The following is a 67,268-nucleotide window of genomic DNA, read 5'->3' as shown; positions in this document are numbered from 1 at the left end:
ACACACAGGTGTCTGCAGGAGAACCTGATCCCAGGAAATGCCCTGGACAGGAGGACACACAGGTGTCTGCAGGAGAACCTGATCCCAGAAGTTCCCTGGACAGGAGGACACACAGGTGTCTGCAGGAGAACCTGATCCCAGAAGTTCCCTGGACAGGAGGACACACAGGTGTCTGCAGGAGAACCTGATCCCAAGAAATGCCCTGGACAGGAGGACACACAGGTGTCTACTGGAGAACCTGATCCCAGGAAATGCCCTGGACAGGAGGACACACAGGTGTCTGCAGGAGAACCTGATCCCAGAAGTTCCCTGGACAGGAGGACACACAGGTGTCTGCAGGAGAACCTGATCCCAGGAACACTCCTGGACAGGAGGACACACAGGTGTCTGCAGGAGAACCTGATCCCAGGAAATGCCCTGGACAGGAGGACACACAGGTGTCTGCAGGAGAACCTGATCCCAGGAACACTCCTGGACAGGAGGACACACAGGTGTCTGCAGGAGAACCTGATCCCAGAAGTTCCCTGGACAGGAGGACACACAGGTGTCTACTGGAGAACCTGATCCCAGGAAATGCCCTGGACAGGAGGACACACAGGTGTCTGCAGGAGAACCTGATCCCAGGAAATGCCCTGGACAGGAGGACACACAGGTGTCTGCAGGAGAACCTGATCCCAGGAAATGCCCTGGACAGGAGGACACACAGGTGTCTGCAGGAGAACCTGATCCCAGAAGTTCCCTGGACAGGAGGACACACAGGTGTCTGCAGGAGAACCTGATCCCAGAAGTTCCCTGGGCAGGAGGACACACAGGTGTCTGCAGGAGAACCTGATCCCAGGAACACTCCTGGACAGGAGGACACACAGGTGTCTGCAGGAGAACCTGATCCCAGAAGTTCCCTGGACAGGAGGACACACAGGTGTCTACTGGAGAACCTGATCCCAGGAAATGCCCTGGACAGGAGGACACACAGGTGTCTGCAGGAGAACCTGATCCCAGGAAATGCCCTGGACAGGAGGACACACAGGTGTCTGCAGGAGAACCTGATCCCAGGAAATGCCCTGGACAGGAGGACACACAGGTGTCTGCAGGAGAACCTGATCCCAGAAGTTCCCTGGACAGGAGGACACACAGGTGTCTGCAGGAGAACCTGATCCCAGGAACACTCCTGGACAGGAGGACACACAGGTGTCTGCAGGAGAACCTGATCCCAGGAACACTCCTGGACAGGAGGACACACAGGTGTCTGCAGGAGAACCTGATCCCAGGAACTGCCCTTTCCAATGAACAATGTGATTTATCAAACAAAGCTCACATTTGATCCCTTGCAGAGCCCACAGCAAGGAATGTGCTGCCTCCCAGATCCACCACACAAACAGCTGTAGGTGGGCCATGGGGGCACCAATTACCCACCTCAACATCCAGAGTTCTTCCCAGTGCACAGGTAGGGAGGGTAAGGCTTGGCACAGAGTGGCACCCCCACCCCCCAAATGACGTCTCACCAGCTTTGCCTGGGCCAGCCCCGGCATTCCTGGCCACCAGCAGCAACATTCGGCATGTCCGGGTGACGTGAGTGATTTCTGGGATGTGAACCAGTGGCTTGATCTTTCTGCCTCGCTACGTTTGTTTTTAGAAGTTGTTTTGCATTTATTTTTGGGAGGAAGGAGAGGATTCTGATCAAAAGCTGTGCTTATGCAACCTCAGGAAGGGATGTGGTTAGAGCTGGGCTTGGAAGGCATTAAGAAAATCCTCCTCTGACGCTGCCTCCTGTTTCTCATGGCCAGCAAGAGGAAGGTCCCCTCATCCCATGGATATGTTCTTAAGCCATTTGATTTACAAAATGTGGGACAGATCACAGTTGAACTGATCCTTTCCTTCGCCCCAGACTTCTGGAGCAGCTCCACAGCTGCCACATGGAGTGACATTCCCACAACTGCCACGTGAGTTTCTTCATTTGCCTCCTCACCCCGAGAGTTGTTTCCTGTCTGGGCGAAGGTTTTGAGCAAACTGCTGATGGCAGAGCCGGCCTTTTCCTCTCCTTGCTGCAAATGCACGTGGATCTGTGGGCCTGCAAAGCCTTCCTGGTGCTGTCTCCTTTTTTACTACCTTGGTTTTGATTTTTATTTCAATTCCATCTTGTCAGCAGATGAAAGTTCTGTCACAACCACACAAGCCGTGCTGGTCCCACACAGGCAGCAGAAACAGCAACTCCCCAGGATGTGCTACAGCAGGTCCAGCCTTAATAGGTTTGGATTAAACCTGCTTGGGAAAGCAGGTTTATACTCAGCAAAGCTGTAACCTCCCCTTGACATCATCAGCCCCGAGATGGGACAGTGTGCAGCAAATCCTGCCTGCTCCAGCCTCAGGTGAATGTTCTGTGGGAGCAGAGTCGTGGATGAGAAATATCTTGGAGGAGAGGAAGGACAGGCAAGCAAATCCCTGAGCCAAGGAATGCTGGAGGGAGGTAGAAGGTGATTGTAGTCCCTCACAGAGGAGGAAGACTGGCCTGGCTGGAGGTGTCCACCCATGGTAAACATCTCTGCACCACTGAGCAGGGACAGAGGGTGCTGCAGCTTCCCAGGTGGGGTGGCCCCTCAGGTGGCACCACAGGGCTCAGTGTTGGGGCTGCCAGGTTCCATAGTGCCACCTGCCCCTTTCTCAGCCCCATCCCAATGTGCTGGAAGCTGTTTCCTCTCCTCAGATGAAATTCTCCCACCTGGGGCTGCCCAGGAGGGCACAGGACCCCTGCAGGACTGAGTTCACACCCAAGTCCAGAGGCCCAACTGAAATGCAAAAGGCAAACTCCCAAGTGAGTTGTGTAGCTGTGGTGACACTGGAAAGGGCCTGTCTCCAGAGGAAGGTGATGTTCCACCTTCTCCATCAACCAGGACCTGTGAGCTGCCTACACGGCGTGGGATCTCCAGGCCTTCCTTGTGCTCTGCTCTTGGTCTCTGTGTTGTTACAGGGAACATCTATTTCTCAGATTGAATGAGGACACAAGGAGGTGTTGTGACAGCAAGAATAAACACTGGGAGATTAGCCCAAAGCCGTGGGTGACACATCCTTCTGGATTGCAGGACCCAGTGGGGTGACACATCCCTGGGGATTGCAGGACTCACAGAGGCCTCCAGGCAGGTGTGGGGTGGGAGGAAGCAGATGGGGAAGGGAAAAGCACAGAGGGAGGGCAAGGGGCCAGAAACAGAGTGAGCAACACTCAGGGCTGTGTGGGGGCTGGAATCTGTTTGGATTTTGGCGTCAAGGCCTGGAACCAAAGGTCAGTGAACAGTAAGGTAGCTCTGCCCAGCTTGTGATGAGTGGGCTGTTTTCCTAGGGGTGAGCTGTGTGTTTTTGTTGAGTTGGTCACTCACGTGGGCCTTCCTGAGTGCTGAGCTTGCACTAACCCTGCTTGGGATTGAGGTGTGGTCCAGAGGGGTCAGTGGGGGCTGGTCAGCCCCCTCCCTTGAGGGGGCTAAGTGAGCAGGGCCAGTTGCTGCCTGGGCACAGATGCCACTTCACAAGCTCTTCTCAGATGGGTTTGATTCCCTGTGAGCCAGCCCTGAAGCCTTTGAGTCCAGGCTGCTGACCCATTCCCAGCTGCTGCAGAGTGTGTGTGTGAGCAGTGCCTGGGCCCAGCAGTCCTTGTGATTTCCTCTGGGGATTTGACTCTGTCTCTTGGGAACAGGAGAGTGGAGTCTTTGCTCCACAAGTACTTCAAAGAAGCTGCATTCTTGCAAATGCACACAGGCACCTCTCATCAGTCCCTCACACCTGTGAACACCTGGATTCAAAGACCTCAGTTGCATCATTTGGTGGAGTAACAGGGACTTGCATCTGCTGCAGGTCTGCCCCATTACTTTGATGTGACCCCGAGGTGCTCCTGCCCACAGGAACAGTGGCAGTTCACTGGGGATAAATCCTGGAATGGCCCCTGGGTGGCACCAGCTGGGAGAGCTGTTGCTGGGAATCACTCTGGTTGCTTAAATTCGAATTTTTCATGTGGACTTTGATGCAACTTCAGACACGGACAGTAAACTGGCTTTTGGGGGTGAGGGTCTCTGCTTTCCAAGCTCCTCTCGCACCTCCCAGCAGTGCCTGAGCCGGGAAGGCCGAGCAGGCTCTCTCTGCTTGCCCAGCCATGTGAGATCTGCCAGCAGGGCTGGTGGTACAACACCTCCCCTCCCTGCCGACGGAGCCACCGGCACGTCCCGGTGTCACGTCGGCAGCGCCTGTGACTCAGAGATAAGGTGAAGTCACGTTATTTCTCGATCGCTTTAAAAACACGTCCCTGGTCCCGGCGGTCCCGTCCCAGGCACGGCACCAGCCCCACGCACATGAGGTCAACTCCAAAGCAGCACCGCTGCTGCAAAGCAGGGGCTCAGTGGCCTGCAGAGTGGGGCCACTTAGGATAAATCCGTGGATTTTGGTGTAGCCCCTTCGCTGTAGCTCCTCGGGACACTGCAAGCCTGCCGGAGCCCCCCGGGGCAGCAGCGATGCAGCTCGGGGGCCGCATCCAGAGCCTGGCGGTGGAGCTGGAGGGCGGCAGAGCCCACGGGGGCGGGGGGCTGCTGCACGGCCGGGTGCGGCTGCAGCTGCGGGCAGCGCTGCGGCTGCGGGCGCTGGAGGTGAGCGCGCACGGCCGCGCCGCCGTGCACTGGCTCGAGAGCCGCAGCATCGGCCTCAAGGTCGTCTACAGGGACTACTCTGCCTTCCAGACCTTCCTGTGCCGCCGCTGCCAGCTCATCCCGGGTAAGGCTGGGCCGTGGGTTGGGACCCCCGCGCTCCGCAGCAGCCGCTCCGGGTGAGGCTCTGCCCCGATGGGTGTTGCCAACCCACGCGGGGTTGTTTGTCGCTCTTGGACACCCTCTTGGTACCTTGGCCGAGGGTTTCTCTGCGGCTGGTTTCTAGGAGGCTGCCGGGGTAAACGCAGCGTGAAGGGGTTGTGGCTTTTGTCGTGTTTGTGCAGGGAAGTGCAAACACAAGTGCCTGTTGGCAAGTGTGGAAAGAGCACTTAGGAGTTCAATCGATGTTTGTTTTCACTTTTCCGATGCTAGGGCCGCGTGCCCAGCTGGCACGTTGCTTGGATCTGCTGCAAGGGGACAAGCCACTTGAATTCTTTGTATGGTTGGGATGAAATGATCCAGAGCCGAGGGATATGGGACATCTCAGCTGTCCATCCTCTCATTAACTCTGGCTTTTCTTAGGAACATGCATGTCTTTAATCCTCCCCTCCAATGGCAGTGTCACAGCCATGGCTCTGCAGCTTCTCCTCCCCCTTTCTTTCCCGGTTTCTGATGGCCTGTGCTGTTGCCTGTGACCCAGTTGCCTGGCCCTGGAGATGTCTGTAGGACTAATGCTGAGGGCATTTAATTGTGCCTGCAGTCAAGAGCAACCCAGAAAGTGGTGCCAGTCCAATCTGGCAAATATAGAGGTGGCAGGAATAAACTGGAGAGATGGAAAGAGGTTGTAAGCTGCCTTCTTGGAGATGATTTTGTCTCTAGACTGTGCTGGGGGGTCATATTCTTTATTTCTGAATGACTGTGCTGTGCCATCTGCTCCAAACACCTGCATTACTCTGGAATTTCTGTCTTTTAGTAGAGACTCTTCCATGCTCTGCCCAAGGATGGCCCTTGGCAGCTGCAACTCCACAAAGGGTCCTGCTTATAATTAAGGCCATGGGAGAAGCCCTTGCCCTGGGCTCCAGCAGCAAAGGGCCTGAGCACTGGATCATGCAGTGCTTGGCCAGTGTCCCATTAGCTGTGAGGTGACAGAGTTGAGTTTTATTCCCTGTTATCAGTGACTGTAGGGAAGGCAGAAGCTGATGTGAGTGTGCTTGGATTCTGCTGCTGGGGTTGTGTGTGATGGGAGCCCCTGGAGCCGTCTGGAAAAGGGCACTTGGCCAAGGGCTGCAGGAATTGCATGAGCTGCTCAGCCTTACCAGCACCCTGGATACCTGTAGCTCAGAGCTGATGGTTCCTGGCCCTCACCTACTGCACTGGGAGTGTTGAGCTGGGCTATCTGGGGTGTAGAGAGCGTCGACAGAACCTGAGGGATGGGATTTTATTGTCTCTGTGTATACCTGCATTCCTTTTGTGCTTTGTGAGAGGGACACAGGGCACGTGATCACTGGACCATTTTAAGGGAGTGAAGGCTGTGGGCTGTGGAGGGGGGCTGTCCTGCTGCCAAACCTGCCTCCTTCAGATCCTGCTGGGTCCTGCTCTGTCCTCAACATTTCTGGTGTCAGCTGGTGAGAAACGTGCCATCATCCAACAGCCCCTGTGACTGCTCCCTTCTTGGTGCTTCTCGATGAGATCAACTGTGTCTGCGTGGTGTTCCAAAAAGGCAGGTTTTGTCATGGTAACAAGGCACTGCAGAGGAGGGGAGCCGGGCCCAGATAAGCGCCCTCCCTTCTGCTCTCCCCTCAGCTGAGTTTATCTGCAGTTTCCTGGCAGGGTGGTGAGTGCTGGCACTGGGGTGCTGTGCTGAGAGACAAGAAAAAAGGTGAAAGAAGGATGTTCAGGCAGGGCCTTTAAATGTATATTGTGTAACCATCTGAGATAGGGAGCAGGAAGAGAGCAAAAGACGGAGGGTAGTGAGAAAAGGAAGCCCAAAGACAGCCCTGGACTCTTATGCTTGAGGTGATGTGAGGGCAGCCAAGGAAACATAAACATGCAGTGATCTTTCCTGTCCAAGGATTCTGCAGCACTTCCCAAAGAAGTAGTTCCTGCCCTAGGAAGGGACAAACATCCAGAAGCCATTTTATTTTCGTGGAGACACCCAGGAGAGTTATGGCATCAGGGCCCTTGTTCCACTGTGGTGTGGCCCTCGATCAGCACCTTAATCCTCACCCATTTGCAACACTCCCAGATCTGCCAGGGACAGACTGTATTCCTCAGTCTGGGAGTGTGTGCTTGTGCAAGGCTCTCTGTTGTCCCATCTTATCCTCATATTGGGTCAGAGTAGAGACTTGCCTATTTACCTGTTGTGTTCCACTCTCTCTGATTTTCCCGGGTCCCTCATGTGGCTCCGGGGTCATTGAGGAAAAGCCACCAGGTCCCAGCAGCTGGTTAGGGAAGGAGAAGCCCTCTCTGAGCCAGGCAGGGTGTCAGCTCCTGCTGGGACCAGCTGCAGCCTGGTCAGACTCTAGATGGGGCTGAAGAGTTGGAGATCACCCCAGCGCCCAGCCTGGCCTGTGCACCCAGGAGCAATGGTGGCCCCACAGCCCCTGCACCTGGACATTCTGGGAGAGAGGAGAGACCGTCTCCTGGCGTGGGGGTCCCAGAGAGATCAGAGAGGGGCTGCCCACCCCACGTGGAGGCAGCCGGGGCAGCCTGGGCATCGCGTGCGGCTGACACGGGAGGGAGCTGTGCAGGGATCCACATCCCGTGGGCGAAGGCTGAGTCACGGGCCGAGGGGTGTGTGCTGACTGGCAGGAGGGGGAAGGAGGATGCCAAGGAAGGAGAGGGGCCCAGCCAAGGCTCCAGCCCCTCTCAAGAGTCCCCCCACCTCTAATGTCACTGTGGGGACACCAGGCTCCTTCCCAGAGCCAGTGTCACCAAGTGTCAGCAGTTAAGTTGTGCTGTGACGTGCCTTCCTTCCTCCTTTCCCTCCTCCTTTCCCTCGCCCTTTACAGGGTTTGCTATGATTCATGTTTGCTTGTGGCAGCAAATGTTCGTGCACATAAAACAAACCATGGTCCACTTCCCCTGGGGAGGGAGACAGACAATTCCAGCTTGGCTTTGGAGACAGCTAAAGCTGTGCCAGGCATCAGCCCAGCTCATTTTTAGTGGCTGAGATCAACCCAGTTGAGCACAGCAGGTCCTGCCCGGCATGGCTGGGAGCAGCTCAAAAATCCCCAAAACTTCGGCAGCCAAATGCTGAGTAACATTTTTAAGGCCTGTTTTGTCTTATCCCCTGCCCGTGCCCGGGGTGCAGAGCTCTGGTGCTCTGCAAGTATGACAATCATCATTAAAGTGCAAATTTCTATAGCTGCATTAACCCTTTTGGGGGGCACAGACTCCTTTCTCCTTCCTTTTACCACATCTCAGGGTGCTGACAATGCTGATGCCCACCCTGAGAATCACCAGATCTCAATTTCCAAGCTTTCACCCCAGCTGAGCACAAGCAACAGCGGATGCTGCTGACAGAGCAAGTCCTTGTGCCGTTCCTGCCCACGCAGGTGGGATTTGTCGCTGGGTTTTGGAGCAGCACCACCCCAATCCCAGTAGGAGCTGGTGGAGAACCAGCACTTGCCTGGTTAACAGGCACAGGGAAGCAGATTGCTCACCCTGTCCTTGCACAAGCTGAACCCGGGCCAGTTCTTGATTTCTCAGAACTAAGTGAAGTGATGTCCCAGACATCACCGCGTCGCCAGTTGGCCCGGCCATGCCGTGCCGTGCCGTGTGAGGAGCCCAGATCCAGTCGTAGCCTGTTCCGAGCCCTGGGAATGGCTCTTGGGAAAGGAAGGATGAGGGCAATAGAACCAGAGGGGCTGCTGCTCCCCGGGAGGAATCCCCCGGCACAGCCCCCGACCGTGACCCTGGCAGTGGGGGTTTGGGATGAAGATGGGGTGGAATATCAGGATTGGAGCTGGAGGGGGAATTCGGAGGTCAGGAATAGGAGCTGAACGGGAGTTTGGCAGGGCAAGGCTGGAGCTGGAAGTTTGGGCGGCAAGGATGGAAGGCAGAGCAGGGCCTTGGGGTCAAGTTTAAGAACTGCAGGGAGTTTTGGGGGGCACTGAGCAGCACGGCAGCAAACGGGGAGTCACACACTGGGCACTGGCACTGCTCAGCCCCGTGGCTGTGTCCCTGCTCCCGAGCACATTCCCGCGGCACAGCCCCGCGTGGGGATATCTCGGTGCGGTACCGGGAGGGCGTGGGGAGCCCCGCTGGGACTGGACACGCACCCCACAACCAGAACCCCTGCAGGAACCCCCTCCACCCCCGTGCTGGCGAGCTGGGGGAGGCGGTCCGCACATGCTCCCTGCCTTGTTTTGCAGGACCCGGCGGGGCCGCCCCGTCCCGTCCCGTCCCGCCCCGCCGGGGCCGCCCCCGGCCGCGCCGGGCGCTTAAAGCCGGGCTGAGCCGCGCTGTGCCGGGTTGAGCCGCATCGCGCCGGTTCTGGGCAGAGCTGAGCTGCGCCGGGCTTGCCTCGCCATGATTTTCGACCGGCTCAAACGCTTCTCCATCGTGCTGGAGGGCGCGGAGCGGGACGGCCCGGCCGCTTTCAGCCCCGGGCAGGCGGTGTCGGGCCGCGTGGTGCTGGAGCTGGCGGCGGCCGCGCGGCTCGGAGCGCTCCGGCTGCGGGCGATGGGCGCTGCCCGCGTCCACTGGACCGAGTCCCGCAGCGCCGGCTCCAGCACCGCCTACACGCAGAGCTACAGCGACCAGGTGGAGTTTCTGAGCCACCGCGACACGCTGCTGGCACCCCCAGGTACGGCACCCCCTGCCCCGGGTACGGCACCCGAGGGTGCGCACCCCGCTCTCGGCGGGGACAGCGGGGGCACCGGGGATGAAACTGGGAGGGCGTGGGGCAGCCTGGGGCACCCCTGGTGTTGAGTGGTCCAGGCACCCCAGCCAGCTGAAATTTGGGTGCCAGGGACAGCCCAGCTGCTGGGTGCATGGCACCCCAAAACTGCAGAAATCTGGGTGCATGGGGTGCCTTAGGGTCTGAGCACTCGGCAGAATGGGTGTGTAGGTCTCTGCAGACATCTCGAATTCTGAGTCCATCCTGGGGTTCGTGGCTGGACCCGGTTGCTATGCAGGGCACCCTGGTTAGGAACTGCCCCCCACAGGACTCCCCCTTTTCTCTGAGCTCTTCCTAGCAGGAAATTCCAATGAAGGTTCAGGAGCTTATGTTGAGTGGGTGATTGGACTGGGTGATCCCCAGAGATCCCCTCCAACCCCAGGGTGCAAACCGTCTGATGGCATGGGGGGCTTGGCTGGCCACTCTTCCTCCTGGAACTTCTCCTGGCTTGGCTGGGCATCTCTGGAGCAGAGCCCACCTGGGGAAGCTGCCCAGCTCTCTGGGAAGATGCTCCTGGACTGTGCATGTCTGGAGACACGTGGAAAGCAGACAGTGCCCAACCCTTGTGTCACAGCTGCTGCAGTTTAACCCTGGCAGAGATCCTGCTGTGCCCTCGTGCTGCTCCTTTGCCGGGCGCTGCCCATCTCTGCCGCCGATTCACCCAGTTCTGCAGGAGGGACCTTAATCCTCTTCAATCTGTTTTTCCCACAGACAATGGTGAAGCCACTGTCCTGCAGGCAGGGAGGCACGAGTTCCCCTTCACCTTCCAGCTCCCAGAGTAAGTGGACATTTTTCAGGTCACAGGGCATCTTGAAAGTGAGATTCTTTGAGCGAAACCACTCTGAAGTTTGTGGTTGCTCATCTGCAGGACTCTGGTCACCTCCTTCGAGGGGAAGCACGGCAGTGTGCGCTACTGGGTGAAAGCCAAGCTGCACCGGCCCTGGGCAACAGTGAAGAAAGCAAAGAAGGAGTTCACTGTGATTGAACCCATCGACATCAACACGCCCACGCTGCTGGTGAGTGCCCCCTGCTCCACCATCTAAACCTTACCTGGGAAGCCCATGTCTGCCTGGGCCTGATTTCCAGAGGGAATTTTACCCCCCCTGTAAGTTATGCCCTCCAGCATTACCTGGGCTGGGCAGAGGTCAGCTGTGCCTCTTTGTTTTTTGGAAACTTGAATGCGTTGCAACAGCATCTTGCATCAGATACCTGAGAAATTGCTGATGCTCCCTGGCAGGTTCTTGGTGCCAGGGAGGTGATTGCTTTGAGTTTCATCCTTACTTACTAAACAGCTTAAATATTTCCCCTTCTCCAGGCTCCCCAGGCAGGTGCTAAGGAGAAACTTGCTCGTGCCTGGTACTGCAATCGTGGCCAGGTCTCTGTGACTGCCAAGATTGACCGAAAAGGATACACCCCAGGTGAGATGAGGGGCTGGTGCCCTCAAACCTTGGTAGGCCCTGGAGCAGATCCCAGGGAAGGGAATTTGGGGTCACTGTGAGCTGGGTTCTTCTGTGGCACGAAATCAGTCAAAGCTTTAGTGTGTGGACCTGGTGTATACGGCCTCCTTGGGATGCCCCTCCTGGTTTAATCCATGTGCCTGCAGTGCTGGATAGCATTGTCAAGCCTCGGTGATCCTGTGCAGGAATTCCTTGAGGCAGGACTGGGCTGTCTCCCCTCCTCCAACATGTGTGTCTGTTTTGGCAGGTGAGGTCATCCCTATCTTTGCTGAGATCGACAACTGCACGAGCCGAGCCGTGGTGCCCAAGGCAGCCATAATCCAGACTCAGACCTTCGTGGCTCGGGGCACCAGGAAGCAGAAGAGGCTGGTGGTGACCAGCATCACGGGGGATTCCATTCCAGCAGGGAAGCGGGAAGTGTGGCACGGGCGGGCGCTCAAGATCCCGCCAGTGGGGCCATCCATCCTTCAGTGCCGCATCCTCCAGGTGGAATATTCCCTGAAGGTGAGGGAGCTCACCAGGAGCTTTGCAGGCAGCTGCAAGAATTCCCTCCTGGCCAGCTCACCGGCCCCTAGTGAGAAAACACCACAGCTAAGCTTCCCTGCTGCCTCCTGTCTCTGCAGGTTTGTGTGGATATTCCTGGCACATCCAAGCTGCTGCTTGAACTGCCACTTGTCATCGGAACCATCCCACTGCATCCGTTTGGGAGCCGCACATCCAGTGTCAGCAGCGAGTACAGCGTCAACCTGGACTGGCTGAGCAGCATCCCAGAGCAGCCAGAGGGTGAGCATCTCCCTCTCCCCTGGATAAACCCCCTGGTCAGTCCAGTAAGGGTCAGACAAAGTTCTCAACTGGACTAGCTCTTGCCTTTTGGTTTTGTTTTTTCACTTAGTTTTTTGGTTGTGGTGCTGAATCTCCCAGGTTCCCTTGCCAGGGGACCGGGAAAGTTTGGGATATAGTCGATCAGTTTTACCTGCATATCTCCCATTAATAGGGAGTTTCCTCTTCCCTGATGGTTGTCCTTTCTCTTCAGCCCCCCCTGAGTACTCGGCAGTGGTGTCCAGCCCTGAGGCTGAGCAGAGCCTGGCCCCGCCATGCCGCAGCGAGCTCGGCGACATCCTCGAGGGTCCCTTCTTTGCCTACATCCAGGAATTCCGCTTCCGACCTCCTCCTCTGTATTCAGAGGTAACACATCCCCCTGGGCTGGGAGGCTGCTGGAGATGGCTGGAAAGCACCCACTGCTGAGGTTTCTGACTCTAACCTTGGCTTTGCAGGTTGATCCTAACCCCCAGTCCGACGGCATCCGCCCGCGCTGCATGACCTGTTGAGAGAAGTGCGTTGAATGAGGCTGACAGTGTGGTGTACCCTTGGGATGGAAGCTTGCCCACCCTCACAGTGCTTCGGGCTGGAAATGAGCCTGTGGTGCCCATGAGACCAGATCTTCTGCAGCACCAAGACTCTGGCTCTGCTCGTGGCCCTCGGCTGCTCCTGTCGTGACTGTCCCCAGACCCACACCCAGCGCCATGTCGTGGCCTCGGGCGTGGGAGGAGAACATGACGGACCTGGCGGTGTGGAGCGGCTGGGCAGGACATGGAGGGTTGGTAACTGCCCCAGGATTTGGGGGTTAGAACAGGGAATACCCAGCACAAGCCGAGATTGCTCTCCCCTTGCCTGCAGTGCTGAGCTCTGACAGCTCTTGTCGCAGAAAACAGGAGCTTGGAGGCAATTCTCAGGATTACAGAGAATGTTTGGATGGTGCTCAGGGCTGAGCCTTGGGGCAGTGCAGGCACAGCCCTTTGCCTGCAGCTCACCACGACTGCAGGGCCCTGAGGAAGTGAAAAGCCTTTTCCTGGCCAGATGAAGCAGAGGCTTTGGCTGCTGCTGATAATCCTTGCCAAAGGCTGTGGGTGCCTGCGGGGGCAATGGTTTGAGCTGCTTACCCAAACTGTGAAGGCTTCCCAGGGCTGTTACCAGGACTTGGGGAATGAATTTATGATCTGTGGCAGCGTTTTGGTGCCATTTACCAGGAACAGGAAAGCTGATTCCTGTTTGTCAGCACCAAACCTGTGCAATGTGCTGGTGCCTCCCCCATGATAGGGCTGAAACCAGCCCCCAAACTGGGACCACCATGGGGGCTTGGAGCTGTGGCTGGTGGCCAAGGAAAAGAGAAGCCTAATCCAAGGCTGGTGGCAGCCACAGATGTTGATGGGAGATGTGGAGTTGGAATGAATCTTTCAGGGCCAGGAGTCCTGTTCAGAACGGGCCTGATCCTGTGCCCACAGAGGGGTCAGTTGCCCTGGTGGGATGAGGAGACAGCAGCAACCTGTGTTCACTGGAGTGGAGCTGGTGAGCTGTGGGTGTTGCAGCAACAAGTGTGTGCCAGGGGCTGACCCTGCTTGTTTCAGGGTGACCTGAGCAGAGTTTGGGGTCTGAGGACCTTTGCATTCCCTCTCTGAGACAATCCTTGGCCATGCACATCCAAAGCCAGCGTGCCTTGGGCTCCAGGCTGGGGCCACCTCTGCTCGCTGGGATTGCTCAGATGAGTCTTTTCTATCTGTGAACACTTTTGTAATGACCACTCTTGTCTCTACTTATTTTTTATGACTTTTTTGTGAGGAATTTTTGTCTGAAATAAATTCTTCTAACTGTTGCCTGCATAGTTTTCTGTTCCCCTTTCTGCCTCCTGTTGTCCAGAGCTGTGTGGCTGGTGGGAGTTGGGAGTGCTCCCTTGTCCTTACTTGATCACCCCACAGCCACCCAGCTCCACCTTGTGCCCAGTCCCACTGTGCACTGGGATTTACTGGGTCACTCAGCCAGCACTGCTCCCCCTCAGGATTGGTCCCTCATGCCTTTGGCTCCTCCACAGCTGTGCAGGTTTGGCCCTTTTCCCATTACCTGGGATGCAGGGCTGCGAGCAAACCTGTTGCGGTTTTCCCCTCTTACTTCCTGTTTGTGTTCAGGCTTTTGGAGGACAGACACCCTTTCCTCCGTCCTGAGCCTGGCAGGGACCCAGCAGGTCCAGCTGGGAGCTGGGACTTTCCTGCATTGGCTCAGCCAGCCCCAAGGAGAGTTGGGATCAGTCTGTGCTGTGCTGGCTGGGAACTGCTGCCGTGTGGGAAGGGCAGGGAGGCTCCTTCACCTGCTTCCTCCAGCTGGGATTTGGTTTTTAACAGCATTTCTGTGCTCCAGCACAGCAACTCCTGGTGCATGCAAAGCAAGGCTCAAGTCAAGGCCTTAGTTTTGTCTTCCACAGACTGTGCTGCCCAGAAATATTGCCACTGCAATGTGATCCACCCCCCACCCCATCCCTTTATTTTTCTGTTTGCTGAGCTGCTCAGCACCACAACTGCATCCAAGCATGTGCTCCTGCCCTGGGCCATGGGAGAGAACTCATCCCTGTGTTTGCCTGAGAGAACCTGGTGCTCCTGCAACCTTTATTCAAATCTGCTTTTTATTTGGCATCCCTGGTGCTCCGAGTAATTTCCCCTGGAGGAGGATTAACCAGCCTTTCAGGGAATTTGTTTGCATCCTCCTGCGGGGAGATCATGCCTGGATCTGCCACTGGCAGCGGGTGCTGTGTGGCCTCTTGGGGGTTTTGGTGATATCAAAGGGGACATGAAACACAGCATTGCACCCCCCTGGGTGAAGATCCCTCCAAAACAAGCCCTGTGACCCGGCTGACTGCAGCCTGGCACAAGGGGACCATTCTGTGCTGGCAAACACCGGGCAGCAGAGATGGCCGTGGGCTGCTGGTCAGCCCCGGATCATCTGCCCCGGCTGCACAAGGGGGTGTTTATTCCCGGGGCCGGAGGGGGAGGCGAGTGCCCCTCACCCCGTCGGTCCTGCTGTTTCTTTCTGGGAAAGGACGTCACACGGTGACGGGGATGGGGACAGGCCATGCCGGGCCGGGGAACCCAATGCCGGTGGGCACCGCTCCCGGCCCTGCTGTGGGAGAGATCTTTCCAGCAGGGATTCTTGGAGATGCCTCCAGGTTTTTCTCGTACAGTCGGGCAGCAGCGCAGTGAGGCGGGGGGCATGGCCAGGCTGGGGCTCCTGCCAGGAAAGGGCTGAATCCTGGAGGGGCTAAAAATACCTCGTGTGGACATTGGGAGCCGGGGCACGGTGCAGACCCCCCCAGGCGGTGCTTTCACAACCGCTGGCAGGGCTGCCGTGCTCTCTCCAACCTTCTGTTGTTTATTTCCTCCGGCTCCAAAGTCCTGATTGAACAGGCCAGGCCGGGCTGTTCTCTGGTTTATTGGCACGGGGGGTTGGGGCACACGGAGCTCCCTGGGGGTCTGTCCAGCCGGCGTGGCCCCGTGCCACGGAGACCCGATCCCAGGCGGGAGGCGCGTGATGCAATTACAGTGCCGGGATTATTTATAGCTCTTGGCCCAGTGCGCTGGAAAATGCTGCCCAGACCACCCGGCAGAATCTGCTCCTTGTGAGGGTCACACCTCCACCCCCCAACTCTGCTCCTCTCTTTCCTTTTTGCCCTTCAGTCCCAAAATGTGGGATCCCGGTGTGCTGGCTACAGGTTTGCTGGGACACCTCTACCCTCCATCGCAGCTCCTGGACCCTCAGGGGGACACCTCCCACTACACCTCCACGGCTCTGCAGGTTGCTGGGACCCCCCTCCCCCTCCCCAGCTGTAACTCACAGCCCAGTTGTTGTGACCCTGTCCCTGCAGCTCATGGATCCACAGGGTGCTGGGAACCCCCGGCTGCAGCTCCGGGCCTTGCAGCCCCTTTCTGCAGCACGTTGAGGGGCTGCTCCTTCCCCACACCCCTCCCCATCCCCAGAGGGATGCTCAGGCACATCCCGGGGGCTGCAGCCTTCACTCGAGGCTGTTGTGCTCCAGCCGGGGGTCAGTGGCATGGGGTCAGTGTCGGGGGGATCAGTGTGGAGGCATCAGTGGCGTGGGTCAATGTCGTGGGGTCAATGTCAGGGGGTCATTGTTGTGGGGTCAGTGTCGGCGGGTCAGTGTTGGGGTGGTCATTGTCGGGAGGTCAGTGGCATGGGGTCAGTGTCAGTGGGTCAGTGTCAGGGGGTCAGTGTTGTGGTGTCAGTGTCAGTGGGTCAGTGTCAGGGGGTCAGTGTCGTGGGGTCAGTGTCATGGGATCAGTGTCGGGGAGTCAGTGTCAGGGGGTCAGAATTGGGAGGTCAGTGTCGGAGGATCAGAGTTGGGGGATCAGAGTTGGGGGTCAGTGTCGGGAGGTCAGTGTCGGGGGGGTCAGTGTCGGGGGGTCAGGGTCAGTGGGTCAGTGTCAGGGGGTCCGTGTCGTGGGGTCAGTGTCATGGGATCAGTGTCGGGGAGTCAGTGTCAGGGGGTCAGAATTGGGAGGTCAGTGTCGGAGGATCAGAGTTGGGGGATCAGAGTTGGGGGTCAGTGTCGGGAGGTCAGTGTCAGGTCAGTGGCGTGGGGTCAGAGTTGGGGGATCAGAGTTGGGGGTCAGTGTCGGGAGGTCAGTGTCGGGGAGTCAGTGGCGTGGGGTCAGTGTCGGGGGGTCGGTGGCATGGGGTCAGTGGTGTGGGGTCCGAGGTGGCCGTGCCACGGGGAGGGTGACACGCGAAACTTGCGGCCATCCCGGCGCTGGCAGGGACAGAATGTGCCCAAGCTGGCACAGCCCTGCGATGGCCGGGATTAACTGCGCCGCTGCTGCCTCCGGTCCCGGCGCCCGTCCAGCTCCCAAAACAAGCACCGCCTTCCCCCATCCCAGCTGGGCTGAGCCCTGCGGGGTACAGCTTACCCCAAAACCTGCCCAGGGGCACCCGCTGGGGGCTGTTCTGTTTGCATGGGGGGCGGAAGGTGATGATAAATCTGGATTTTGGCTGGAGAGGGATGCCGTGCTCCGTCCCTGCGCAGGGGACGGGGTTCACACACAGCCCAAATTCAGCATCTTTGCGCCGGTGGGATGGGGGGCTGGCGGCGCTCGCACCCAGGGGAGCAGCGCTCAGTGCTGATGGGGGCTCAGAGGGTACTGTGCAACCCCGGGTTATGAGTCCCTGAGCACCTCGGGGACACGCACAGCCCCCGGCAGCACCAGGCCTTGCTTTGGGATTGCTCCAACCTCCGCCTCGGGGCTGCGGATGGCACGGCTTGGCGCTGGCAGCATCTCAGGGCGCTGGGGCTCTGGGGACAACTTCCAGCGCAGCAGCAGGGCCTGCCAGGGCTCCAGGAAGCACCGAGCATCCCGACGTGCCGGGGCGGCAGCGCGGGCGCCCCTCCGCCCGCTGACTCAGCCGCCTGTTTGCCGGAGCCGCTCCCGCCCACGGAAACCGCAGGCAAAGTCCCCGCATCCCTGCCCGGGGCTTTCCCCGCCGGCTCGACAGGAATCGCAGCTTTGCCCAGCCTGGTGCGGGCAGTGAGCCCCTCTGGGTGCGGGGGGAAACTGCGGAGCAACCGCCCTCGGTTTATGCCAAAAAATGGAGTCTGGAGCAGCCGGATGGACGTGTTGCACGTGCCACATGTCCTGTCCCCTGCCAGCATCCTGCCAGCGGGATCGTGGACCGGGACACCCCACAAACCCCGATGGCAGCGGGTGCGACTGGTGCCAGCCTTGTCACAGGGAGCAAACCACCTCCTTTATTCACTCTGTCAAACCACCTCTATTCACTCTATCAAACCCAACCCCTTGTTTTTTCGGCTCTGACCTCCCCCTCCTCATTTGGGGTCCCTCGCTGTGGCACTGCTCGGCCCCTTGCATAGTCACTCCTCTCTCCCTCCTTTCCTCGGGCAATGGAAAATTTTTATGACTTTTTGACTTTTATCCAGTTGTTTGGGAGCGAGGAAGGGGCCGGCGCCGCGCACAAACATGTCTATGTATAAACACCGGGGACTGTATCAGGGAAGGAGCCGCTGGCACCGGCCCCTCCCCACCGAGCCGGGTGTCCCCTCTCGCTCCGGGACCCCAGTGCGGCGCTCCGTGCTCGGTGACCCGAAACCGTCCCTGCGGGGACACAAATATTTTGGCTTTGCTAAAAAACAAAGCAAAACAAAACAAAAAACCAAAACACCACCACCACTAAAAACTTCCCCCCACCCCGAGCGATCCAGCGGCGGCGCGTGACGTGTTGGCACACAAACAGTGCGAGTGGGGATGGCACTGGCCCAGCCCGGGGCTCCCACGCCGGGTTGGGACCTGCAGGTGACACGGCCGTGCCCTGTGACAGGGATGTGACGCGATGGGACTTTGTTCCCAGAGTGGCTCCCCACCCCGGCTGTGTTTGCTGTCAGTGCCAGGCGCTGCTTCACAGATCGGAGAGGTAGAGAAACCCTCCTGGAGCACGGGGTGGGTCCCTCGGCCTGACCCCCACATCTCCCCACAGCTAAAACCTTGCTCGTGTGGGGTGTTTGGTACTGGGGAGGAGCAACTGACACCATCGCCCTCACTATTGGGCTGCTTTGGGTGTCAGTGGGACACAACTGTCCCCAGTTGAGAAGGGAGGAGTCGGAGCTGTCACCCTCACTGCCCATTGTCACCTCAGCTCTGCTCCAGGGCAGGAACCGTGGTGTGACCTGTCAAACCCCACGCCTCTGATCCTTCCTCCTACTCCCCAGCCTCAGAGTCTCCAGAAAGAAAAGGGTTATGCTCCTTTTTTCTTCCCCATCACCCTGCAGGAAGGAGCAATTTTGAGCTGATTTTAGCAAAAAAAAAAAAAAAACAACTCAGACCAAGCTCACTTTGGGGGAAGACGACCAGAATCAGAATCACAGAATATTCTGAGCCGAGGTCCAAGCCAGCTCGTAGGGATGCCCCCTCCCCATTTACCAACCACCTTAGCAAGCCTGCTGTCTCGGTTTGAGGGGAAAAACCAAAATGTTTTACCCACAAGCAGGGGAGGGGCCTCCTCCTCAATAATCACACCACTCTTTATCAAATTTAAGAAAAGGAATTTTAATACAAGAAGGATAACTGCTATATATATATATATATATATATGTAAACAGACTAGTGCAACCCACTTCCCCAACACCATAAGAGAAAGAAAAAAAAAAAACAACAACAAAACCCAGCAGGTTTTCCTCCGGGAGAAAAGGTTATACTTAAGTGTCCTTGTCACAGCCCGCTGGCTGCAGAGTGAGTTTCAGTCCCTCTCCAGCGAAACAGACGAGCAGTGAGCTTTCAGATGGACTCAGTCTCTTTCCCTTGTGTTCCCCGTCCAAGAAGCAGAAAAGGTACGAGCGACCAGCAGCAAATCCAAGGCAGGTAGCAGCACGGCAGGAAAAAATAATCCGAAGTAGGCAGCGGCAAGACAGCCAGGGAAAACCCCAGCAGTAACCAGCAGGGCAGCCTGCCTCCTTGGAGCCCCCACTCCCCCGTTCCGCCGAGCCAAGACTGAGGAGAATATCCAAAAAAAAAACCAAAAGAGACAAACCTGCCCCCACCCCAGCGATCACAGTTAACTACTTCTTTTGTCAACCGCTGGCCTGGGCAGTTAAGTGGCAGGGGAGAGAATTTACATAATAATCCCAAACTACAACATTATCCACCCCTAAATTCTCTTCCATGCCGATACTCTACATTAAACTTAAATTTTCTTTCAAATAATTAAGTGTTTACAAATACAGTAATATGAGTCGTTTACCCAGAGATAAGTTCCCCTTGAGGTACACATCGTGTCTCTCCATCTTCCTGCATCACCCACCAGGTGGAACCAGATCCTTGAGCAAAGACAACCCCACGAATGGGTTTGCCTTTGCCTGAGGCAGGGTTGATCCAGACTGTTTTCCCTAGCATACCTCTCAGGTGTATTACAGGGACTTTGTCTCCATCTACAGTGTGAAGGGGTTCTGATTGGGCAGGGCCGGCTCGATTGACAGAGCCTCTAGTGTTGACTAGCCATGTAGCCTTTGCTAAGTGTTGATCCCAGTGTTTGAAAGTCCCTCCACCCAACGCCTTCAAAGTGGTTTTCAACAGTCCATTACACCGCTCAACTTTCCCGGCAGCTGGTGCATGGTAGGGGATATGATACACCCACTCAATGCCATGTTCTCTCGCCCAGGTAGCAACTAAGCTGTTTTTGAAATGAGTTCCATTATCTGACTCAATTCGTTCTGGGGTGCCATGTCGCCACAGCACTTGTTTTTCCAGGCCTAGGATGGTGTTCCGAGCAGTGGCGTGAGGCACTGGGTGTGTCTCCAGCCACCCTGTGGTTGCTTCCACCATGGTGAGCACATAGCGCTTGCCTTGGCGGGTCTGTGGCAGTGTGATGTAGTCAACCTGCCAGGCCTCCCCGTACTTATACTTATCCCAGCGTCCACCATACCACAGGGGCTTCACTCTCTTAGCCTGCTTAATGGCAGCACATGTCTCACAGTCGTGGATAACCTGAGAGATAATGTCCATGGTTAAATCCACCCCTCGGTCTCGTGCCCATTTATAAGTGGCATCTCTGCCCTGATGGCCCGAGGCATCATGGGCCCATCGAGCCAAGAACAGCTCTCCCTTGTGCTGCCAGTCCAGATCTGTCTGTGATACTTTCACTTGCGCAGCTCGGTCTGCCTGTTGGTTGTTGAGATGTTCCTCATTGGCCCGATTTTTGGGCACGTGTGCGTCTACGTGGCGGACTCTCACAATCAGCTTCTCTACTCGGGTGGCAATATCTTGCCATATATCGGCAGCCCAGATGGGTTTCCCTCTGCGTTTCCAATTGGTTTTCTTCCATCGGTCTAACCATCCCCAGAGAGCATTGGCCACCATCCATGAGTCGGTGTAGAGGTAAAGCTTTGGCCATTTCTCTCGTTCAGCAATGTCCAGGGCCAACTGCACGGCTTTAAGCTCTGCAAACTGACTCGACCCACCTTCTCCTTCAGTAGCTTCTGCAACTTGTCGTGTGGGACTCCATACAGCTGCTTTCCATTTGCGATTAGTCCCTACGATGCGACAGGAGCCATCGGTGAAGAGGGCGTAGCGTATTTCCTCTTTTGGCAATTGATTGTATGGTGGAGCTTCTTCCGCACGTGTCACCTGCTCTTCCTCTTCATCTGCTAGACCAAAATTTTCACCTTCAGGCCAGTTTGTGATGATTTCCAGGATCCCAGGGCGATTTGATTTTCCTATACGGGCGCGCTGCGTAATCAGGGCAATCCACTTGCTCCAGGTAGCATCAGTGGCGTGATGTGTAGAGGCAGCCTGTCCTGACAACATCCACTTCAGCACTGGTAGTCGAGGTGCCAGAAACAGCTGTGCTTCTGTGCCAATCACCTCTGAGGCGGCTTGGACTCCTTCATAGGCGGCTAGGATCTCTTTCTCTGTGGGGGTATAGTTGGCTTCAGATCCTCTGTAGCCTCGGCTCCAGAATCCAAGTGGTCGGCCTCGAGTCTCACCAGGCACCTTCTGCCAAAGGCTCCAAGACAGGCCATTATTCCCGGCGGCGGAGTAGAGCATGTTCTGTACGTCTGGTCCTGTCCTGACTGGTCCAAGGGCTACAGCCTGAGCAATCTCATGCTTGATCTGGTCAAAGGCTTGTTGCTGCTCAGGGCCCCAGTGGAAATCATTCTTCTTACGGGTTACCAAGTAGAGAGGGCTTACGATCTGACTGTATGCTGGGATATGCATCCTCCAGAACCCTATGGCACCCAGGAAGGCTTGTGTTTCCTTTTTGCTGGTAGGTGGAGACATTGCTGTGATCTTATTGATGACTTCTGTTGGAATCTGACGGCGTCCATCCTGCCACTTCACTCCCAGGAACTGGATCTCTTGGGCTGGTCCCTTAACCTTACTCCGTTTGATGGCAAAGCCAGCTCCCAAAAGGATCTGGATGATTTTCTCTCCTTTCTGAAAAACCTCTTCTGCTGTGTCCCCCCACACAATGATGTCATCAATGTATTGCAGGTGTTCTGGAGCCTCACCCTTCTCCAGTGCAGTCTGGATCAGTCCATGACAGATGGTGGGACTGTGTTTCCACCCCTGGGGTAGTCGGTTCCAGGTGTACTGCACGCCCCTCCAGGTGAAAGCAAACTGTGGCCTGCACTCTGGTGCCAGAGGAATGGAGAAGAACGCATTAGCAATGTCAATAGTGGCATACCACTTTGCTGCCCTGGACTCCAGTTCATACTGGAGCTCCAGCATGTCCGGCACAGCGGCACTCAGCGGTGGGGTAACTTCATTCAAGCCACGATAGTCCACAGTCAATCTCCATTCTCCATCAGACTTATGCACAGGCCAGATGGGGCTGTTGAAGGGTGAGTGGGTTTTGCTGACCACCCCTTGGCTCTCCAGTTCACGGATCATCTTATGGATGGGGATCACAGCATCACGGTTCGTTCGGTATTGCCGACGGTGCACTGTCGTGGTGGCAATTGGCACTTGCTGTTCCTCAACTTTCAACAGTCCAACAGCAGAAGGACTTTCTGAGAGACCTGGCAATGAGTTCAATTGTTCAATCCCTTCTGTCTGTACAGTGGCTATTCCAAAAGCCCATCTATGCCCCTTTGGGTCCTTAAAATATCCATTCCTGAGGTAGTCAATGCCCAGGATACATGGGGCGGCTGGACCAGTCACAATGGGGTGTTTCTGCCAATCTCTCCCTGTCAAGCTCACTTCAGCTTCTAGCACAGTCAACTCTTGAGATCCCCCTGTCACCCCAGAAATAGAAATAGTTTCTGAGCCCACATGTCCTGATGGCATTAATGTGCATTGAGCGCCAGTATCAACCAAAGCCTTATACTTTTGTGGGTCTGATGTACCAGGCCATCGAATCCACACAGTCCAATAGACACGGTTGTCCCGTGCCTCTACCTGGCTAGAGGCAGGGCCCCTCTAACACTGATCCTGGTCATAGCGGTCAGAACCTTTTCTCGATGAGTACACCTGGGAGGTGCCCTCCTGTGGGTCAGATTCTTGCCCGTGGGAAACTGGGACTGCACTTACTCTCACTGACCTTCTTCCATTCTCCTTCAGTTCTTGTACTCGGGCTGCAAGGGCACGGGTGGGTTTCCCATCCCACCGTCCCATGTCTTCTCCATGTTTGGCCAGGAAGTACCACATCTCAGTTCGTGAGGTCTGTCCACTTCCTCTGGCTGGGGGGCGTCTGGCTCTGACTTCAGAGGTTCTCATTCGCACTGGTGCCACTTGGAGACTTTCCCTAATTTCCTCTCTGATCGCTTTTACCTCTGCAGGCAGCGTCTTGAGACTCTCAACCAATGTCTCTACAGCAGAAATACGGGCCTGCATTGGGCTGTGGGTCATGCTTTCATATATCCGGAGCTTATTTGCTACTGCGCCCACTGTTTCATGGTTCTCTTCCCTATACATGGATGCCAGGAAATCGGTGTATTCAGCTGGCCCCGAGCGTGAAAGGTCCCACCACATATGTGGTGTGCATCTGACCTTGTCAGGGTCATTATTGGCTTGCCCACCTCTTCCAAAAAGCACGTCCATCATTGCCATCTCCCTCAGACGTAAAATTCCTTCTTCCATCGTCTTCCAAGTCTTCCTAATATGATGTTCCTGCAGGATTTCTCTATAAACAAACTTCTCTCTTATACTCGTTAGAAGTCGTGCCCAGAGTGAAAGGGGCTTTGATTCCCTCACGAACACCTGTTCAATAGCCACATCCTGGGCCAGAGCCCCCAAAAACCTGGCTTCAGCACCATCCAGTTGTAAGGTTTCACCCATAAGGTCCCAAACTCGGATCAACCAAGTCAGGATGGGCTCACCCGGGTGTCGAGCAATGTCTTTCCGCAAACTACGGAGATTATCAAATGACAATGACTCAGTGATAATCTCAGGCTCTGGGTCTGCTTGCTGTGGAGGTGCAGCAGCCCCCTCATCGTCTGCTGGATGGTCTAATTTGGTCTTATATTTCCTTTTCTGAATAGGGGCAACTTCCATAGGCTTGGCCTGTCCTCCTGGTTTAGCCTCATCCTTTTCTCCCTTCACTGTGGCATCAGGGGTTTTATTCTCTCGCTTTTCCCCCTTCACTGGGCTAGGTTTCTGAATGCATTCTGGAAAAACCCTGGCCCTACCTTCAAACATTCTGTAAGCTGCAGGGATACAACCCTGCAGAAAAACCATAAAGAGCAAGATATCTCTGGCATCCAGGGAGAATTTAAACATCTCAAAAGCTGTTGTAGCAGACTTGAATGGGGAATGGACAAAGGGTTGGGAGAAGAGATTCCCCTTTGTTCCTTCCCAAGGGTCCGTACTATTATCACTGAATCCCCAGAGGTAGCAGCTTAGGTTGCGGCAGGAAAACAGCCTGGAGAGCACCACCCACATGACATCCAAAGGCATCGAATTCATGGCACCATAAATCCAGAGTAAGAACTCAATAATAATTGCGGCTATTTGAGTTTTGCTCATTGATTTGTTGATAAGACTTAAACCTGCCGCTCCTTTTGGCATGAATTTGTACCAACAAAAAGCCAATATATTATACAGGATGGTCCTGATGAACTCTAAGCTCAAGACCCACATGGTGCCACAAAATAGCAGTTATCCTTCTTTGTTTACAAGCCCCACACGTTGGGCGCCAAGAAATGTCTCGGTTTGAGGGGAAAAACCAAAATGTTTTACCCACAAGCAGGGGAGGGGCCTCCTCCTCAATAATCACACCACTCTTTATCAAATTTAAGAAAAGGAATTTTAATACAAGAAGGATAACTGCTATATATATATATATATATATATGTAAACAGACTAGTGCAACCCACTTCCCCAACACCATAAGAGAAAGAAAAAAAAAAAAACAACAACAAAACCCAGCAGGTTTTCCTCCGGGAGAAAAGGTTATACTTAAGTGTCCTTGTCACAGCCCGCTGGCTGCAGAGTGAGTTTCAGTCCCTCTCCAGCGAAACAGACGAGCAGTGAGCTTTCAGATGGACTCAGTCTCTTTCCCTTGTGTTCCCCGTCCAAGAAGCAGAAAAGGTACGAGCGACCAGCAGCAAATCCAAGGCAGGTAGCAGCACGGCAGGAAAAAATAATCCGAAGTAGGCAGCGGCAAGACAGCCAGGGAAAACCCCAGCAGTAACCAGCAGGGCAGCCTGCCTCCTTGGAGCCCCCACTCCCCCGTTCCGCCGAGCCAAGACTGAGGAGAATATCCAAAAAAAAAACCAAAAGAGACAAACCTGCCCCCACCCCAGCGATCACAGTTAACTACTTCTTTTGTCAACCGCTGGCCTGGGCAGTTAAGTGGCAGGGGAGAGAATTTACATAATAATCCCAAACTACAACACCTGCACCCAATTATTTTTTAATCCAAGGGTTTATGTGGAGCAGGGAGAGAGATTTTCCTGCTGAGCAGCTGTGTAAATGCCACCACATCCAGGCCCGGCGATGGAGACAGCGATAGCAAGGGGGGTCCCAGCCGGCTGGAGGTGGCTGGGGCGGGCAGTGCCGGTGGGGACCGCGGCTGCGGCGCTGCCGGACGGTCCCGGGGGGGCTGAGCCGGTTCCCTCCGCTTTCCCGGCGGTTTGGAGTGCGAAAAAATGAGGGAGAGTCAATCTCACTGCTGGTAAACACCGGGGGAGCAGAGCTGGGAGCGGGATGGGGGTTTGCTTTCGGTCCTGTATTTATTGCCGCAAAGCCGGGCTGGCTGCTTGCTCCGGGATAAGCCTGCACGGATGGGGGCGAGTGCTGTAACAAGGGGGTTTTGGGGGTTCTCTGGTTCTTATCGAGTTGTCCTCAGCTCAACTCTGGCCGCCTGCTTGAGCAAAATATGTTTATGCTGCAAAGCTCCGGCCGGCTCCGCTGCCAAGTGGGCAGGGAACGCTGATAAGGGCGCTGCGTCCTCCCCTTCCCGATCAGCCGATACCCAGGGAAGCGCACGGAGGCGGCCGCCCGCCTCCCAACACCCTGGATTTATGATTTCTTTTACTATTATTATGAAGTTTCCGTTGAAAAGAAAAACAACCATAATTCAATAGCTGCGGCTTTGCAGCTGCCAAAGCCTGGAAAGCTCCGGCCGTGCCAGGGGCTGAGCTGTGCCCGGGGCTGCCGGCCCTGAGAGCAGCCATCCGAAAACGTTAACACTGCAGAAGGAAAATGCTTCCTGCCATCGCCCGAGCATCCCTGCGAGGGAGAACAGGGTTTTCAAGCCCTTCTCCCGGCTGGCGTGCTGGGACACGCAGCATCCCGGTGGGATTTCACAGCGATCTGAGCAGCCAGTGCAGCCCCGGGGGCAGCTCCGAGCTCCCCTCTGTGTGTTAAATCTTCAGTTTTGGTGCTGTTTGAAGACATTTTCTCTCCCTGGGTTTGGAAATAGCGCTGGCCCGGGCGAGGGCTGACGTGAGCAGGAAAGAGCCGGGGCGGCCGCGGGGCCTGTTTGCAAAGTAGAACCGAGTTGTTGTTGTTGTTGTGACACAGAACGGTTGCAAAACGCCGGCGCTGACATACCCGTGACTCTCAAAACAAGCTGAGCCCAGCTGTGGCCGGCGGCTCTCTGTCCAGATGTGCCTGTCTGTCCCGCTGTGGGTCCTGCAGCCCCTTCCCCACTGCAGGATCCCTGTACCAGTAATGCCTGTTTTTTTGATGGTGTTTGGGTGTCTTCTTTTCTTTTCTTCTTTTCTTTTTTTTTTTTCTTCTGGGAGAAGAATCCCACAAGCTCTTTTTTAGAGATTAAAAGCCCAAATTCCCCAGCTGCAGAGATTTTTCTACCCCAGGGATCTGCTGGGCATCTTGCCCACAAAGGTTTTGCAGTGCTGGGGGGGGTGGATGAGATGAGCTGTTCACCCTGGGGCGAGACACAGGTCTGGAGTTCTGCTCAAAAAATAAAATAAAAGCCCTAAAAAAATCCAAAGGATCAGTTTGTTTGCTTAGGGATTAAGTCACCTAATCTGCCTGGCAGCGGGTGGCATTGTGGAGGTGGTGCCAGTGATGGCTTTTTGCCCAGCAAATAATCTTGTTCGTGGTCATGGCTGGTGGTCAGACAAGTCACTGGCACTGTCTCCTCTCCGGGATGGAGCTCAGGGAGGAGGAAAGGGCGCTGGGTGTGGGAAAGGGCCAGGAGAGGGATGCATGGATGGATGAATGAGGGAAGGGGCTGGGAAAGTCATGGATGAACAAGGGAGGGGGTTGAAGGTTTGCAACTTTCTTCTTTGCTGCCCATGGTGAAACCAGGCTGTGGCTCTGTGGGGCTGTTTCCCTGAGGGTGGGAAACAGGTTAAACTCCTCAGTCTGGGAGCAAAACATGATAATTTGGGAGAAAAATACCAACCTGGCCCTGTAGGGATGGACCTCGCCTTTCCTGGGGGCTCAGACCTCCCAGGAGCTGATATTGATGGAGCCACAGCAAACCCCTCTGGCTATTTTATGTTTTCCCTCTGATGCCATCTGAGGTTGCATCCCCCCAAATCAAGAGGAAATGGCTTCAAGTTGCTGCAGGGGAGGTTCAGGTTTGATATCAGGAAAAATTCCTTCACTCAAAGGGTGGTCAGGCCAAGGAACAGGCTGCCCATGGCAGGGGTGGAGTCCCCATCTCTGGAAGGACTTAAAAGCCATATGGATGTGGCACTTGGGGACATGGGTTAAAGGTTGGACTCGATGATCTCAGAGGGCTTTTCCAACCTGAATCATCCTGTGGCTCTATAAAACCAGGGAGCCCAAAGCAAACCCTCAGGCTCCCACCACCTTCCTGCAGCTCTGGCTGCCCCACCTGCTTTCCTGGGATGTGGTGCTGAATTTTCCATTTCCAGGTAAATCCACCCACACACATGCCCAGTGCCATTTGCTTTTGGGGACACATCACTGGGACCCTGTGGGAGTTGGGAAGGAGTAGGAGGAGGTTTTTCCCCGTTTAAGGCAGGGATGTTTCATGTTTGCCTGGGGAAACAGGACTGTCACTGGTGGTGTGTGAGTGACACTGGCACCAGTGGGTGTGAATAGGGCACCCCATGGCTCGGGGTGACTTTGGGGTGGATGCTGAACCCTCTGTGCCCCCACCATTGCCTGCCCCAACTGGGCTGACCTTTATTTTCCCCTCTGTGATGGCCTTTGGTGGCTGTCCCAGAGCTGTCCTGGAAGGAGTCCCCCGTGGGTGTGATGAGTTGCACATCCTCAGGCTGTGGGTGGTGGTGATTCTCACCAGGGGTAACTGGTGCCCTGTGGCACGTCTATGTCCTCCACCCCTTTGGATCCAAATGGAGGAGCAGGAAAGGTCACGTCCTGGCTGCAAAATTTGGCCTGGCGGCTGCCCTTGAATCACCAGAGTCAACACAGCCTCTGGGGACACATTTGGAAAACAATCCTGTGAAATTTAAACTAATTAGCAAGTCCTAAGCCACTCTCTTGCACTAATTGGCAAGTCTGGCTTGATTAGTTTTCCTGGACACGTTGTCCACGGGCACCATGTTCCTGGCAAAGCACTGGCCAACTTGAGACATGTGTGAGAAAACCATGCCCAGGGCCCCCTCTGAAGGTGTCAGAGGGGATGTGAGTGGCAGGACGGGTGGGATGGATCCCTGGAGAGTCACCCTACGGAGGGAGGGTCTCCTGTCCCCCTTCCCAGGATGTTTTCAATGCAGCCACCAGGACTTTCTGTCCTGCTGTGAACTCATTCCATGAACTGGAATGATTAACTGGCGTCGGCGCTGGCCCCGAGCCGGGCCATGTGTTTGTTGCTGCCACCCAGCCGTGACCCCAGCGCTGTTTCCCGCAGGCTCTGACCCCCAAACCGGGCTGCAAACAGGGGCTGGGGCTGAAACCCGAGTGTGCACCCGCTCCTGTAACCCAATACTTCCTCCTCGAGTGTCTGGTGCACTCTGACGGTGAGACTGGCATCGCCCAAATCCCAAAGAAATCCCTAAATCTGATCCCCGCGCCCGGGTTTCTGCGTGGCACGGTGCCAGATCTCCAGCCTCCAGCCGACCCCCAGGGATTTGGGGTGCGGAAGAGCAAGACTGCCGGACTCAGGGGCCTGGGAGGTGATGCGTGACGGGGAGGGAAGGACGGATTTGCTCTGCCAAGACTCTGGGGAAGCGCCGTGGGGACGTGGGACTGGTGCCACCTCGTGGCTTCACCAGCAGCCGAGACATCCTGGGCGTGCGGTGCTGGGCGCTGCTGGGCACGGTGGCACAGGGATGGGGGTCAGGGACCCCCAGCCATGGAAACAGCACCATCGCAGCCCTCCATCCCCAGAGCGCCGGGAAGAGCCGTAGATCCCGGCGAGGTGGATGTTTCGCCCCGCAGCCCCCGATCCGTGCGGGGTCTCCGCTCGACACCGGCGTGGTTTCTGCTGCCAGAGCAATTTTGGTGAAATCCTTCGCAAAGCAGGAGCGGAGCCAAAATCAGCGGCGGGGAGGCCGAGCCGGCGGCTGAGACACCGCGGCGGTGCCTTACCTGGACTTCCCCGTGCTGCCAGCCCCGCGGGGTTTGTCGTGTTTTGACATTTTTTTTGCTTTCTCAGTGAGGAAGCGCCGCCGCCGCCAGGCAGAGAAAACCACAAATCGCTTCTCATCTCCAGTTGTGCCCCAGATAAAGCCCGAGGCGGCAACGTGGCCCCACGCGAAGGGGCTGGGGGGGCCCCCGAGGATCACCCCCAGCCCGGCTGCCTGGCTGGGATTGCCCTCGGCTCTAAATCCTTGCTGCAATCTGCCCGGGTCAGGCGAGGAAAAACCATCTCAGCCTTGCTGCTTTGTGCAGTTACTTTTTTTAATGTTTGCCTTTTTATTTTCTTTATTTTTTTGCCATTATTTTCTGTTTTGCAGGTAGATGGTGTTTGGTGCTGGGACTCTTTGTGTCCCCATCCTATGGGAATGCTGGTCCCAGTGGTGGCAGCCGACTGGGATGAAATTCTGTCCCTCCTCCTGATTCAGCCAAGGAAATCACCTCAGTCCTGGACAGAATCTGCTGCCACCTTCCCTTGGGTTTTATTGCTGGTGAAAGGTTGAGGCTTGAAGTGCGTGGCCAAAACCTGACCTGGTGCAACACTGAATCCTGAGGCATCGCCTTCCTTGTCCTGGAAACCACAAACACTCCCTGAGAATGCTGGTGTGACTGTGATCCCACAGGGTGGGCTCCCAACATGCCACACAGACCCTCAGCATCCCATGGGACACCCCCACCCTTTTCCTGCCATCCATCCCTGTTGCTCCAGCCTGGTGATGGCTACGGCACCGACTTCTCTGGAGATGGATCCCATCCTTCCTCGTCCCTGATGATGATGGGTTTGTTGGAGATGAGCAGGGCAATGGGGATCAGTGGCTGGTGCAGCCCCTGTCTTCCCTCCTCTTCCTCCTCTTCCTCCTCGCCAGATGGATGCCCGGTGCAGCTGGTGCTGCCAGGCAGTGGAGATCCCACCAGGCTCAGCACCTCCTGTCTGCGGTAAGTGAAGGATGTGTCCTCCCCACAGCCTGATGGACCCACCACCGCTGGCACCAGCTTTTCTGCCTCAGGACTGGGCTGTGGCACACTGGGATGTGTCACATCAGTCTGTGTGTCGGAGTCAGGCATCTCCTTGCTGGAATTCGGCTCTGGCAGCAGCAGCTCAGCTGGGTTGAACCTCTCCGAGGGCTCGAGGAGGCCTATCCGGGGCTGGCCCTAAGGGTTGGGTGGGTTTGGAGTGGAGTGTCCCATGCCAGGACCTTGCACAGGCATTTATGGGCTGTGGGATCTGGTGCCTCCTGCTCTTTGCATCTCACCTGGCTCTCCTCTCCGGTGGAGAACTGGATGGCTTTGGTGCCCACTGGCTTGGGAAGGGGTGGGAAGAGGAGGCGGCGAGCCCTGGGGAGGGGGTGGTTGGTGAGGGGGTGGGTAGTGGGGGATGGCGTGGGCAGCGTGGGGGGCAAGGGTGCTGCTGTCACCTCTTTTTGGTAATGTGGTAGATGGCAGCCATGGCAGGGACACTGAGTGAGATGCCCAGGTACTGCAGGTTGGCTCTCCATGGTGCTCCCTGGGGACCTGGGGATGGGCATGGTGGGGTGGTGGCATTCCCGTGCCCACATGGGACACAGGGGATGTTGTGAGGTGAGGGTGAGCATCCCATGGAAAGCACCCCTTGGGGAGTGGGGAGAAGAGGGGGGTCTCAGCCATTACCTGGTGCATTGGTGTGGAAGTGCCACCAAGCACTGCAGGTCCCCTCACTGTCCTCTGTCACCTCCCAAACGCCCACCCTGTAGGCTGTGCCAGGCTGGAGGTTTCGGAGGGTGTAGTTTGATGCCGTGGCATCCACTTCACCATCTGGGCAAACAATAACAGTCTGACAGCTGCCTGGGCAGCACCCTCCCTCTGCCCCACAGGGACTGGGGGGTCCCACTCACAGGTCATGTTGTCCCCCTCTGCCATGTGGCAGACGAGGTACTTGGCCAGTGCCCCGGGACAGGTGGCACGGGGGGACGGTTTCCACTGGAGGATGACGGCGGCGTCTCCGGTGCTGATGTTGATGGGCACAGCCAGCGAGTCTGCACGTGGTGCAGCCAAAATTGGGGGAGTGTTCCAGGAACCCCCTTTCTGAAGCCAAACCAGGCATGGATGCTCCATGCCCCACACATACCATTCCTGGTGTAGTGGTGCCACAGGGCGAAGGTGGCCCAGCCCCGCTCCGGGTCCCAGCCGTGCACGGCAAGGCGGTGACACGCCGGCACTCCCAGTGCTCCTGGGGCAGCAACCAGGTGTGCTGGTTAGACCCCCACCAGGCTCTGACCCTGGATGGGGGGCTGGGGTGCTCCCTTGCCTTTCTCCATGTGGATGCTCTTGGCAGGGAATTCCTCTTGGACGCAGACCCCCTCCTTTGGAGCTTTGGTCAGGACCTGCTGCTCGAAGCAATAGGCTTCGCCAGGGGTCGGTGCCTCCCACTGCGCCGTCACGGCGCTGCCAGCCACACTGATGTCCTTGAAGCTGAGATCTGGGATGAGATGGGGGGATGTGATGGACAGCTGGAAAAAATAACTCCCTGAGAGCTGCCAGGGGAGCTCAGCCCTTCTGTGGGGCAGGTACCTGCATTCTGCTCTGCTGGCACATGGAGCTGCCACGCCGGTCCTGGCCCCGCGGCATTCACGGCTCTCAGCTGGACTTCATATTCGGCCCCAGAGAGGGTGAGGTTGTGCTCCCTCACCTCCCAGCCCAGCTCCACGACGTCCTCCTCGTCCAGCCCAGCACAGCCACACGCCAGCATGGTAGCATTAAGTGTGTAGTTGACATCCTTTTGCTCCTTGAGGACTGGCTGGGGAGGGAAAGTGGGCAAATAATTTGGGGGATGAAATGGTGGGGGACACTCAGGAGGGTCCCTGGGGATGCCGCTGTACCTGCCAGTTCAGCCTCAGCACTCGCTGCCCATCTCTCCCCAGTTTTCCCAGTTGGTGGCTCAGCACTGGGCTCTCCAGGATTTCTGCAGGAGGAACAAGCCTGAGCTGTCAGCACTTTTGGGAGCTGTTGGGATCCCACCAGCTCCCTGTCCTCTTCCTCACCCTCAGGAACAGAGATGTTGCTGCTCCAGTCACTCCAGTAGCTGTTCAAGTACTTCTGCCGCAGCTGGACCAAAAAGGTGCCATTTACCCCCAGGACACAGGTCACTAGAGGGGGGTGGCAGGGTTAGGTGGGATGGTGACCCCTCTTTCCCTCAGCTTTTGGCCACCATGGGGTGCTGGGGGGGAGCACAGGGCTGAGCACCCTGTCAGGACCTGGGAACACCCCCAGGGGATGCTTGTGCCCAACATCCCTGCTGGCTAAACCAACCTGAGTCATCTTCACCTGTACCTGTCGTAGTCTCACATGTCACCTGTAGAGAGAACCAGGGATGGAGACACCCTCCCAATAAAACCAGTATGATACTGGCACATCAATACTGTTCTGTGATCCCAAAACATCCCAGGGGCTGGGAGAACGAAATGGAGGGGACATGACAGCCTTGGGTGTCCCCTTGGTTGAGGTAGCCCCTCTTCAACCCTGGGACCCTCGTGGCAGCAACTGAGAGGAGTGGGGGGTCCCTGGCTGTGGGGGCTTCACTGGGGACAAGTGTCCAGATCTCATCTGTTGTCGTCATTAGTGTAATCCGGGGTTTTGCCTGTGTAATCCCTGGGAACTGTGGCCTGATCCTGTTATGGGCAGCAGGAGGATCCCATGGCCGGAAGACAAGGCAGAGCCGATAATGCAGCAAAACAGATGGACACAGCTGGGTTTGGGGGGGGACAGTGACATCACTGAGCTCCCACACTCCCCAGGCTGCCACAATGCTCCTGACTGTCCTGGCTTCAGCAAGCGGCCTTTTTACCTGTGTCCAGCTGCTGTCCCCAGCCCTCCAGAATCGAGCCTCCCGCTGCAGTGGCTGGTCCATGCCATGGCATCGTGGCTGTGGCACCCGCAGGCTCAGCTGGCCTCCAGTCTTGGAGAAGGGCATCCCGGTGGGAGGTGGATCTGGCTTGTCTGCAAAGGTGTTGTTTTGGGTGGTGTTGTGGTTATTTGCGCTGGTGTTGTTGCCCAGCCTGGTCCCAGGGGCACTTACTGGCCTCGTTGAAGACAAATGAGATGTTGGGGGTCCTGTGGATGTGGTCCCCCCAGCGTGCCTCCACCCAGGCCACGCTGTTGTAGAAGGTGTACACTCTGTGGCGTGGCAGGTTGTAGTTCGTCATTGTGCCCGCCTTAAACTGGTGACACTCATTTTTCTGCTTGTAGCTGGGGAAGAAGTGGGCACAAGGCAGAATCCAGATGAGGAAGGACACATCCCATGGGCTCCCCATCCCACCCCGTGGTGCCCGGCTCACCAGAGATTCAGGGAGTAGGAAGTGTTGCCAGCAGGGCCGAGGGACGACCAGGAGCAGGAGAAACGCTCGGGGGGGCTGCATTTCTTCCAGCAGGAGAAGTCCCGGGCTAGGACTGTGCCTGTGGTAGAGGGCAGTGTCTGGAGGCTACCACATCTCAACCGCCCTCCATGCACTGAGGGAGCAGCGCTGTGGCTCTTGCCTGATCACCATGTTGCTCAGCTGGAGTATCGGAGCAGCCACATGAATGATTCTCACCCAAACCCCCCCATTCTCCCCCTGCCCAGTGATGTGGCGACGGCTGGTGCCGCTGACCCTGCTCCTGTCTCCTGCCAGCAGAGATTCGGCACCTTCCCTCCATCCCTGTGGTTTTGGGTGAGCGTCTCCCTCGCAGCACCACCTCCCCGGGCCTTATCGGCCCCGAATCATTCATTGAAAGTCTTCTGAAGTTATCTCTCATCTCCCAGCACCGCAGCAGCACTTACCGCCCGCCGCCAGCGCTGCCAGCAGCCACCCCAGCATCGCCCACCGGAGCGTCCCGCACCCGATCCGGGGCTCCGCTGCCTGTCCTGGCTGCCCAGTCCCCCAGCACCCAGTGGGTGCCCCTCTCGGTGCGGCGGCAGCCCCGGTGCTCAGCGCAGCTTCCCGTCCCTGGTGTTTCCTCTCCTGCCCAGACTCTGCCGAAGGGCGGCTGTTCCCAGGCAGGTCAGAGCATGAGACGTGAGTGCATGGCTCACTTTTACCAAAAACAAAAGAGAAAGCGACCAAAATATCCCCCTATTTTTGCCGACACGGCTGCCGGGATGAGGCCAGCCCTGCCCCGCGGCTCCACCGCATGTCCCGGCTCCGCCACGTGCCCCGGCGCGGCGAGAAGTGCAAGGTAAGCGAAAGATGAGTCTTGGGGTTTTTGGTGTTGGGTTTTTTTTGTTTTTTTTTTTTTTTTTCAGACTTCACAACATGGTGTTGATCCTCTGCCCGTAACTGGGCGAATCTCCAAGGCTGGGGCTGTCCGGGTGTCTTTGGGGGGGTGTGTTTCCAAACCTGGCTGCTGTGCTCGCCCCCGGCACGGCTCGCTCCCTGTGCCACGGACAAAGCCGCAGTGAGGCAGGAGAGCGCGGTGGCACCGGGGCAGCAGAGCCGTGTGACGGGCGGGTGACCCCGGGACGGTGGAGCCGGGTGGCACCGAGGGCCGTGCACAGAGTCCCCTTGTTCCCGCAGAAAGCGGCTCCTTGTGTGGCGCTCGCTCGGGGCCGGAGGGCGGCGGTGGCGGGAGTGTCCCTGTGTTGGAACAGCGTGGGCACGGTCGGGATGGGGGCACAGAGGGTCCCCTGGCACCTCCTGTCTGCCTGTGTGCCCTCCCTGTGTGGCCTCACCCTCCTGCCCGCCGGGGTGGGGGTACACACCAAGCCGTGCTGGGCCAAGCTGAGCCGTGCTGGGCTTTGCTGTGCTACAATAAACAGCTGGACTGGGCTGTGCTGTGCCACTTTGAACCAGGCCAGGTCATGATGTACTGTGCCATGCCAAGTTGTGGCATGCTCGACCCTGCCATGCCAGGCTGTGCCATGCTGGACCCTGCCATGCCAGACTGGACTGTACTGGTCAGTGCTGCCCCAGGCCATAAGTACTGGGTTATGCTGTGCTGTGCTGTGCCAGCCAGGACAGATCTGTGCTGGACCACACTGAGCTTCCACCCCATGCACTGCTGTGCCAGCCCCAGGCCATGCCATGCTGGGCTGTACCAAGCCAGGAACAGGAAGTCTGTGCTAGCCCCAGGCCATGCTGTGTGTGCCAGAGGTTGCTGTGCTGGGTTGTGTTGAGCAGGAGGACTCTGCCATGTTGACATGTGCTGAGCCAGACAGACAGTGCCAGCCCCGTGCCAGCCCCATGATGTTCTATAACTTGCCATGCCATGCCAGACTGTGTCATGCCAAGTTGTACTGAGCTGTACCAAGCCAGGCAGGCTGTGCCAGTCCTGGGCTGTACTGAGCCATGCCAGTTCCGGGCTGTGCTGAGCCATGTGCCATGAGAGGCCTGTGCTGTGCCAGCTGCATGATGTGCCATGCCAGCCCCATGTTATGCCATACTGCACCACTGCTGTGCTGTGACAACTGAATGCCATGCTGTGACAGCCCCATGCCATGCTGTGCTGTGCCAGCTCCAGGCCAGCCCCATGCCATGCCATACTGAGCCAGCCCTGTGCCATGCCATGCCATGTATTGTCATGCTGTGCCAGCCCTATGCCATGCTGGGATTTGCTGAGCCAGGCAGATGGTACCAGCCCTGTGCCAGCCCCATGATGTGCTATACTATGTCATGCTACGCCAGACTGTGCCATGCAGGGCTGTACTGAGCTGTACCAAACTGTACTGATCTAGGCACACCATGCCAGTCCCAGACTGTGCCATGCCATGCCAGCCCCATACTGTGCCAGTACTGTGTCACAGCAGCTGCATATCATGCCATGCCGTGCTGTGCCAGCCCCGTGCCATGCTATGCCATGCTGGTTCTGCGCTCTGACAGCTCCAATGTGGTGGTAGCCCTGCTCTGTGTCATGCCAGCCCTGTGCTGTGACAGCCCTATGCCATGCCAGCCGTTTGCTGTGCCGTGCCGTGCCAGCCCCATGCTGTGCCAGCCCCGTGCCGTGCCGTGCCATGCCACCCCCATGCCGTGCCAGCCCCATGCCGTGCCAGCCCTATGCCGTGCCGTACCGTGCCAGCCCTATGCCATGCCAGCCACATGCCGTGCCAGCTCTGTGCCATGCCAGCCCCCTGCCATGCTAACCCTATGCCGTGCCAGCCCTATGCCATGCCATCCCCGTGCCGTGTCGTGGCATGTCAGCCCCATGTCGTGCCAGCCCTATGCCGTGCCAGCCCTATGCCATGCCAGGCCCATGCCATGACAGCTCCACGCCGTGCCGTGCCGTGCCGTGCCGTGCCAGCCCTATGCCATGCCGTGTCATGCTGTCCCAGCCCTATGCCGTGCCAGCCCCGTGCCGTGCCAGCCCCATGCCGTGCCGTGCCGTGCCAGCCCGAGCCCGCTGCTGATGCGCGTCCGGTGACGCGGCGGGGCCGCTGGGCGGCGCTCCGGGCGCACCGGCGGGGCGGACCGGGCGCACCGGGCGGAGCGGGCGCAGCAGGAGGAGGCGGCGGCGGCGGCGGCGGCGCGGCGGGATGGACGAGCCCAGCATCCTGCGGCGCCGGGGTCTGCAGGTGGGCACCGGGCACGGGGAGCGGGCGCCGGGTACGGGCAGAGGGCACCGGCACCGGCACCGGCGCGGCGGGGGCGGGGGGGAGCGCGGGGAGCCCGGTCCCGGTGAGCCGGCAGTGGGGGGTGCACGGGGTGCGGGTCTGCGGGGGGTGGGCGCTGCGGGGGCGCGGGGGGCGGGACCTGTGGGTGAGAGGTGGATGTTCGGGGTGCGGGTGTGCAAGAGGTGGGTGCTGTAAGTGAGAGGTGGGTGCTCCGGATGGGAGGTGGGTGTTCGGAGTGAGAGGCGGCTGTTCCGGGTGTGGGTGTGCAAGAGGTGGGTGCTCCGGGTATGAGGTGGGTGTTCTGGGTATGGGTGTGCAAGAGGTGGGTGCTGCAAGTGAGCAGTGGGTGCTCTGGGTTTGTGTAAAGTGGGTACTGCCTGTGCAAGAGGTGGGTGCTGCGGGTGAGAGGTGGGTGCTCTCCGTGTGCCAGAAGTGGGTGCTGTGAGTGGGAGTTGGGTGCTCTGTATGTGTGTGTGTGTGCCAGAAGTGGGTGCTGTGGGTGGGAGGGGGATGCTCTGAGCAGGTGTGTGTGAGAGGTGGGTGCTGTAGGGGCAAGAGGTGGGTGCTGTGTGTGAGCAGCGTGGGACAGGTGGGACAGGAGCTGGGCACCCAGCGCCGGGAGCAGGGCGGGGTATGAGCCCCAGCCACGCCATGGGGTGTTGTTGGGGGGCACCCAGCCATGTGGGGGCTCCTGTGGGATTACTGTGGTCCCTTCAGCCCAGCACCGGATGCCAGTCCATGCCAAACTGCTGTGCCAGCACCTCTCTGAACAGCTGCCCCCTCCATTGTCCTGCACTCCTCTCCTGCAGGCTGAGTGCCACCCACCCTCCCTGCCCATCCCTCATCCCCCTCCCTGCCCATCCTGCATCCCGCAGGACCCCCAGGCTCACAGAGGTCGTGACCACGTGTCCCCACTCACAGGGCTGAGTGCTGAGCCCGATTTTCCGAGCGACCTCACGCCTCCATCCCCATCTGCAGTTCCTGGGGGGCCCGGGTAGAGCTGTCGGGGCGGTTGGAGGATGGCACAGCACTGCCTTCATCCGAGCTGGCAGCTCCGCGGGCAGCCGCGCTCCGCTGCGTGCTGAGCCCAGAGAGAGCCCTGGCAGGAGCTGCCCGCCCATGGATAGAGATGGACAGAGGCATGGCCAGGGGCTGTGGGGCTCTTGGCCGTGGCGGTCATTCCTGGCAGTCCTGGGAAGAGCAGAGCTGTAAGGCCTGGCTGTGTGCCCACATTCCCATGGCAGGAGGGATGGGAAGGGGCTCCCACCAGGGACCTAATCCTGAAGTGCTGAGTAGAAATACTGTCCCTGATGCCATCCCTGATGCCATCCCTAATGCCATCCCTGATGCCATCCTCAGTGCTGTCCCTGATGCTGTTCTGGCAGGGATCAGCTGATGGTTAATCCTGGCTCCCACTGGGACCTGCTGGTGGGGGTCACACTGTGCTGGATATGCGTCCACATCCACCAGCTGTGGGTGCTGGCCCTGTGGCTCTGCCCCACAAGGGTCCTCAGGGCCACCAGCGGATGCTCTGTGTTTCCCTGGGGGCACAACATGGGCAGAGAACCCATGGCAGTGATGGGTGTTGGGTGCCACAGATGGCTGTGCGTTCTTGCACCCATAGATGGGTGGGGAGGGAGGCCATGCTGTGGGGCGGGGGTGAGTGTGGGGGACAAGGGTGTCTGTCTTCTGTCCCACTGTCCCATGTGCACATGGCTGAGCAGTAAAACCCTCAGCATGACCCTTTCCTGACACTTCCATCGTGTGGGGGCTGGTGGATGGTAAGCACAGCTTCAGGTATGGGTGAGGACCCGGGCTGGGTGATGGCAGGGCTGGCTGAGGGTGCTGGGGGGCTCCTTCTCCCTGCAAAGACCCCATATCCTTGTCCAGCCCAGGCCTGGGGTCACCCTGTGCTGCTGGGTACCCTGGGGTCCTCACCCCCACCCTGTGTACCCTCTCCATGCACCCACGCCACCCCGGGGCAGACACGCACCCGTGGGCCCCGGGGCTGCCGAGTCCCTGTGCACCCAGGCATGATGTCACCCGTTGCCATGGCAATGCTGCTGCATCACTGCGTTGCAGAGCGCCCCAATCCCGGGATTTCCACAGGGGCTGTGTGGCGTGGGCAGCAGGATGGGACACGGGTACCCCCAGGGACTGGGGTTGTGTGGGTGCTGCTGGGTGTCCCCACATGGGTGGCAGTGGCCCCTGCCCTCAAGGACCTCCCTGCCCATGCCAGGAACTGGTCTGAGCGGCTCAGAGCTATGGGGCTGCTGGGCACAGGATCAGGGCAGTGATGGGGCATTAACCAGCACCTGCAGCTGCCACATCTCTCAGCATCCCACAGTGAACCAGGTCACACACTGGCCCATCCACACCGTGCCCCTCTCAGTGTGCCAGTGGGATCTGTGACACTCTGTGGTGGGCACAGGTGGTCACCAGGGCAGTGCCAGAGACAGGCGGTGCCCAGTGCACCAGGAGGATGGCATAGGCTGGGGTTTCTGCCCGCAGCTGCCCTTTGGCCTGTTGCACCACCTGCGAGCAAACAGCTCTCACAAGAAATATTCCCAGTGGCTGGAAAAATAAACAGTGTGGGGGCTGCTGGCTGTTCCCCACACCCGGGATGGGGGTACAGAGTGGGGGACAGGCCACAGCCACCACCTCGAGGCCATGCTCCAGTTGGGTGTGTGGGTGCTGCTCCCACCCCACTGCCCTCAATGCCATCACTCCTTGGCCTGGCCAAGGGACCACCAGCCCTGGGGACATTGGGAGATGTTCCTCTGTGCTGGCCCTGAGTGGGTGATTTGTCACCCTCACTCTGGGCACAGTGAATGGGGATTGATCCTGCAGTGACAGCCTGGTGTGACAGCAGGGGTGCTGCCAGGTGGGTGGCTGTGGCTGGCAGGAGTGGGGGTCCTGCAGATGGGGACCCCCGATTCCTGGGGCCATACTCTGACCCCACTTCTCACTTTTCTCATTGCAGAAAGAGCTGAGTCTGCCGCGCCGAGGAAGAGCGTAAGTCCCTGAGCTGGGCCACCTGGGGCACAGGGTGGGGTGACATCAGGAGGGACACCCTTGGGGACACAGTGCCAGCACTGTGGGTGGCAGCAGAGATGGGTGTTGAATGGCACCAGGGCTTGTTGTGCCCAAATCCTGGGTGGCATCATCATGTTCTCTGATACTGGAGGGACCTGATTATGCATCTGCTGGGATGTACTGGGGTACACTGGGGTGTGTTGGGGTGTTCTATTCAGTATTGGAGTGTACAGGGGTGTAGTGGTGGCTGTTGGGGCATTCTAAGCAGTATTTGGGTGTACTGGGGTACACTGGGTTGTGTTGGGGTGTTCTATTCAGTATTGGAGTGTACAGGGGTGTAGTGGTGGCTGTTGGGGCATTCTAAGCAGTATTTGGGTGTACTGGGGTACACTGGGTTGTGTTGGGGTGTTCTATTCAGTATTGGAGTGTACAGGGGTGTAGTGGGGGCTGTTGGGGCATTCTAAGCAGTATTTGGGTGTACTGGGGTACACTGGGCTGTGTTGGGGTGTTCTATTCAGTATTGGAGTATACAGGGGTGTAGTGGGGCTGTTGGGGCATTCTAAGCAGTATTGGGGTGTACTGGGGTGTGGTAGGAGGCTGCTGCAGACCTGCACTGGTTTTTGTGCTGGGGTGTGCTGGGGATGCACTGGAGAAACACTGGGGCTGTACTGGGACTGCGCGGGGGATGCATTGCAGCCATCCCGGCACTGTTGGAGATGCCCTGGGGCTGCACAGGGGCTGGAGCGGAGCTGTGCTGAGGGTGCGGTGTCTCATCAGCGGCAGCGCCCCAGCACATCCCGGGAGCGGTGCGGGTTGGGGCCGCTGCTTCTCCGGGAGGGCCGGGTCGCGTTCGCGGCGGCCTGGGGGCTGCCGAGCCGTGCCGTGCCGTGCCGAGCCGTGCCGAGCCGCGGGGGCGGGCCCGGGCCCGGCGGGCCGAGCAGGGAGCCCCGTCGGGGCCGGCGGTGCCGCCCGCCCACGGGAGCCGCCCAGCGCGGGGGCAGCCGGTGCGGCGGGAACGGAGCGGGAGCAAAGCGGGGCGGCGGTGGCGGCGGCGGCGGCATGAAGTCGCGGCGGGACAGGCTGAAGATCCCCTCGCTGACCTTGGAGTGAGTCGGAGCCGGGGCGGGGCGCGCCGGTACCAGTACCGGTACTGGTACCGGTCCCGGTCCCGGCCCGGGGGGCGGGCAGCGAGGCCCCGCGGCATCCCCGTCCCACTGTCTCTTCGTCCCGTAGCATCCCCCATCCCCGTCCTTTCCCATCCCGCTGCATCCCCGCCCGCGGGCCGCAGCTCCCAGACAGCCCATTTTCCTCCTGCAACCACAGCCCCGGCCCCCCGGTGACAGTCGCCGGGTGGTCTATCCGACGTCTTTCGCTGACACAGCCTTGGACCCCGCAGTGTCCCTGCTGTGCCCTGCGCTCCCCTTCCAGCTCTGCCTCACCCCCCCTCCCTGGCCCCTCCAGTCCGGGTCCCCTCTGCTCTGGGCCCCTGTGCCCTCCCGGCCACCGGCCACCGGGGGACCCACCAGCCCCCTCCGGCCGCCACTGACGCCGCGCCGGCTCGTCTCGCCTTGCAGTTTGTCTCCGAGCAGCCAGAGCCCGACGCTGCTGAGCCCCTGCAGCCCCTGCAGCCCCTGCAGTCCCTTACTAACCCTGCACCCCTGGAGGTAAGACCACCCCCCTCCCCCAAACCCTCCCTGGGCACCAGCTCCGGGGAATATAGAGGGAGGGTAGACATGGAGATGGGGGCAGCAAGGTGGGTCCACCTCACCAGGGATGCCCTGGGCGGCCCCCAAAAGGGTACTGTCTTTTACAGGGCACATGTAGTGATGTGGGCTGGGGTCTGTCCTCAGCCCTGAACACCCCAAAACCAGCCAGGCTGTGCTGGTGGGCTCCATTCTGCTACAGGCTGGTCCATTTTGGGGAGACTCAGTGGCAATGCTGTGGCAGCAGCTCTAGCACAGATTCCGAGCATCCTTGTGAGGGGCATCACCTCAGAAATGGCCCAGGGCAGGGCACTGTGATGGGAGCAGGGTGGGAGTGGGGATGGAACCTGGGAAACCTCCCTCATCACCTTTCCTGCTCTGCTGTGAGGAAAGATGAAGGGGAGGGGGCTGCTTCGGGGGTGGGTGTCCCCCACCAAAAGTGCCATAAGCACCTTGTGGTGCCCCTCTGGGTGCTGCCGGTGGAGGGAGGTGGCCAGACCCTGTGGGGTGTGCCAGCTGTGCTCTGCCCTGGGGACAAGGTGCAGCAGGTGTGCTGGCACTGGCAGTCACACCCAGCCCTGTGCCCTGTGGCATCTGCGGCACAGAACTGCACCTGCCTGGCACCCATGGGCGACACCGGTGCCTCCATCCCTCTGCCCGGAGACAGGGAACCAGTGGGGAGCTCTGTTGCTGCTCAGCAACAGGCAGAGCCATTTGCTACGGGCAGGAAAGCAAGAGCTGAGTGCTGCCTGTGCTCTGCCTGCACATGGGCATCCCTGCCTGCTGCCCCCCTCCACCAGCCATGCTTGGCCACTGCTTGCCCTGCAGTGACTGTGGCATGTGGGAAAAAAATTTGGTGTATGGACTCTCCGCTGAGGCCTTTGGGATACTTGTGGTGGGGATGAGATGGGGCCAAAGATGGGGATGAGGATGGGGACAAGGATGGAGATGAGGATGAGGACGAGGACAGGCAGCCTGATGGCAACCTTGTGTGCCTCCATGTGCTGGTGTCTTGTGGCTGCTGGGCAGGAGGTGAGTGCAAAGGTGCTGCCAGGCTCGGTGCTGCCAGGCTTGGTGCTGCCAGGCTCGGTGCTGTTGTCATGCTGAAACCCGGTAGCACTGGGATTTCTGGCCATGGCACTGGCCTGGTGAGTGTGGCAATGCCATCCCACACAGCTCAGGAGGTACCAGTGGCCCTGGTGTGCCACCCCCCAGGGGTTTGTCACCGGCACGGAGGAGGATGGCTGTCACTGGGTCTGTGCTGGGGATGTCCCTGGTTGAACATGCAAAGATGGTGTGGGAGGGAGGTTTCAGGGCGCTGCCAGGATGCTGCCGGGCAGGTGCCTCCTGAGGACACGTCCTGTGGGTGGCAGGGTGCCCCCAGAAAGCCCCAGGCTTTGGGGCTGCCCTGCTGACTTGTGGGGGTGGTATTTGTGCCCCTGGAACGCATCAGTGGTGGATGCTGCATCTCCATGGTAATCCTGACCCCATTTTGGGGTGCTGCCATGTGTTTATGATTACTCCAAGCCCATTGTGGGGTGCTGCCCCACCCCTACGCTAACCCTGACCCCATTTTGGGGCGCTGCCCCGTCTCTTCGGTAACCTCGATGCCATTTCGGTGTGCTGCCCCACCCTGCCCTTATTTTGGGGTGATGTCCCATCCCCACCATAACCCCAACCCCGTTTTGGGGCGCTGCCTCCTTTCAGAGATAACCCCACTCCCATCCCTCTCCTTTTGGGGGTGTTCCCCCCATCTCCATGGAAACCCCTCTCCCCTTTCGGGGCGCTGCCCGGTCTCCATGGTAACCCCGTCGCCGCCGGGCGGGAAGGGGCGGGCGGGAGGCGGCGGGAGCCCTGCCCGGCCCCGCTCTCGGCCCCGCTCCCGGCCCCGCTCCCGGCCCCGCTCTCGGCCCCGCTCCCGGCCCCGCGCCGTCCCGGGGCCGCCGCGCGGTGCCGGTGGAGCCGCTCGGTGCCGGTGGAGCCGCTCGGTGCCGCGATGTCGGACCCGAGCTGCTGGGGAGCCGCCCCGCCCGGGTACCGGGGCCAGCGGGCGGCCGGAGCGCTTCTCCAGCGCTCCAAGAGGTACCGGCGGCCGCCCCCGGCAGCAGGGCGGGGGTAGAGCGGCACCGGGGAGCGTGGGCTGGGGGTCTGACCGGGGAGTGGCACGGGGAGCGTGATTTGGGGGTGTCTCACCGTGGGGTACATCGGGGTGTGTGGTTTGGGGGATCTGACCGCGGGGTACACCGGGGAGCGTGATTTGGGGGGGGGGGTGTCTGACCGGGGAGTGGCACCGGGAAGCGTGACTGGGGGGGGTCGGGTCTGACCGTGGGGTACACCAGGGTATGTAGTTTGGGGGAGTGTCTCACCGTGGGGTACTCTGGGGTGTGTGATTTGGGGGGCCTGACAGGGGAATGGCACCGGGGTGCATGATTTGGGGGGGGGGGGGGTTTACCATGGGGTACTCCGGAGTTCTTGGTTTGGGGAGGTCTGACCGGGGAGTGGCACAGGGGTGAATGGGCTGGGGGGTCTGACCAGGGACAGGCATCAGGGAGCATGATTTCGGGGGGGTCTCACCGCGGGGTACACCAGAGCCTGTGGTTTGGGGGGATCTGACCGTGGGGTACTCCGGGGTGTGTGTTTTGGGGGGGTCTCACTGCGGGTTACATCGGGCAGCGTGATTTGGGGGGGTCTCACCAGGAAACAGCACCAGGGTGTGTGGTTTGGGGGGTCTGACCAGGGAGTGACACCGGGGTGAGTGGGCTGGGGGGCATTCACCCGGAGGTGCATTGGGCTGTGTGTCTTGGGGGGAGGTTCACCAGCAAGCTTGAGGTGGGGGGTGGGCACGGTTGTGCATGATTTTTGGGGGGATGTGTCTCTGCACACGTGGTGCGTGGGTTTGGGGGTCTTTATGCCACAAGGGCACCCTCGGGTGTGTGTTTTGGGGGGGTCTGAGTGCACTGGGGAGGTGCAGAGAGGTGTTTGGGTTTAGGGGGGGACTGGAGTGTGTGGTTTGGGGGACTGCACTGCCCATGTGTGTGGTTTGTGGGAGGTCTTGGGGGGCACATGGGGTGTGTGGTTGGAGAGGGTCTCTGTGCATCGTGGGGTGCAACAGATTGATTGGTTTGGGGGGCACAAGGATGTGCATGGCGAATGGGCAGTAGATTGTATGATTTGGGGGGGCTGTGCAGCAATATGTGTGGTATGGGGGGGCTTAGCACTGGGGAGGCACATGTGGGTGCACTGGTTGGGGGGCACACTGAGGTGAGTGGGTTTGGGGGTGTCTCTGCTCTGCAGGGTGCACACAGAGGTGTGTATTTTGAGGGCAGTCTGTGCACTCAGGGGTGCACACCACCACACCAGGTGTGTGGTTTGGGGGGGCTTTACACCATAGGTACATTTTTTCTGGGGGTCCTGTGCACTGAGGGAGCACCCTTGGACCCCTGAGCGTGGTGGGTGGGGTGGGCTGTGCATTGGTGGGTGTGTTCACTGGGAGCCCAGTGCCATGTTGGGGGTGAGATTGAGGGTCCAGACCATTAGGGGATGCACATTTTGGGGTGCTGTGCACCCATCTTGGCAGTGTGCAGGTTGAGCAGAGTGAGTGTCTTGCATGGACAAGGGGGGAAATATCCCTGTGACCCACTGATGGGATGTATCCTGTGTGGCACATGGCCTGAGCCAGGATGAGGGTCCCCAAGGTGCCTGGAGAGGTGGCAAGGGACCAGGAGTCCAGGGGACAGAGGAATCACATCCCTTTTGGCAGTGGGGCTGGGGCAGTGGTGGGGGGATGCATAAATGGGGTGCAAGAGGGGCTTCCTCGGGTCTCCAGCTGCAATGACAGGCTGGAACCAGGGAGGCTGGTGGGATTTGTCCCCAGGGAGGGGGACAGGAGGTGCAGTGAGCACAGGTGGTGGAGGCTGGGCCCTCCATCCAGCAGGTTTGGGGGGCTGCATCTGGCCCAGGCATAAAACCCTTCCTTGGCTTTGTGTAAAAAGGTGTTTAAGACAGTGCGGAGGCTGAGGAGAGAGATTCCCATTGTGTGTCTTCCAGTGTTAGTGTGAGCTGGCACAAAGCAACACGGTTGCTTAGCAAAGGAATCCATCCCATCCCATCCCCATCCCAGGAAGGCTCCTGCTTCACCTGGGCTGTGGGAATTCCTGCTGCTGGCACATGAGGATGGGCAAGAAGGACAGTTAATAATTAAGAAAAGGCATTGAATGGGGTTTTCCAATCTGGGGTGGCAGAGCCAGAGGGGGAGGTCCTGGGAGAGATGTGTAATTGGAAAGATGATCTAGGCAGTCATCTGTCTCCAGCTGAGCATGATGAAGCTGTAATTCTCATGAAGGGCAGAGGATTTGCTCTTCTTTCCTTGGTATTCCTAGAATCCACAGTGAGAACCAGGCTGGCCTATTTTACAGTGGGCAGAAAGCATATGATGTTATTTAGTGGGATTAAGAGGTGATCCTAATTTCCCGTGGAGGAGATGCTGAGAGGGCTGGAGCAGGGCAGGGGAGCTGGTGGTTCCATGGCTGGGAGGTTTCTGCTTTGCAGATGCTGCCTGTGGCTGTTCACACCTCACACATCACAGGAGAACAGGCCAGCAGACACAACAGGTACCTTTTCCTACCCACCACCAGGAAAACGCGGCACAGGGATGTGCAGGGATGCAGCCCAGGAGGCTGGGCAGCTTCCTTAGGCTATTTTCTTGCAGAAGGAAATAAATAAGTCCATACCCAACTTGTTCCCCTGTGATTCCCTTTGGGGATTTGGGATTTGGCTCTTGGGTGGTGCCTGGTGTGGTGCTCAGTGCTGCAGGGTGGGTTAATAACAGCATCTACAGCACCAGGGTTTTGGCTGGGGTGGGATGAGAGGCCAGGGAGGTGCCTGGTGTGGTGCTCAGTGCTACAGGGTGGGTTAATAACAGCATCTACAGCACCAGGGTTTTGGCTGGGGTGGGATGAGAGGCCAGGGAGGTGCCTGGTGTGGTGCTCAGTGCTGCAGGGTGGGTTAATAACAGCATCTACAGCACCAGGGTTTTGGCTGGGGTGGGATGAGAGGACAGGGCAGCTCCACAGAGCGATGCTGGGTGCCTGGTGGGGACGTGAGGATGTGGTGGGCTCATGCATGGCCTGTGCCAGGCAGTGTGTTGCATTTCACCACCCAGACCCTGGTCCCCATCCTCCCTCCTCCCAGGCCCATTGCTGGAGGCAGCTGAGTTCAGTGCTGTCACAAGCCATCAGGACAAATGTCACGGAGAAACTTGGGATGCAGCTGCTTGGCTCAGAGGGTTTCAAAGTGAAACATGGAAAGCGGTTTTTCCAGGACATGGTGATCTGTGGCACTTCCCCAGAATCTCCAGGCACAGAAGTGCTGGTTGGGAGATGTGGAGGAAAAATGTCCACAGCCAGCAAGGAGGGGAGCAGGGAGCAGTGCCACGTGCTCCCAGTCACACAGCAGGAGTGGAGCCTCCTGCTCTGCCCTTTGAGACTGTGCCTGCTCCCTTATCACTGCCCAACCCCGCCCTGCAGCTCCTGCCACCCTGCACCCACCTGGGCCCAAACCCACGGCTTTCTGTCTCAGAATCACCCACCAGCAGTGCCCCACACAGGGCTGGCAGCTGGCACACCATCCTGGGAAGCTTTAGGGGTTGGATCTTGTGGGAGAGGAGTGGGAACTGCAGCCTCTTCATGCATGTCCCGGTGATGGCTCTGCCTGACCCTCGATATTCTGACTATGAGCCACCCAACCACTCTCCTGGGTCCTGGCAGAGCCATTTGCCACTTAGAGACCTCAGTGTTGTGCTGTGCGGCGGGATCCTGCTCTTCCCTCAGTTCCAAGAAGACAGCCTGCAGGAAACTCCCCAGGGAATTGAACACAGCCCCAAGGCTGTCAGAGCTCAGGGAGTGTTTGGACAACACTCTCAAGCACATGGTGGAATTGTTGGGGCTGTGCAGGGCCAAGAGTTGGACTGGATTCTTGTGGATTCCTTCCAACTCAGGATATTCTAGGATTCTGTGAAGCTGCCAAGTTCTGCTCCATCTCCTGCCTGTGGCCATCCTGTCCATCCCGAGTGCTGGTGATGCCGGTTCCTCCTCACAGGCAGCCTCTGGATGGGTGACACACTGTTCTGCTCCAGGCTTTGGGGTCACACTGTCTTTCACACACTTTCCACATCCTTTGAAATAAGTGCTGGATGGCAACGGCAGCACCACAGCCGGGGCAGCCTCAGCATGAGCAGTGTGGGAGATGCTGACAGCGATTTTCCACTCCATTTTTGGTACCAAGCGTGCAATTAAGTGATGGAGGCAGAGAGGGCAGCAACCCCAGCTCCTGTCTCTGGGGCTTGGCAGCTCCTCTCTGCCCTGGGGCTTGTATCTAGCCCGAGGTTTCCGTGCCTGAAGGATGGGAACCAGCTGCAGATGATGCATCAGGCGAAGGGGGGGTAAAGTGGCGCAAGATGGTTGCGGAGCCGAGGGTGGAGTGTGCGGAAACAGGAAACGTCGGCCTCGCTCTGTGTCACCGTTACTGGAACTTGCTTCGTTGGAGGTTTGTTTTCACCTCCTAAACGAAACCCAGCGAGCAGGAGGGAGCTCCTCATCCCCTGGGCTGTCCCCCTGCATGAGATGGACACACGTGCAGCCCAGGCCCTGTGGCAGCACAGACAGCCAAGCAGTGCCACAGCTGGCAGCTCTGCAGCCCTCCTGGTGGTTGAGCCTCTGCCTGTGCCACTGTGGTGCTGTGGCAGGGCTGCCCACACTGCCTTGGTTTCCCTGCCGGAGGCTGTGGGTTGCTCCTGCCCTGGGGTGGGTGCTGGGCTGTGAGTTTGCAGCTGTAGTTGGGGTTCGAGCCTGTGTTTAAGTGAGAAAAACAAATGGACTGGTCAGGAGGGTGGGTTTAAACTGGGTATTAGGAACACATTCCTGGCTGAGGGTGGGCAGGCCCTGGCACAGGTTGGGCAGAGGGCAGAGCAGCTGTGACTGCCCCATCCCTGGGAGTGTCCAAGGCCAGGTTGGACAGGACTTGGAGCGACCTGGGCTGGTGGGAGGTGTCCCTGCCCATGGCAGGGGGTGGAAAGAAATGGCTCTAAGATCCCTTCCAAACCAAACCAATCTGGGATTCTGTGATTCTGGGAAGGGTGAATGGATGGAGGGGAAAGGCTTCTGCCTCCCCCTCAGCATCTCAGCTCAGCCCAGGTGCTGAGCAGGAGTCTCTAAGCCCTCCAAAGCCACCACAGCTCCAGGTGAGCTCAGGGCAGTCACGGGGTGCATGTCCAAGAGGGACACTCACAGACCCCTCATCTTGGGTGCAGGGAAGTTTAAAGGAGAGTGCAGCCAGCAGAGAAGGGTTTGGGGAACCCCAGGCAGCCCCCCTGGCTGCCACCTTGGCTGAGACCCTTAGACTTGAGCAGAAGAGTTGACGCTCCTCCCCCCCTAAAACCACAGCAGGAGGAGCTGTGCAGGGGGAGATGCCAGGGGGACAGGAGGGTTGGTGGGTGTCATGTATGGGCTCTGACCACCTGTGTGGAGCTCTGACCATGCCTTGCTGGTGTTGGCTGCCTTGTTCATCCATCTGGAGGAACAACCTGTCATGAAACACTGTCCTTTACACCCTGGATGCTGCATCTGCTGTTCACTTCTGGTTTTGGGATCTGTGGAGAATCCCTCTGCTCAGAGTTCATCCTCTCAGTGTTGTGGGTGTATCTGGCCATGGTGTGATGTTAAAAGACGTCCTTTAATTAGCAGCATCTGTGTGGGTTCCTGTTCCCAGCCTTGTGAGGAAACCCAGTGTCTTTGCAGCCCAAGGAAGCGGAAATAGAGGAAGGGGAAGGTTGTCCTTGTGCTTGAGCTTCTGCTCCGTGCTGTGGATATCTGCAGTTTCCTCTTATCAGACTGAAAGAGAACTTAAATGAGCCCATTGTGTTTTAAATAGGGATGAAATGTGGGAGTGGGGCATGACAAGAGTGGGGCTGCAGCTCCCCCATGGGAATTTTTGAGACTGAGCGACTCTTGCAAGTCTTGACCTTGGGCTCAGGACTTGGAGCAGGGCTGAAAGAAAAGCAAAAATGAAATTCTTTCAAGGATTGAAACCTTGTGAGTTGGGAGGGTGGGAATGGAGATGGGGATATGAAGACCCAGGGCTTGTGGCCTTTCAGAGATGCCCTGTGGGATACCAGGATGTGGTACCAGGATGGAGTTTGGGAGCATTTAGGTTGCCAAGGTGCTGATGCTACTTTGCACCTGATGCTGGCACTTGTGGTTTCCTCCTGCTGCCTGTTGGAGCTCTGCTGGGGCATCAAAAATGCCTGGAGACACCACAAAGCCTCAGGGGGTCGGGGGGCAACTGCCCTCTCCACGGTGACATGGGGACCCTCCAGTAGAGGGAGGTTTGTAGGAACTGGAGTCGTTTTCCATGCAATGGAGCAGGTCAGGCTGTGGCCACTTGGCATTTCCATCACTTCCTCCTTTTACATCCCTTTTTCTATTCCTGCCCTGGGGCTGTTGCCAGGGGCTGCCTGTCTCTGCCCTCCCCAGTGAGCCAAAACCAGAAGTGGGGCCTCAACAAGAGGGTTTATTATTAAAATAATAAGCATCTCTGAACCTGGGCATGGACCTTCCCTGCAGTGGGACATCCAGAACCAGTGGGGTGACAGCAGCTGTGTGCCATGTACACAGAGTACACTCCTGAGCCCAGACAGCTCTGCCTGTCCTTTGCTTCCTCAAGTTAATTCCCTCTTTTTCTTCCCTAGTTGCCGAAGCAGCAACAGGAAGAGCTTAGTGGTTGGCACTCCCTCTCCGACCCTCTCACGGCCGCTCTCCCCTCTCTCCGTGCCAACAGGTAAGGGATGTCCCAGCAGATGGGTTGAGCACCTCCCAAAATTACTGAAATATTTTGGAGGGGTCCTGGAGGACTCTCCTCTTCTGCAGCACCTTGTTAGCACCAGTGGACTGGCTCCTGGCTGCAGGTGCCTTTTTCAGGAGGGAGTAGTTTGGGAAGTGATTTCACCTCTCTGTCCTGTGAGGAGCAGCCTGCAGCACCCTGGGCATCACACTGGGGTGGGTTTGGGGTGACTGTTCCCCCTTTCTCCCTGCAGCTGGGAGCAGCCCCTTGGACAGCCCACGCAACTTCTCTGCCAGCACCTCCATCAACTTCCCCTTCGCTCGCAGGTGAACTCCCAACCCCAAACCCAGACCAGTAATATTCACTAATAATTATCATCCACCAACTGGGACTGTTCTGCTGATCTCAAGTGATTTGTTTTACTTCTATTTTCGCTTTTTTCCTCCCTGATTTCTGCTCTGGTGGTGTTTGCTCTGCCATGACTGCTTCTTCCCACCACCCCAGCCATGCTCCTCGGACTGACAGGTGAGTACCAGGGATGGTCAGGGGGCTGCAGTTTGGGGAGGTCTCTACTCCACATCATCATGGACATTCTGTTTTAAATGTCAAAGGCCAGGTTGAACAGGGCTTGGAGCACCCTAGTTTAGTGGAACATGCCCCTGCCATGGCAAGGGGGTTGGAGCAGAATGGTCTTTAAGGTTTCCTCCATACCAAACTAATCTAGAACTCTGTGATTCTTTGTTGCATCTGTGGATGGGAGATCGTGCACCAGGACTGGGCTGTCTGCAGCTCTGGGAGCCCAAATATCCCTGTTCCCATCACACCATCCCTGGCCACGCTGACCAAACACTCCTGATGGATGCTCAGCAGATGGCCCTGGATGGATCCTCACCCAGGTCCCTGCAGAGGCAGCTCCTGCTGCATCCCCTCCCCAGCCCACACTGCTCCAGATGCAGCCACCAAAATCCCGCTGAAGTAATTAATTAATTGCACACATGGAGGCGGGTGGCTGATTCCAACCCATCGATCGGCACATGGAAAAACGCCCGAGGTTTATGGATTATTTGCACACTTGTGACAGAGGGAACAGCCAGCCAGAGGGGTCAGGAGCTTGGGAATGCTGTCAGTGAGGTGGTGCTGGAGCCAGACTCGGCTCCCTGCCAGCTCGTGGAGTCCTTGACCCCACAGGGGAAGTGTCAGCAGGAGGTGAAGGGCCCTGTCTTGACCTGGATGTTGCCCCATCCTTTAGAAACAGGTCCAAGAGGAAGAACTCGCCTACATATGAGCGGGGCCTTCCTGTTTATAGCCAGGCTCTGCTCCACGGCGCCTGCTGTCTCGGGATGAGTCCTTGGGAATCCTGGTTTCTCACCAAGAGAGCTCCCAGCAGGCTGAATTTTGCTCTGATTAAAAATCAGATGCCTGCAGGGGTTTTTTTCCCCTGTCTGACATGGGTTTGATCAGTCCCAGTGCTGTCCTTCTGCAGTGACACTGCTCACTGTCACTGTCCCCATGGACACCTGTGTGCTGGGGTTACAGAACATCCCCCCTCACCTTCAAACCCCTTATTTCACTTGTCTCCAGTCCCTTCTGAAAAGAAGTTTTGGGGCTCTATTACTCAAGCCAAACCTGTATCCTCTTCCCCATCTTTTGGCTCTGATGTTATTGATTTGCATTTAGCTGTTATTTTTCCCCCTGTATGTGACTGTCACATTTGCACTGGCAGGGCTGATGGCAGAAGGTGGTCACTGGCTTCGCTACCCTCCTCTGGCTATGGGACCAACACCCCCAGCTCCACGGTCTCGGTAACATCGGCTTTCTCATGGCAGTAGATGATAAGAACCTAAAAGCCCTTGATTTTTGGTGAAATGCCTCCCAAGCCCTGTGGTGCCAGTCCCTAGGCAGCCCCACAGTTCCTAGAGGACCATGTGCTTTTTCCCAAATGGGCTATTAAGAAAGTCAGAGGGCTTGGCTAAGGGCTTACATTGTCCCTGAGCATTACAACATTCCTGGGAATTACAGCATCCCTGGGCTTTACAGAATCCCTGGGGTTACAGCATCCCTGGGGTTACAGCATCCCTGGGGTTACAGCATCCCTAAGGTTGCAGCATCCCTGGGAGTTACAGCATCCCTAGGGGTTAAAGCATCCCTGGGCTTTCCAGAATCCCTGGGGTTACAGCATCCCTGGGGTTACAGCATCCCTAAGGTTGCAGCATCCCTGGGAGTTACAGCATCCCTAGGGGTTAAAGCATCCCTGGGAATTACAGTATCCCTGGGCTTTACAGCATCCCTAAGGTTGCAGCATCCCTGGGGTTACAGCATCCCTGGGGTCACAGCATCCCTAAGGTTACAGATGTCACAGGGTGAGGGTGCTTGGGGCACATCCTGACCATGCAGGTGAATGGCCAGGCAGGAGCCACTTGGGATGCTGCAGATACAGGGGATGGAGCTCATGGATCTGGACTGAGATTGAGACTGGGATAATTTGGCATGGGACTGGGCAGTGCAGAGCTCCCTGAGGTTCTCTTCTCCATCTTCCACATTCCTAAGCACAGAGCATGCTGCATGTCATAATAATGCCAAGGTCATGGGTTCAATCCCCTGTGTGGGCCATTGACTTAAGAGTTGGACTCGATCATCCTTGTGGGTCCCCTCCAACTCAGAATAGTCTGTGTCACTACTTCCAGCCTCCTAAGAAGGTCCAAGGAATATTTTCCTCATGGGCTTACTGGTTTCAAAACAAAATCCACTGGGAGGAATGGATCCATCTCCTGACCTGCTGCCTCTCTCTCTCTCCCCCCAGTCATCTTCGTCCTCCCAGGAGCGCCTGCACCAGCTGCCATACCAGCCCACCCCTGATGAGCTGCATTTCCTTTCTAAGCATTTCCGCAGTACGGAGAGTGTCACGGACGAGGAGGGCCGGCACTCGCCCTGCCTGCGCCCCCGATCCAGGAGCCTCAGGTACAGCACATGCCCTGGCAGGGCACCCACGGTGCTGCCAGGCTGATGCACCAGGTGCTGGCACATCCAGCACATCCCCTGTCCTCCCATGAGCTGTTTCTGGTGGTCTCGCTCATGCTAAGCCTGTCCCAAGGTGTTGATCCTGATAACCCTTTGCAGGGAAGTGGAGGAACTTTGACTTGAGGTTGTAGATGTCCCATCCCTGGAAATATTCAGGGTCATGTTGGGTGGGGCTCTGAGCAACCTGGGCTAGTGGAAGGTGTCCCTGCCCATGGCAGGGTTAGACTAGATGAGCTTTAAAGGCCTCTTCTATCAAGAACTATTTCATGACCCCATGGAAATTAAGCTCTGCTTCTCAGCATCTCTGTGGCTGTTGGGACATGGCACTGCACTCCTGGCCAGCAGACAGCACCTGAGAGGGAGGTTTCCTGGGGCTGAAGCTGAAGAAAGTGGGATTTGTTCCAAAATAGTTGGTTTGCAGCATCTTGCTCATTTGTCTGAATGGTTTTGTTGGCAAGGAGGGGACCACCAAGCAGAAGCCCAAGTGTTAAAAGGTTCAAAATCCCATTTCGGAGCTTGGATCAGGAAATATCACCTTTGTTTGCTGGGGCTGGCCTTTGCCTCTGCAAAATAAACCATAAGGAGTGCAGATGAATGGGAATTTGTGGGCTGGAGAGAGGAAAATTTGGAGAGATCATCAAGCCAGTGACCAGAGGTTTGTGTGACCTGACCCTACAGATCTGCTGAGCTCCATGTTGCTGCACCAAAACCACATCCTGTGCCAGGAGCCACCCACATTTACAGTTGTCCAGCACCAAAAGCTTGTGCTTTTTGCAAGGGATGTTTTGGTTTAATTCTCTTTTCCCTCTGAAAAATCTCCCAACCATAGCCCTGCGTGTTGCCGGCTGAAGTTTCATTAAAATCAGATTAATTATCTGACAAAATTTTGTAGGTGGTGAGGTTTTTACCAAGGACATGCCAGCTCTGCAGCTAGGCTGGTGCTGGCAGTGAGAGGCCTGGGTCTGGTTTTAATCACCACATTTATGATTTTACAGACGTTAATGAGTTGCAGGCTGTTCCTGCTACTTGCTGTGCATAATGGGATCACCAGGAAGGGGCCTGGGACTGGCAGTGTTGGGTGAGGGCAGGAGAAAAGCCACGTTTAATGAAGGTTCCTGTGTCCACCACAGGGTTTGGTTGTTTATTTGTTTGCTGGTGAACTGCAAAAAGGGCAACGATGGCAAGAAATTGTGGGATCCAAAGGAAAGAAAGGATGAGCTTGTTCTTCAAAGCCAACTGTCTGATGGACCAGTCTCTCAGCTCTGGATTTTCAAGTGACTTGTGTTTGGAGACCTGGGTTTGCAGGAGGTTAACATTCCATGAACCACATCCCAGAGACCTTCAGATCCACCTGCGGTGGGAGAGATGCTGCTGGAAGTGCTGGCCCAAGGCTGGTGGCTGATGAGCTTTAACCACTTGGAAATCAGGAGTCAGGAGGAGAGAACAAATTGTTCTCCAGGGGTAGCAGCTATTTGCATATATGTAAATGACTTGAACCTCATAACAAAACTGGGTTTCTCCCTCCACAGCCCTGGACGGACGAGTGGAACGTTTGATAATGAGGTTGTGATGATGAACCATGTCTACAAGGAGAGGTTCCCCAAGGTAACTGCCAGGACTGGGGGGATGAGTGTGTTGGTGCCCCCATGGCATCCTGACGTCATCTTCCCCAGGACAACTTCTCTGTGCTGGAGCATGGAATGCATGGGGAGATACTGGGGAGTGTTGAAAGTGTTAGTGGGGAAACAGGGACCTACCTGTGGGTCTGCCTCATCACACAGGCAGGAGGAGCTCTCTGGAGACTTTGATGGAGCTTTGCCAGGCTGCTGGAAGCTGGGTCCTGGGTGGAGCTGTGCATGTGGGTGTTGGAGCTGCAGGAGGTGTCAGGATGAGATCCTGGCTGGCCAGACCCAGTGCAGGAGGTGGTAGGATGAGATCCTGTCTGACCAAATCCAGTGTAAGAGGTTGTGGAATGAGATCCCAGCTGGCCAGACCCAATGTAGGAGTGGTAGGATGAGATTCTGGCTCGCCAAACCCAATAGAGGAGGTGTCAGTGTGAGATCCTGTCTGACCAAATCCAGTGCAGGAGGTGATAGAATGAGATCTCGACTTGCCAAACACAATTAGGAGAGGGGAGAATGAGATTCCAGCTGGCCAAACCCAGTGTAGGAGTGGTAGGATGAGATTCTGGCTCACCAAACCCGATAGAGGAGGTGTCAGTGTGAGATCCTGGCTGGATGCAGTAGAATGAGATCCCAGCTGGCCAGACCCAATGAAGGAGTGGCAGGATGAGATCCTGGCTGGCCAGACCCAGTGCAGGAGGTGGTAGAATGAGATCCCCGCTTGCCAAACACAATTAGGAGAAGGTAGAATGAGATTCCAGCTGGCTAAACCCAGTGTAGGAGTGGCAGGATGAGATCCCAGCTGGCCAAACCCAGTGTAGGAGTGGTAGGATGAGATCCTGACTGGCCAAACCCAATGCATGGCATGGCTTATGTTCCTGGGCACCACCCTCCATTCTGCCTTGCAGGCCACAGCCCAGATGGAAGAGCGTCTGCAGGACACCATCACCAACTTCTCCCCGAGCAGCACTCTGCCCCTGGCAGACGGGGTGCTGGGCTTCATCCACCACCAGATCATCGAGCTGGCCCGTGACTGCCTGGCCAAGTCCCAGGGAGCTCTCATCACCTCCCGCTACTTCATGGAGCTGCAGGAGAAACTCGAGAAGATGCTCCGAGACGTGAGTACAAGGCAGTTCCCCGCCCAGTGCCATCTCCTGAGGCCACCAATACACCCCTGGCTTCTGTCTCCTCCCTGACAGGCTCAGGAGCGTTCGGAGAGCGAGGAGGTGAAGTTCATTGACCAGCTAGTGAGGAAGCTGCTGATCATCATCTCCCGTCCTGCTCGACTTCTGGAGTGCCTGGTAAGACAGATGTGTCTTGTCTTTCATGGTCCACTCCAGCCTGGAGGGGAGGCAAAGCCTCTGGGATGCCCCATCCCTGGAAGTGCCCAAGGCCAGGTTGGATGGGGCTTGGAACAACCTGGGCTGGTGGAAGGTGTCCCTGCCCATGGCAGGGGGTGGAATGAGATGGGCTTTCAGGTCTCTTCCAAGCCAAACCACTCTGATTTTCAGGGGTTTGGTTTTGGCTGATGTGCCAAATTTCTAAAGCACTTCTCTTCATGCTGTGGCTTCTCCAACTGGAAAAAGAAGCCATGGTGCAGTGTGCTGTTGGTGTGCTCTCCTTTGTTTTCCCTCCAAGGGCAACTCATGGAGCTACATTTTTTTCCATCACTCTTGACATGGGGAGTGATGGGGGAACGATGCACCCAGGGTGTATCCCCAATTACAGGTGTCACCTGCAAGGCCTAGAGAGTTCTAATTTTGCAAAATCTCTCTCCTCAATTGTTCTTGGCTCTCACCATGCAGGAGTTTGACCCAGAGGAGTTTTACCATCTCCTGGAAGCTGCAGAAGGACATGCCAAAGTTGGCCAGGGAATAAAAACTGACATTCCCCGATACATCATCAGCCAACTGGGGCTCGTCAAGGACCCACTGGAGGGTAAGAAAACACTTGGATTGGTTGCTCTGAGGTCTGCAGTGAGATTTGGCCTCCCAGTTTGACCATTGGTGAGTGTGAAAGATTACTGGGATGTGGCAGGGGGACCTGTAGGGCTGAGCTGGTGTCATGGCAGGGGGGTCACAGCAGGACCAGGATGATGTCCAAGTCCTCCTGGCCAGCCCCACATCCCTTGTTATTGCTTCTAACACGTTCAGCAAAGCAGATTAAGCTCAAAAACATTTAATCCATGGCCGTGGTGGGGAACCATAATCCCCAGGGAACACAGGAATGACTATCAAAAAAAGAATTATATAAATGTTTAACCTCATGTTGAACCTCTTAACGTCATGACCTGAATTTCTCCATACAATGGCTCGAGCAAAGCATGTGGCTAAATCCCCACAGGATCTCCAAGTTTGGAGAGGGAGTAGTTGGGGAGGGGGTGATTTTGGTGGGGGTCTTGAGCATGAAGAAAATGAAAACCATCCCTGTCATCTGCAGAAATGGGCCAACTGGATCACTTTGATAGCGGGAACACCATCACGCCAGAGAATGACGATGCCGGTGAGGTGAGTGTGGTCCTTCCTACCTGTGGGTCCCATCTGCTGCCTCCAGCCTTCTCCTGCCTCACTCCACTCCAGAGCTCCTTGCAGCTGCTCCTCTGCTGTCCTAGACTGGGATATGTTAATTTGGGTTGTCCCCAAGGGTGACTGATGGATTCAAGGGTAATATCTCACAGTCCCTTGTCTGGTTTCTTGAGTGGACAGAGCTCTTGATCTGCAGAGTCTTGGGCTTCTGGTTTGGGGTTTGTGGCTGGAAAGGGCTCTGGCAGCAAGAAGCACTTGAAGGTGATACCTGATGGTGCTGGGTGAATTCCTGCCTGCAATTCAGAGCACTGGAACGTTGGGAAGTGTTAAAAACCTCTATGTCTTCCTCAGAGCCAGCCTTCAGTCACGGCTCCGCGGAGGAAACCCTGCGAGGGCGACTTTGAGACCATCAAGCTGATCAGCAACGGGGCTTATGGGTGAGCTGGGAAGTTCCCATCACTTACCTCCATCCACAAACCACTCCTAAGTCCTCCCTGTCCAAACTCTGGTGCTGTGTGGTCAGTCGTGGTGGCTGGAGGATGTGTTTGAGGTGCACCATCTCACTGTCTCTAGGGCTGTGTATCTGGTGAGGCACAGGGAGACGCGGCAGCGCTTCGCCCTGAAGAAAATCAACAAGCAGAACCTTATCCTGAGGAACCAGATCCAGCAGGTGTTCGTGGAGAGGGACATCCTCACCTTTGCAGAGAACCCCTTCGTGGTCAGCATGTTCTGCTCCTTTGAGACAAAACGACACCTCTGCATGGTGATGGAGTACGTGGAAGGTGAGAACAGGGGCTGGGCGGTGTGGTGGAGAAGGGGAGGATATCAGTGTCTGGGCATGGAGGACACCACCTGGACATCTCCTGCCCTGCTTTGCTCCAGGGAGCAGAGGGAAGCATGGGGAGATGCTTTTGTGATCCTGAGTCTCACCTTGATGAAGGTGGTGGCCATCGTCCCCTAGGAGAGCATTTGTGCCCTGTGGCCAGGGATCATCTGCTCTGAGGAAGGATGTGAGGGTCTGACTGGGAGCCTGCTGGGCCTGCTGACCTCCCTGCCTTCTCTGAGCCCCCTGTGTCCCCACAGGGGGGGACTGTGCCACGTTGCTGAAGAACATGGGCCCGCTGCCTGTCGACATGGCCAAGATGTACTTTGCCGAGACTGTTCTCGCGCTGGAGTATCTCCACAACTACGGCATCGTCCACCGGGACCTCAAACCTGACAAGTGAGGACATGGGTCAGGTCTGAGCAAGGGTGGGGTTGGGTTTGGTTGGGGAAGGGAAAACCAAGAGAATAGGGCAGAATGAGGTAATAGATTTTGGTGTCCAAAGTCCTGGTTCTGTGCTGTTGCCCCAGAACCAGAGGTCCCAGGGTGCAGCTGGTCCTTCTCAGGTCTCCCCAGAAGCAAACAGCAGCACTGTGGGGTGTTTGTCTTCTCTTGCAGTTTGCTCATCACTTCCATGGGCCACATAAAGCTGACAGACTTTGGTCTGTCAAAGATTGGCCTGATGAACATGACCACGAACCTCTACGAAGGGCACATGGAGAAGGACACTCGGGAGTTCATGGACAAGCAGGTACGAGGTCCTGCTCCACATGGCTGACCTGCTGTCACGGGGGACCAGGAAAGCCTTGGGACTTGTTGCAAACATCGCTGCAGAGGTGTCAGCCACTGCTCCTCACACAGGTGTGTGGCACCCCGGAGTACATCGCCCCAGAAGTCATCCTCATCCAGGGCTACGGGAAGCCCGTGGACTGGTGGGCCATGGGCATCATCCTCTATGAGTTCCTGGTGGGCTGTGTCCCCTTCTTCGGAGACACCCCCGAGGAGCTCTTCGGGCAGGTCATCAGTGGTGAGTGTCAGTGGCAGGTTTGCTCCTCGGCTCGCTCTTCCCAGCAGCCATGGCTGGTCCTTAACACACAGGGAGCTTCTGCTCCTCGACTTGCTCTTCCCAGCAGCCATGGCTGGTCCTTAACACACGGGGAGCTTCTGCTCCTCGACTTGCTCTTCCCAGCAGCCATGGCTGGTCCTTAACACACAGGGAGCTTCTGCTCCTCGACTTGCTCTTCCCAGCAGCCATGGCTGGTCCTTAACACACAGGGAGCTTCATTCCTTCCTGTCATACTTGGGTGAGCCATGAGGGGGTTCCTCGAGCTTTGATTTCCCACTTTGGGATGATGCTCTACCTGCTGCACTTCCCACAGGACTTTCCTGTTGCCCAGAAGTGTCCAAACCCTTCCAGCCACTCCAAAGTACTTCTCTTTTTATCTTGCAGATGAAATTATGTGGCCAGAAGGGGACGAGGCCCTTCCTGCTGATGCCCAGGACCTGATCACGCGGTTGCTGAGACAGTGTCCCCTCGAGCGCTTGGGCACTGGTATGTGTGTGCCAGCCCCTGGGTGGCTCTCAAGGGATAACCTGGCACCCTGATTCTGATCCAGCTTGTGTGGCTTTGAGCCCAGAGCATGTCCTGACACGTTGAGGGTGCTGGGAGGAGGTGTCCTGCTCAGGGTTCACCTCGGGAAGGCTTCACAGGGCTCTCGTCCATCCTGCTTAAGCCTCTGCATGGAGATTGTGCCATTCAGGGTGGGAGCAGGAGCATCTCAGATCCTGCCCCATCCCCCTGATGTGGGTTTCTCTGCCTGGCAGGAGGTGCACACGAGGTGAAGCACCACTCCTTCTTCCTCCACCTGGACTGGAACGGGCTGCTGCGGCAGAAGGCTGAGTTCATCCCCCAGCTGGAGTCGGAGGACGACACCAGCTACTTTGACAGTGAGGCCAAATCCAACCCTTTCCCCCCTCTGCCAATCCACTATCCCACCATCCACAGGTGTTCCTGTGGGAGATGAAAATCTCCTGGGTGAAGCTGGTCCCTTTACAACTGAAGTCACAGAACAGATGGAATCCTCTTTCCAGACTGCTCACCCTCACCAGCTTTCTGCCCCTGGGACTCCCCTGGGATTTGGGACTGGGCTGTCCCCCCATGGGGCTGGGTGTCACTGCAGGCAGAATGTAGGTGTTGTAGGCAGGGTGACAGCCCTGCCCACTCTGGCTCTTGCTTTCAGCTCGCTCCGAGCGGTATCGCCACTTGGATTCGGAGGATGAGGAAACGAATGATGAGGAATCATCGGTGGAGATTGGGCAGTTCTCCTCCTGCTCCCACCGCTTCAGCAAGGTGCTCCAGTCCCTCCTCCAGCATCCAGAATGCTTTGGCACTGCAACCAGTGTGGTTGTGCTGTGCATCAGTGTCTCAGCTGACACTAGAGCACCTGGATTCCCAAATTTCTGCTCCTTGCTGATGGCTCCTCTCCTCCTCAGGTGTACAGCAGCTCGGAATTCCTGGCGGTCAACTCCACCCTCAGCCTCTCATCCTCCGACCGGAGCCACTGCGATGAGAAAGAGGAGCGATGGGACCGGCACTCGGGAGACGAGGACAGGAGCCGGCCAGCGGGCACTGAGCCCCGGTGTGTTGTGGGATGGGGCATGGGGTGGGCTTCTCCTGGTACTGAGGGTTTGTGCCAGCACCGAGGCTTTGTGCCAGCACTGAGGCTTTGTGCTGGGACCAAGGGTTTGTGCCAAAATCAAGGGTTTGTGCTGGTGCCAAGGTTTTGTTCTGGTGCCAAGGGTTTGTACCACCATTAAGGCTTTTTGGTGGAACTAAGGATTTGCAGAGGGGTCAGTGGGATATGTCCTGGCGTGCTGCAGCATCCCAGTGCCATCCCCCTCACCAATCTTTGGTAGTCCTGAGCCCTCCTCTTGCTATGCAGGCTCCGCTCCTGGACATCCTGCAGCTCCACACCATACACCTCCCGGCACGAGCGAAGCCACAGCCCCACTGTGCTGCCCAGCACCCTCAGCCTGGACACCATGCCCAAGTTTGCCTTCTCCTCAGAGGATGAGAGCCCCTGTGTGGCCTCCTCCAAGCCAGAGAGACCCAAGTTTGTGGTGGGAGAGCCCGAGGTGGGGACTGGCAGCGCGGTGAAGCAGTCGGCGTTATCCGGTGCGTAGGCTGTGGGAACTGGTGGGATGTTCCAGGACCAGCTGTGGTCCTGCAAGGCATGGACTTCTCCACATCCTCAAGCTCTCCCTCCTCTCCTCTGTGCAGCTGATCTTGTCAGCCTGAACCGCATCCGCCTCCGGAGCAACAGCACTGGCACCAAAAACGCAACTCCCCGGAGCCTGGAGCCAAGTGGGGGCCGCCGGCTGAGCACCCAGAAGGATATGCCAGAGAGACAGAGAGCCGCGCTGGGCAGCCGTGTGCCCAAATCTGCCTCCGTCTCAGCCCTGTCCCTCATCATCACATCAGGTCTGTGTGCTGCCTGGTTTATCCTGGTGGACGGCGGTTGCTGCGTGGTTTTCCCAGGCTGAGCCGGCTTTTCCTGCTTGCAGATGACTTTGGTGGTGGTGCCCTGATGAGCCCCATCTCCCCCCACTCCCTCTCATCCAACCCCTCTTCCCGTGACTCGTCCCCAAGCCGGGACTCATCCCTCGCCATCACCAGCCTTCGGCCGCCCATCATCATCCACAGCTCGGGGAAGAAGTACGGCTTCACCCTGAGGGCCATCCGTGTCTACATGGGCGACAGCGACGTCTACACTGTCCACCACATGGTCTGGGTATGTGTGGGGAGGCACTGGTGGTGCCAGACATGGTATCTCCAAGTGGGAAAACCCCAGGAATAAAACCCTTCTCTTCTGACTGCAGAGTGTGGAAGAGGGGAGCCCTGCGCAGGAGGCAGGGCTGAGAGCAGGTGATCTCATCACACACGTGAACGGAGAGTCCGTGCTGGGTTTGGTTCACCGGGATGTCGTGGAGCTGCTGCTCAAGGTGGGTGTCCAGAGCTGCTCTGCCCACCTGGGACCAGGACATCAATTCAGCAGCTCCCTGGCATGGCCTCTGCTGGCAGCTGAGGGAGGAGCTGGTTCAGATCCACTCTTGCAGTGCTTATTTTTCCATCCCTCAGAGTGGGAATAAAGTGGCCCTGCGCACCACGGCCCTGGAGAACACCTCCATCAAAATTGGTCCCGCACGGAAAAACAGCTCTAAGACCAGGATGGCACGGAGGAGCAAGAAGAGCAGGAAAAGGGATGGCCAGGACAGGTGGGTAGAACTGGGGCGGGATAAAATGGATAAAGTTTGTCCTGGTATGTTCCATACCAAGTTGATCACAGATGCTCTGGATATGCCATACTGAGGTGTCCATTGGCATGTGGTCCTGCCAGCACTGGGTTGGATGCTCTGGATCTGGCATACCAGGATGTCCAGAAAGGTCCAGTCCTTCTGGCATTGGGTTGGCAGGCTTGAGGCTTCACGGAGAAGCTAAAGTTATTCTTGTCCCCTGCAGCAGGAGAAAATCCCTTTTCAAGAAGATCTCCAAGCAGTCGTCGGTCCTGCACACCAGTCGCAGCTTCTCCTCTGGTCTCCATCACTCACTGTCCTCCAGTGAGAGCCTCCCAGAGTCCCCCACCCACAGCCTGTCCCCAGGCCCCACAACGCCCTGCAGGAGCCCTGCTCCCGACCTGCCCTCAGGTACCCCACCCCATGGCGAGGGGGCATCATGTGGGATTGGGCAGGGTGGGATGCCATGTGTCCCTCGGGGATGCCGTGCGTCCCTCCCTCCCTACAGTGACCTGTTTCTCTTTGTGTGGCAGATGCTGTGTCCCCACAGAGCACCTCTCCCTCCTCCAGCAGCCCGACGTCACCCGCTGGCCACGTGCGCCCCAGCTCCCTGCACGGGCTGGCCCCAAAGCTGGGTGGGCAACGCTACAAAGTGGGGCGTCGCAAATCCACCAGCAGCATCCCCCCCTCGCCCCTCGCCTGCACCCCTTCCTCCCAGCGCCCGCCTTCTCCCCAGCGCTCCCCATCTCCGCTCCCTGGGTACCCCAAGACCCCCCATTCCTTCCAGGGCAAGACGCTGTCCCCCCCCACCATCGTCCGGCAGAGCTCCCGCCCCCGCAGCGCCGACTGCCCCCGCTCCCCCCTCCTCAAGCGCGTCCAGTCGGCCGAGAAGATCGTCACCATCCTGGCCGAGAAGAAAAGCTGCGGCGGCCGCAAACTGGGGCTGGAGATGTCCCCGATGGATGGGGAGGCCATCGGGGAGGGAGAAGCGCTGACGTACCCTGTGGAGCACGGTTATCACCCCGCCAGCTCCCGGCTCGGGGACAGGCACGACCGGGACCAGGAGATGGTGGTGATGCGGCGCTTGAACCTCTCCGAGCGCCGGGACTCCTTCAAGAAGCAAGAGGCGGTTCAAGAAGTGAGTTTTGACGAGCCAGAAACGGCGCCGGGAGGCGAAGACGGCGGGAAGAGCGAAGACCCGGCTCTGCAGGGCGGTGGCACGGCCGGCGCGGAGCCGCAGCCGAAGCCCAAGCCCAGCCCGGTGCCGCAGATCGCCGTGCAGGGCTCCGAGAGCGACGAGCAGGAGCCGGCGGTGGCCGAGTGGGAGTGCCAGGGCTCCTACCCCATCGGCAGCGCCGAGCAGCCGGACGGCAGGGGCTGCGTGCCGTGGTGGGATGGGTGTGAGCACCGGCAGCGTGGCTCCCAGCAGCATCGGAACTGCGGGCAGGGATCCACGGGCCGCCGGGAAGCAGCGCCAGCACGGGGCCAGGAGCCGCCGGGGGCTCATCTGCCGGCGCCCCGGGGCACCACATGGAGCGGGGCCAAGCACACATGAGCCCCACGCCGGCACCAGAGGTGGTTCAGGCTCCCCTCGGCATCCCACCGCCCCCCGGAAAACTCCGTCCCGCGCAGCATATCCATGAGAGAAACATCCCTGGAGCCACTCTGGGCGTTGGCGCTGGCCGGGCACTTCGCCCCCTTTTCCCCCCGAAGGCTTTTTGTACTCCCTGAAAGATGCTCATATTTTTATAGAGATGCAGGAGCTTTTCTGTCGGTGGAGTTTCCCCGGCTGGGCCCCAACCTCTGTGTACAGAAAAGGACTCGATGCAAATATTCCTTAATTAATTTATTACTTTTTATAAGCTAAACGGGCAGTGCAGGACTGTCACAGGGTCCAACCCAGCTCTGGGATTGCCAGCCTTTTCCGTGTGTCTCCCAGCTGGATCACACCCTGTTTTCTAACCTTGAAAAGACCCACTCACTTTCCCCTACTTCCTAACTTCAGTTTTAACTGGAAACACCCCAAATCTCCTAAGAACTCCCTGTTTGGGGGATAATCCTAATATTTAAAATTAAACCAAACCCACAAACCCACAGCAACGTCCCCAAACGCTGGTGCTCCGGGCTGGGATGCAGAGGGGGGATTTTATTTTCATATGGATCATGAGATAATGAACATATGGGTCATTTTATAAACATACAGTGGATGCAAAGGGTTTAACTATTTTATTGGAGCCTTTTGGAGCCACCTGGCTCTGTTGGTCCTTCCAGGGGGGGAAATAGAGACATCCCCACAGGGTCAGCAACTGGATGTGAATATTAATGGGATTTTTAGCATCAGTTTTTGCTCTTTGAATTTATCTACCACCAAATCCCTTGCTGTTGGTTGGTCACTGCATAGACAACCAAGAAATCCCAACTTCTCTTTTTAAAAACAAACCCACCCCAGCCCTGTGAGCGCCTGTGCCTCTGTAATTTGGGAATTTCAGCCCCTTCTTTCCCTCCCTGCCCTGTCGCTCTTTATCCGACGAAACTACAGCTCGGCCCAGCATTTCTCCCCCATTTCTACCATTTTCTAGGATATAAACGTTTCCATTCGTTAATGCATGTTCTGGTTTCCCCCTCTCCGCTGTGGTTTGCTGCCCCAGTGCTGGCAATGGGGGCACCGTGCCCGGTTTGCCACCAGGTGTCACCTGGGGCTGCGTGTGGGGTTATTTTGTGCACGTGTGGTTTGTGCCAGGCTCCGTATCCCGCTTTTCCCGTTGAACTGGTGCCGTTTATCCCTATAAAAACGGGTAACCAGAGCTGCTCCGTGTTTCCTTTGCTTCTCTCCACTGTCTGTAGGAAGGTCTCGAGAAAGCAGCAGGATTTTGGGGGCACATGGGGCACCCCCTGCCCGCTGGCACCGCGGGGAGGGGTGTTTGGCTGTGCACGGGGTACGGTGGGAACAGGATATATATTTTTTTTTTATGGACAATGTCTCAAAAGCCAAGGGGGTCTGTGTCTTCCTGCCCAGCGCCCGGCTCTGTTCGTACCTTTATGTTGGAAGTTTTATGTTGGATTAAAATTGTCCCTCGCTCTTGAGTGTGGTGTCCAGAGTTGGGGGTGGGATCGGCGCTGCTGGCACCAGGGGGCTGGGTTAAGGTTAGGCTTACGTTTAGGTTTAGGCTTAGGTTTAGGGTGGTGGCAAGGGGTGAACGGGCCTGGTGGGGGCCAGAGCTGCCCCAGCACAGGCAGGAGGGCTGGGGATATGGCTGTGCCAGTGGCACCAGCACAGCTGGCACCCAGCCTGGCTCCAACATTGTGCCCTGGCTGTGGGTGCCCAGTGCAGTGCCCAGTCCCCTGTGCAATGTCCAGTGCCCAGTGCAGTGCCCAGTCCCCCATGCAGTGCCCAGTGCAGTGCCCTGAGTCACCCACTGCCCTGTGCTGTGCCTGGAGCTGTGCCCCGTACCCAGGGCAGTGCCAGAGCCCAGAGCAATGTCCCTGATCCTCAGGACAATTCCAGCACCCAGGGCAGTGTCCCAGATCCTCGGGGCAGTGCCAGTGCCCAGAGCAGTGCCCTAGTCCCCTGGGCCAGTGCCCAGTGCCTTGAGCAGTGTCCCAATCCCCAAGGACAGTCCCAGTGCCCAGAGCAGTGCCCCAGTCCCTCAGGACAGTCCCAGTGCCCAGAGCAGTGTCCCAGACCCCCAGGACAGTCCCAGTGCCCAGAGCAGTGCCCCAGACCCCCAGAGCAGTGCCAGTACCTAGAGCAGTGTCCCAGTCCCTCAGGACAGTCCCAGTGCCCAGAGCAGTGTCCCAGTCCCCCAGGACAGTCCCAGTGCCCAGAGCAGTGCCCCAGTTCCCCAGTACAGTCCCAGTGCCCAGAGCAGTGTCCCAGTCCCTCAGGACAGTCCCAGTGCCCAGAGCAGTGTCCCAGTTCCCCAGGACAGTTCCAGTGCCCAGAGCAGTGTCCCAGTCCCTCAGGACAGTCCCAGTGCCCAGAGCAGTGTCCCAGTCCCCCAGTACAGTCCCAGTGCCCAGAGCAGTGTCCCAGTCTCCCGGTACAGTCCCAGTGCCCAGAGCAGTGTCCCAGTCCCTCAGGACAGTCCCAGTGCCCAGAGCAGTGTCCCAGTCCCCCAGTACAGTCCCAGTGCCCAGAGCAGTGTCCCAGTTCCCCAGGACAGTCCCAGTGCCCAGAGCAGTGTCCCAGTCCCCCAGTACAGTCCCAGTGCCCAGAGCAGTATTCCAGACCCCCAGGACAGTCCCAGTGCCGTGATGTGTGTCCAGGGTAGTGTCCCGTGCTTGGTGCCAAGTCCCATTCCCAGGTCTGTGCCCTGTGCCCTGTGCAGTGCCCGGTGGCCTTGCCCAATGCCCCGTTCCCAGGACCGTGTCCCATGTTCAGTTCCCAGTGCAATCCCAGTACAATGCCGGTGCTATCCTGGTACAATCCTGGTGCTATCCCACTAAAATCCTCGTTCAGCCCTGCTGCTATCCTGGCTCAATCCCAGTACTATCCTGGTACGATCCCGGTTCAATCCTGGTACTATTCCTGTACAATCCCGGTGCTATCCTGG

At 57.6% G+C, this 67,268-nt stretch overlaps 3 protein-coding genes across 9 annotated transcripts; 2 read left to right on the top strand and 1 right to left on the bottom strand.

Annotated features, from left to right (window-relative positions):
* The first annotated feature begins 4,308 nt into the window (after positions 1 to 4,308).
* Positions 4,309 to 13,629, top strand: ARRDC2 (arrestin domain containing 2). 2 transcript variants are annotated; one of them, XM_071578200.1, is made up of 8 exons: positions 4,309 to 4,746; positions 10,234 to 10,300; positions 10,391 to 10,538; positions 10,838 to 10,940; positions 11,227 to 11,483; positions 11,603 to 11,762; positions 12,013 to 12,164; positions 12,254 to 13,629. In XM_071578200.1, exons 1-8 carry the CDS (start codon positions 4,491 to 4,493, stop codon positions 12,305 to 12,307), a joined length of 1,197 nt encoding a protein of 398 aa, XP_071434301.1. In that variant the 5' UTR covers positions 4,309 to 4,490; the 3' UTR covers positions 12,308 to 13,629. The 2 variants fall into 2 exon arrangements, with proteins under 2 accessions (XP_071434301.1, XP_071434300.1); XM_071578199.1 differs by lacking the exon at positions 4,309 to 4,746 and adding an exon at positions 9,055 to 9,429.
* Positions 13,630 to 29,561: 15,932 nt separating this feature from the next.
* IL12RB1 (interleukin 12 receptor subunit beta 1) lies at positions 29,562 to 34,468 on the bottom strand. The gene is made up of 15 exons (XM_071577882.1): positions 34,098 to 34,468; positions 33,616 to 33,733; positions 33,357 to 33,526; positions 33,126 to 33,277; positions 32,591 to 32,633; positions 32,323 to 32,427; positions 32,161 to 32,243; positions 31,853 to 32,078; positions 31,590 to 31,760; positions 31,410 to 31,511; positions 31,177 to 31,317; positions 30,953 to 31,096; positions 30,721 to 30,817; positions 30,559 to 30,640; positions 29,562 to 30,457 (listed from the first exon to the last, which is right to left on the bottom strand). Exons 1-15 carry the CDS (start codon positions 34,132 to 34,134, stop codon positions 30,026 to 30,028), a joined length of 2,103 nt encoding a protein of 700 aa, XP_071433983.1. The 5' UTR covers positions 34,135 to 34,468; the 3' UTR covers positions 29,562 to 30,025.
* MAST3 (microtubule associated serine/threonine kinase 3) lies at positions 34,373 to 65,799 on the top strand. 6 transcript variants are annotated; one of them, XM_071577880.1, is made up of 28 exons: positions 34,373 to 34,492; positions 39,844 to 39,875; positions 50,343 to 50,431; positions 50,688 to 50,760; positions 50,939 to 50,959; positions 52,158 to 52,236; positions 53,235 to 53,392; positions 54,982 to 55,057; positions 55,983 to 56,192; positions 56,274 to 56,375; positions 56,880 to 57,012; positions 57,514 to 57,581; positions 57,951 to 58,036; positions 58,173 to 58,381; positions 58,683 to 58,821; positions 59,041 to 59,173; positions 59,284 to 59,449; positions 59,873 to 59,974; positions 60,247 to 60,369; positions 60,663 to 60,772; positions 60,916 to 61,061; positions 61,365 to 61,597; positions 61,703 to 61,903; positions 61,987 to 62,213; positions 62,302 to 62,424; positions 62,561 to 62,697; positions 62,942 to 63,126; positions 63,249 to 65,799. In XM_071577880.1, the coding sequence occupies exons 1-28, from the start codon at positions 34,448 to 34,450 to the stop codon at positions 64,268 to 64,270; spliced, it is 4,428 nt and encodes a 1,475-aa protein (XP_071433981.1). In that variant the 5' UTR covers positions 34,373 to 34,447; the 3' UTR covers positions 64,271 to 65,799. The 6 variants fall into 6 exon arrangements, with proteins under 6 accessions (XP_071433981.1, XP_071433982.1, XP_071433978.1 ...); XM_071577881.1 differs by lacking the exon at positions 34,373 to 34,492 and adding an exon at positions 36,724 to 36,821; XM_071577877.1 differs by lacking the exons at positions 34,373 to 34,492; positions 39,844 to 39,875 and adding exons at positions 40,935 to 41,002; positions 41,471 to 41,560 and having other exon boundaries at positions 62,945 to 63,126.
* Positions 65,800 to 67,268: the final 1,469 nt, after the last annotated feature.

The sequence above is a fragment of the Pithys albifrons genome, chromosome 27 (assembly GCF_047495875.1).
Source record: "Pithys albifrons albifrons isolate INPA30051 chromosome 27, PitAlb_v1, whole genome shotgun sequence".
NCBI classification, from domain to species: Eukaryota; Metazoa; Chordata; class Aves; order Passeriformes; family Thamnophilidae; genus Pithys; species Pithys albifrons.
Note: the sequence above shows the minus strand (reverse complement) of the source record. Positions and strands in the feature narration are given on the sequence as shown.

What these genes read in the sequence shown, in the direction of transcription:
- ARRDC2 (XM_071578199.1), top strand. Translation starts at nt 9,153, where the DNA reads ATGATTTTCGACCGGCTCAAACGCTTCTCCATCGTGCTGGAGGGCGCG. An exon ending in TCAACACGCCCACGCTGCTG is followed by an intron (nt 10,539 to 10,837) that starts GTGAGTGCCCCC and finishes CCCCTTCTCCAG; the next exon opens with GCTCCCCAGGCAGGTGCTAA. An exon ending in CATCCCAGAGCAGCCAGAGG is followed by an intron (nt 11,763 to 12,012) that starts GTGAGCATCTCC and finishes CTTTCTCTTCAG; the next exon opens with CCCCCCCTGAGTACTCGGCA.
- IL12RB1 (XM_071577882.1), bottom strand. Translation starts at nt 34,134, where the DNA reads ATGCTGGGGTGGCTGCTGGCAGCGCTGGCGGCGGGCG. An exon ending in CAACATCTCTGTTCCTGAGG is followed by an intron (nt 32,244 to 32,322) that starts GTGAGGAAGAGG and finishes TTCCTCCTGCAG; the next exon opens with AAATCCTGGAGAGCCCAGTG. An exon ending in CTTCCACACCAATGCACCAG is followed by an intron (nt 30,818 to 30,952) that starts GTAATGGCTGAG and finishes GCCCATCCCCAG; the next exon opens with GTCCCCAGGGAGCACCATGG.
- MAST3 (XM_071577876.1), top strand. Translation starts at nt 40,956, where the DNA reads ATGAAGTCGCGGCGGGACAGGCTGAAGATCCCCTCGCTGACCTTGGA. An exon ending in CCCCGATCCAGGAGCCTCAG is followed by an intron (nt 53,393 to 54,981) that starts GTACAGCACATG and finishes CTCCCTCCACAG; the next exon opens with CCCTGGACGGACGAGTGGAA. An exon ending in CCAGCGGGCACTGAGCCCCG is followed by an intron (nt 61,062 to 61,364) that starts GTGTGTTGTGGG and finishes CTTGCTATGCAG; the next exon opens with GCTCCGCTCCTGGACATCCT.